Source organism: Oncorhynchus kisutch, linkage group LG10 (assembly GCF_002021735.2).
Source record: "Oncorhynchus kisutch isolate 150728-3 linkage group LG10, Okis_V2, whole genome shotgun sequence".
NCBI classification, from domain to species: domain Eukaryota; kingdom Metazoa; phylum Chordata; class Actinopteri; order Salmoniformes; family Salmonidae; genus Oncorhynchus; species Oncorhynchus kisutch.
The window spans coordinates 10318138-10386505 of NC_034183.2; the positions used below are offsets into that span (position 1 = coordinate 10318138).

The 68368-nt window shown below is 42.0% G+C and overlaps 3 protein-coding genes and 1 long non-coding RNA gene across 5 annotated transcripts; 3 read left to right on the forward strand and 1 right to left on the reverse strand.

Moving 5' to 3' along the window:
* Positions 1-271: 271 nt before the first annotated feature.
* Positions 272-9974, forward strand: LOC109897737 (ras-related and estrogen-regulated growth inhibitor-like protein). Its single transcript, XM_020492279.2, has 5 exons — positions 272-688; positions 4340-4396; positions 7502-7575; positions 8608-8756; positions 9404-9974. The coding sequence occupies exons 1-5, from the start codon at positions 637-639 to the stop codon at positions 9687-9689; spliced, it is 618 nt and encodes a 205-aa protein (XP_020347868.1). The 5' UTR covers positions 272-636; the 3' UTR covers positions 9690-9974.
* Positions 9975-31076: 21102 nt separating this feature from the next.
* Positions 31077-36727, forward strand: LOC109897744 (rhombotin-1). Of its 2 annotated transcripts, none has more exons than XM_020492288.2 (4): positions 31077-31608; positions 32143-32356; positions 33920-34045; positions 34947-36727. In XM_020492288.2, exons 1-4 carry the CDS (start codon positions 31587-31589, stop codon positions 35050-35052), a joined length of 468 nt encoding a protein of 155 aa, XP_020347877.1. In that variant the 5' UTR covers positions 31077-31586; the 3' UTR covers positions 35053-36727. The 2 variants fall into 2 exon arrangements, with proteins under 2 accessions (XP_020347877.1, XP_031688935.1); XM_031833075.1 differs by having other exon boundaries at positions 32166-32356.
* A 7147-nt stretch (positions 36728-43874) lies between these two features.
* On the forward strand, positions 43875-46861 carry LOC109897752 (uncharacterized). Its single transcript, XR_002256268.2, has 4 exons — positions 43875-44105; positions 45771-45852; positions 46095-46186; positions 46546-46861. It is a non-coding gene; the product is annotated as an uncharacterized LOC109897752 (long non-coding RNA).
* A 5360-nt stretch (positions 46862-52221) lies between these two features.
* LOC109897732 (proteasome subunit alpha type-1) lies at positions 52222-55969 on the reverse strand. Its single transcript, XM_020492274.2, has 10 exons — positions 55889-55969; positions 54866-54910; positions 54605-54706; positions 54117-54220; positions 53920-54008; positions 53673-53743; positions 53396-53525; positions 53110-53189; positions 52787-52891; positions 52222-52504 (listed from the first exon to the last, which is right to left on the reverse strand). The coding sequence occupies exons 1-10, from the start codon at positions 55889-55891 to the stop codon at positions 52445-52447; spliced, it is 789 nt and encodes a 262-aa protein (XP_020347863.1). The 5' UTR covers positions 55892-55969; the 3' UTR covers positions 52222-52444.
* Positions 55970-68368: the final 12399 nt, after the last annotated feature.

Here is a 68368-nt window from a genome sequence, read left to right on the forward strand (position 1 = left end):
GTATTAATCCAAGACTTTCCCAGTAGCATGGCCACGAGCAACTCACCACCGGAACTTCTTCAATGTGTGCACTGTGGATTGTATGTAGATGAATGTAATTATTTGTATGCACCATGAAGTACAACTAAATACATTACAGTATATGAACAGTAATGCTATAGGTGAATAAGGGAGAGGGAGCTGAACTTCAAAACAATGAAACCGTGTAGAGAACATTCACCCAATGGGAAAAGGCAAACATCACATGGTGAAAAGAGGCATAGAATACTGTACAGACGGAGATGAAAGCATAAAGAGCGGATAGAAAATATTTACTTCAGTGACCTTGAAGTAACCTCCACCTTAGTGGGAGAAAAGACGGAGAGAAAGAAACAGACAGAGGATATAAAAAGGCAGACAAAAGGAGAGAGATAGGAATTAAGAGTGGGAAAGAGATAGTGGAGAGTGAGAGAAAAAGAGGCATGTGCGTCTCGTGAGAGGGAAGCATTTGTGAAACCACTCTTTGAAGGGGCAGTCCACACTCTGTTGCTCTCAAGACCAAAAGGCATGTTAGTGTGCTAAAGCTAACCATCTGACACCATAGCACAGCACAGGACTGGACCAGAGGGAGATCAGAGGAGAGAAATCAAGAGCGACATGAACGACATCAAACTGGCCCTGCTGGGCAGTGAGGGCGCTGGGAAATCAGGTGAGAGATCCACCGGGGAGCAGAGAAATCTCTAGGTCAGATAGAGCCCCTGTGCCTGAAGGGAGGGGAATATATGGTAGTCAATATGCAGGGGGGGGGGGGGGGGGGGGGGTCTGTAATCTAATCGATCTTCTAAAGAGAAACAAGTTCAAGATCAGTCATACAAGTACATACCTGTATGTATATGGGAGCATGTAAATAATGGTTTCATCATACAGAATTTGGAGGACTACACAGCATTTCATCACGTGGCTCCAAATTGACTTCGATATGATGGTTATTATGGTTATAACTCTATTTCTTGAACTGCATTTGTATTTATATTTATTATGGATCCCCATTAGCTGCTGCTTTCTGAGGTCCAGCAAAATGAAGGCAGTTTATATCATTTTAAAACATTACAATACTTTCACAGATTTCATAACACACTGTGTCGACCAATAATTGTTGGTTAAGGGCTTTAAGTAAGCATTTCACGGTAAGGTCTACACCTGTTGTATTCGCTGCATGTGACAAATATATATATATATATTTGATTATATAAATATTTGCACATGAAGCCCTTTTCACCGCCATTTCCCTCAGAATTTATTTTACTGACACAAAAGATCCCACCATGTCGAATGAACAAATTATCGGTCGACATTTATGCAGATACACCGAAACTTCCTGTTTCCATCACAGCTCTTATTTGTTTTATACAATATGACTTTACACTCATGAAACCTGTGGATGGAAACGTGGTTACTGTGGTGGTATCCTAAAAGGCAAATTTGTACCATAATCATTATCATATTTACGTTTAAATATCTGTGATTTTGCATTGATTCATTCATGTTATGCTACATAAACATAAATAACATAAATTTTTCTAAACGAATCAATACAGTTGTTGTTTTTTTGCACCCGTTACTGAAATGGTTGTTCCAGTAAAAATTATTATTATTATTATTATTATTTATTTTTTTCACCTTTATTTAACCAGGTAGGCTAGTTGAGAACAAGTTCTCATTTGCAACTGCGACCTGGCCAAGATAAAGCATAGCAGTGTGAGCAGACAACAAAGAGTTACACATGGAGTAAACAATGGAGTAAACAATTAACAAGTCGTGGCTTAGTTAGTCTCGTCACATTGTCTCTGAACCTGGAAGTCAGTGAATGAAGAATGCTGGTAAATAATAATTCCACCTGTTGGATAGTCTAACTCTGGCTGGATTCCAAAAGGAATTACTTATCCCTTTGCAAGCTAGCATCGTGTGAATTGCAGGTAGGTTTGCAAAATTCTGGAAACTTTTCCATGGTTGGAACTGGGATGGAATAAGCAGGTAATGTGAAAAATTACTGCAATCTGATGTGGCATGTAAACCATGAGTTTCAGCCTACTGTATTAGGGTAAAGCACAGACCCTCAAAGTAATGCCTTGTGAGATGTATTTTATTGTTATAATTACTTACATTTCAATGACAAAATTCACCTAGTTCCTCGGCTCGGTGAAGGCCACAGGGCTAAAAATGTCTCTGTCATGATCAAATACAGTAATGGGTGGTAACTCTACAATTCACTCGAAAAGGCAAGGCACACTAGGAAATTATTTTGGAGGCATGACTTAATGGGGGCATGGCTTTCCGTTAGTTGTTTTTGGCCACCCGTGAGTGAAAGTGTTGTGCCAGTTTAAGTAGTCTATGGTTGAGGTAAACATTTTTGTCACTTACAAAGAAAAAATGGCTTTTTATTGTGGTTCTACCCTAAAAAGGCTAAATGTACATTTTCTAAATGCATACCTGTGGACTACATGTAAGAAAGGTACTGCCTGAGGCATGAACAAGGGTACAATCATGTTCCTATAACGGAAGGCACAAAAGATGACCTTACAGGGTACCACCCCAGTGACAAGTGTTTGTAGCTCTTTAAGAACAAATTGTATCCTTTATTTCTGAGAGTGTATGTGGGCGCATGTAAATAATTGTTTAATCTCACCGTTTGTCATAATTTGTCCCACAATGTGATAATATATGGGAGTCCCATTCAGATATGGAGGGGAGTGTGGTCTGAGAAAACATCCGTTATGAGGGGTCAATCAGTGTAACTCTTCAATATGAGTATTTAGTCACATATAGTACTGGATATGCAGAATGACCCTTGATCAAATATATGGCTGTACACATGAATGGAAAAGCATCACGTAATATCTCCAGATATGAAGGTAATAAATATATCCCCAGATATGAATTTAATAAATACATCTCCAGATATGAATTTAATAAATATATCCACAGATATGAATTTAATAAATATATCAACATATATCCACAGATATGAATGTAATAAATATATCCCCAGATATGAATGTAATAGGAAAATAAAATATTTCAGTGAATACTAGTGAAAATGATCACAATCTTTATTATTTGCATCAGCTTCTCTGAGGGACTCGTGAGTGAAGGAAACCCCATATATTTTCCACAATAAATCAATTGAAATTAACTTGGTAGGGACAGTGACTGTGCAGTCGTTTTTCATTGTCTGGACTTGAGGGAGGCAGGGGGACTCATTAAGAGTCTTGTGGCTGCATGGCGCCCTGTCTGGTAAATATCAGTATTCAGTGAGTCACTGCAGCCTTCGGGAGCCCAGAGCCCATTAGTGCACACCGTAGCAAAACATTTTGCAATGGAAAATGTTTTTCAATGAAAACAAGTGTTTCTTATTGGACAAGTGCAGGTTAGCCCCTCCCTGTTGCAGACCATTTTCCGTTTGGTGCCTAGTGAATACGACCCTGGTATATGTGTTTAATAAAACAGCAGGGTGTACCATTGCCCCTGGCACACTGCACTGCAGAGTGGTTTCTGTGGAGATGCACCGACTGTATTGTGAGGCTAGAAGCCCAAAGACTGCAGGGATCTGTGTGTGAGTGTGACAGTGAGTGTGAGAGAGAGGGAGTGAGAGAGAGAGACAGTGAGTGTGTGAGGGAGAGTGCTGCCAAAAAAGTTACTGTATATTTAACAATAAATACTTTACATTGTAGGTATCTATCGGTCTGTTTCTGTGTTTCTGCCAGTATGTGTGTGTGCTTGCGTGTGTGCATTTGTGTGTGTCTGTGTGTGTGTGTGTATGCGTGTGCATTACTGTATGTGTGTGTATGAGCATGTGTGGGTGCAAGTGGACTGGAGCGCTTCAACCAGAACTCAGTAAAACTCAACCTGGGGCTTCAATTGAGTCTGACGGCTGTGACCTCATCTCTCACAGAGAGGGTAGTGTGTTCAGAATCTGGAAAGGGAGAACGAGCAGAAATAGCCAATTTTGCTTGCCAAATATGACACATCCCTCGAGGTAAACCCATCGAGGCCAAACCTTTCATGTGTGGGGTTAGATGAAACCCCTGATTCCTCAGGCTTTTGGAACCCTCATCAAGCCTGCACCCTCACCAAGCCTGCATCCCAAATGACACCCACCTTATAAAGTGCACTACTATTGACCAGGGCCCATAGGGATCAGGTAGGGCCCATAGGGATCAGGTCAATAGTAGTGAACATACTGTAAATAGGGAGCCATTTGGGACACAACCTCAGCCTGAGGGATCATATGAAAATGCACTTTTCCTCCACTGGACAAACTGTAACCTTGTTTTCTTTTTAATTGGTCGATTTCCTCCAGCTGTCCTGGTGCGGTTTCTGACCAAGCGCTTCATCGGGGAGTACGCCTCCAACACTAGTAGGTGCTCCACACAGGCCCCCAGTCCCATGATATCATGGCCATAGTGTTGTTCACATACTGCAAACACACGGCCCCACAGGCCCACAGGCCCACAGCCCCACGATATCATGGCCATAGTGTTGTTCACATACTGCAAACACACGGCCCCACAGGCCCACAGCTCCACGATATCATGGCCATAGTGTTGTTCACATACTGCAAACACACGGCCCCACAGGCCCACGATATCATGGCCATAGTGTTGTTCACATACTGCAAACACACGGCCCCACAGGCCCACAGCCCCACGATATCATGGCCATAGTGTTGTTCACATACTAAAAAACACACGGCCCCACAGGCCCACAGCCCCACGATATCATGGCCATAGTGTTGTTCACATACTAAAAAACACACGGCCCCACAGGCCCACAGCCCCACGATATCATGGCCATAGTGTTGTTCACATACTAAAAAACACACGGCCCCACAGCCCCACGATATCATGGCCATAGTGTTGTTCACATACTGCAAACACACGGCCCCACAGGCCCACAGGCCCACAGCCCCACGATATCATGGCCATAGTGTTGTTCACATACTGCAAACACACGGCCCCATAGGCCCACAGCTCCACGATATCATGGCCATAGTGTTGTTCACATACTGTAAACACACGGCCCCACAGGCCCACAGGCCTACAGCACCACGATATCATGGCCATAGTGTTGTTCACATACTGCAAACACACAGCCCCACAGCCCCACGATATCATGGCCATAGTGTTGTTCACATACTGCAAACACACGGCCCCACAGGCCCACAGCCCCACGATATCATGGCCATAGTGTTGTTCACATACTGCAAACACACGGCCCCACAGGCCCACAGGCTCACAGCCCCACAGCCCCACGATATCATGGCCATAGTGTTGTTCACATACTGCAAACACACAGCCCCACAGGCCCACAGGCCCACAGCCCCACGATATCATGGCCATAGTGTTGTTCACATACTGCAAACACACGGCCCCACAGGCCCACAGCCCCACGATATCATGGCCATAGTGTTGTTCACATACTGCAAACACACGGCCCCACAGGCCCACGATATCATGGCCATAGTGTTGTTCACATACTGCAAACACACGGCCCCACAGGCCCACATGCCCACAGCCCCACGATATCATGGCCATAGTGTTGTTCACATACTGCAAACACACGGCCCCACAGGCCCACAGGCCCACGCTATCATGGCCATAGTGTTGTTCACAAATGCATCAGTGGAGCAAAGTATCACAGATACACTACCGTTCAAAAGTTTGGGGTCACTTAGAAATGTCCTTGTTTTCCATTAAAATATACATGAAATTAGTTGCAAAATGAATAAGAAATATAGTCAAGATGTTGACAAGGTTATAAATAATGATTTTTAATTGAAATAATAATTGTGTCATTCAAACTTTGCTTCGTCAAAGAATCCTCCATTTGCAGCAATTACAGCCTTGCAGACCTTTGGCATTCTAGTTGTCAATTTGTTGAGGTAATCTGAAGCGATTTCACCCCATGCTTCCTGAAGCACCTCCCACAAGTTGAATTGGGTTGATGGGCACTTCTTACGTACCATACGGTCAAGCTGCTCCCACAACAGCTCAATACGGTTGAGATCCGGTGACTATGCTGGCCACTCCATTATAGACAGAATACCAGCTGACTGCTTCTTCCCTAAATAATTATTGCATAGTTTGGAGCTGCACTTTGGGTCATTGTTTTGATGTAGGAGGAAATTGGCTCCAATTAAGCGCCATCCACAGGGTATGTCATGGCATTGCAAAATGGAGTGATGGTCTTCCTTCTTCAAGATGCATTTTACCCTGTACAAATCTCCCACTTTACCACCACAAAAACACCCTCAGACCAACACATTGCCTCCACCATGCTTGACAGATGGTGTCAAGCACTCCTCCAGCATCTTTTCATTTTTTATGCGTCTCATTAATGTTCTTCTTTGTGATCAGAACACCTCAAACTTAGATTTGTCTGTCCATAACACTTTTTTTCCAATCTTCCTCTGTCCAGTGTCTGTGTTCTTTTGCCCATCTTAATCTTTTATTTTTATTGGCCAGTCTGAGATGTGGCTTTTTCTTTGCAACTCTGCCTAGAAGGCCAGCATCCCAGAGTCGCCTCTTCACTATTGACGTTGAGACTGGTGTTTTGCGGGTACTATTTAATGAAGCTGCCAGTTGAGGACTTGCGAGGCATATGTTTCTCAAACTAGACACTCTAATGTACTTGTCCTCTTGCTCAGTTGTGCACTGGGGCCTCCCACTCCTCTTTCTATTCTGGTTAGATTTAGTTTGTGCTGTTCTGTGAAGGGGGTAGTACACAGCGTTGTACGAGATCTTCAGTTTATTGGCAATTTCTCGCATGGAATAGCCTTCATTTCTCAGAACAAGAACAGACTGACGAGTTTCAGATGAAAGTCTTTGTTTCTGGCCATTTTGAGCCTGTAATCGAACCCACAAATGCTGATGCTCCAGATACTCAACTAGTCTAAAGAAGGCCCATTTTATTTATTCTTTAATCAGAACAACAGTTTTCAGCTGTGCTAACATAATTGCAAAAGGGTTTTCTAATGATCAATTAGCCTTTTAAAATGATACATTTGGATTAGATAACACAACGTGCCATTGGAACACAGGAGTGAAGGTTGCTGATAATGGGCCGCTGTACGCCTATGTAGATATTCCATGAAATATGACCATTGTAGCTGGAAATGGCAGACTTACAACATTAACCATGTCTACACTGTATTTCTGATCAATTTGATGTTACTTTAATGGACCAAAAATTTGCTTTTCTTTCAAAAACAAGGACATTTCTAAGTGACCCCAAACTTTTGAACGGTAGTGTATGTGCAGTGGTATCTCAACACCAATAAAATGTTTATCAAATATTATTATCCATCTGCCTAATTATGGTGTAGAAATTACACCTGTGCTTCTTGTTCTTAAAGCAATCACTGCACATCAATGTAACTCATGCAAACACGTGTATGTACCCTGTACGGGTGAATAGGGCTAGTTTACTCACACATTTCTAATATATACCTTCTCTGTTCTAGATTCCCTGTATCGTAAAAGACTATCCATTGACGGTAGACAGCTGAACCTGGAGGTGTTTGACCCTTGCTCTCAGGTACAACAGAAAATCTCCAAACAGCAGTATTTTAACAAAAAAAACAAAAAAACCTGTCATAGCGTTTAGGTAACGTTATTGTAACATTGTTGAAACATTGTGCATCAATGGTAGACAGCTGAACCTGGAGGTGTTTGACCCTTGCTCTGAAGTACAACAGAATACAACATAGGCCAAATCTTCCTAAACAACACCTGTCACAACATTGGGGTTGCATTGTACTGCACTCCCGTGACCTGGTTTTCCCCTTGCACAAACCCCAGGAGCAGTCTAATGTTTACTTTCCGCAGGCACATGGACGATCCATACCTTAGAGTTTTAAATCCGATGGGATTTACGAGTGTATCCCAAGGCAGTGAGTGCCAATGAGTCTGCCTTTGAAGAAAGAGAGCCATACAAGCTGTTCTGTGCGTAGCCAAACAGGCCAGACACCTCAGAGGGTTTTTACTACAAAGTTCTGCTTTATTGGAACACCCTGAGGCTGAGGCCCAGAGGGGGAAAGGCCAATCTATTGTACTTCTCTGCTAAAGCTCACTGTAAGCCAAGACCTAAGAGGAATGCTAGAGTGGCTTTAGATGCATTGTCCCATGGCTCGATCTTTAAGACCTCTCACCTTCATAAAGAAAAGCCATGTCATTAAAGAGAGAAACAGAGAGAGGTTGGTGTGAGCCTGGATGTTCACTGCTCTGCAGCACCTGTAGCCAAGGGGTACGGCGTGTGAAAGAACTACTTGTCTTTTGCCATATACACCACGGTCACTGTTTTGATACAGGACTGATTTAATCTTATTTAACCTAAAAAATTATTAATGCGGAGATTGTATGATGGACAGAATGAATCTTGAGAGAAAATGTCAGTATAATTTTTGAGAATTTAAGAAGAACACATCATAATCATGTTCATAAACGAAAATGTATGTTTCTTATTAGATCAGATAGTCCCTACCTTGTTTCAGTCCGTTCTCTTCTGTTTTGTGTCTAATGAACACGTCTCAGTGTTGAGCTACCTAACTGTGGCAGTGTTGTTTGACAGGGAACTGAGGCTAGGTGTATAGTGGAGGAGCCGGTGGACTGGGCTGATGGTTTTGTGGTGGTGTACAACATCAGCGACCGAACATCTTTCATCAATGCCGAAAACATTCTGCAGCAGATCAGAGAGATACGGATTGAGAACTGCAAAGGGTGAGAGCTCCTCTGAACAGGGAATTACATTTTTGGGAGGCTTGGTGAGAGGCAAAACCATTTGTAAGTCCATGTAGTAACTCTGTTTCTCTTAAAAAAAGAGTGGAAATCACACTCTTCCTATTTTTTTGTTCTTTGTTGGACAGCGCAATGAGATGGGGAGACAGACTGGGTGAATGGCAGTTATAAGTCTCAGGGTGCGTTTTGTAACCCATGCCCAGAGGGGCAAGGCGTACATCTTCTCTATGAGCCAAACAGACCGAGCAAGGGCATGAATCTGGGTCACCCATATACATCAAACTGTCATAGACAAAAACATCTCAGTAAGGCAGTGGGAATGGGCTTAATTTGGATAGAGCAGCATATCTCAGGAGCTCGGTGGTTTGTAATGGCAGGATTTCCAGACCTACAGTAAAAGGCTTGCTTGTTTTAGTCCCGCCTACTAATAAAACTAGCCTAAAAACATTAAGAAACCATGTGTGGCATGAAGTCAGTTAGTCGTTGTCATACGCTTTAACTTTTCCCTCATATGAGATGCTAATGCCCTATCTTCTGATACCTGCTCTGATACCCAGTCAAACTAGAAGCACACCTCGATTCTCCAAATGAAAATACACTGACTCTCAGTCTCCGCTTTACTCTGCCAGGGAGGTGGAGGTGCCAGTCTGTCTTGTGGGCAACAAGCAGGACCTGTGCCACGCCCGGCAGGTTTGTGAGGAGGAGGGCCGCTCGCTGGCGCAGGAGAACCGCTGCCTTTTCCAGGAGGTGTCGGCGGCCGAGAGCTACCAGGAGATCGCCAACCTCTTCACCCAGCTCATCAGGCAAGTGATGGAGCACCTCAAGTACCGCGCCGACCGACGCTGCTACAGCAGCTCCAAGTCCATGGCCAAGCTCATCAACAACATGTTTGGCAAGAGGAGGAAGTCCGTGTGATATCCCCAGAAAGATGGGCCGGGATTGGCTGAGAGAGACAGAATGGCCTACCTAGGACTACAGTTGGACTCCGATAGTAAGGATAATGGTGAAGATGATTCTCCCATAAACCCACCTTTAAAGGCTCAGGGTAGCGGTTTTGATCTTTGATCTCCATAGCTTCTTCACACTGTATCAAATAATTTCTGGGTAACAATAAATGACTTACTTTAATTGTTTTCGGTTACAATTGTCCCCCCAAAATAATAAAATGCTTTTTGCTAACCACAATTTTTCAAGAAATTTCTTCCAGACTGTCTGGGCTTGGTCTTATGCCGCGTTCACGTGCTTGTGGGAACTAGGAAACTCAGAAAACCCTGACTTGCTAACTGATTGTTAGCAAGTCTGACATTTGAGTTTCTTAGTTTCGACTAGCACGTGACACGGTATTAAACGCCTGGTGGGGAATGGGACACGTTACCAAGTTAGCAGGGGAAGGGGGAGAATAACCACAGCCCAGTTGAAATGGCAGGGATTTGTAAGCTTAACACAAGTTCATAATGGCAGAGAGGTTTGAACATATCTGTTATTGGTCTATTAAAATCAGTTGGGGGCAAAAAGATCATGCATAACCTGCTGACACAAAGGTCCTGTTGATCATATTTTCAACCATCCACTACTGAGAAGTGACGCTGATTAAAACGTTTATACTTTTACTGTGTTGGTTTCATCAGCTATTTTGTCAGTGTTTTTTTTCCCCCAAGGTGGATGTAACCATAGAGATAGGAGATGAGTCCTTTAACTAACTGGGCTCCCGAGTGGCGCAGCGGTCTAGGGCACTGCCTCTCAGGCATCACTACAGAACCTGGTTTGATTCCAGGCTGTATCACAACCGGCTGTGATTGGGAGTCCCATAGGGTGGCGCACAATTGGCCCAGCACCGCCCGGGTTAGGGCGTAGGCCTTCGTTCTTTCTTAATGGACTTGCCAAGTTAAATAAAAATCTTTATCTGTGCCATTATAGCATCTGTGACAGCCCCAATGGAGCTGTCCATACTATCTCCATTTTGAAGTAGTCCATTTTTTTCATGATTGGCTGATCCCTCCAGGACATGACTCCCACCCACTGAGGCATAATAGGACTGTGTCCAAGATGTTCAACCGTATTTTTCTTGGTAAACTACTCACGTTCACATACGATGATTCATGGGCCGTCTATATCCGGATTGCACAAGGTTTGTACAGACCAACATCACATGCACACTAGCACTCAGTGCGCACAGGGAGCAGGGCGAGCAATGACAACATCATCAAATCATCCAAAAACATGGCAGACATTGGATGTTGAGAATGGCGGTGGAATGTACTGCGGACGTTTTACGGGATCCTAACCAATTCTGCTATTCGGTTTGTTTTTTTTGCGCTGATCTTAACCTGTTTTGCACATAATGTTCCCGCCATCATGTCTTAAGGCTAAAACGATTTCTGGTATTAGAACAGCGATCAGTAACCTCTATTTGGATGAAGATCTCTACTTCAATGAGTCGACGGCACACTGTACTGCTCACCCAGGACCAGGCCCTAATCCCTGACACCCGGAAGAGAAAGAGATGGCAATATAGAGGCCGACATGCGGGTACCCTGATGGAACTACAGAGGCATGTAAATAATCCACCTCTACCCTATTGGTGAATCACTGGAGAACAAACTGGAATAATATCCTATGTTTCCCAGAAACTTGGCTGAACAAGGACATGGATGATATTCTAACGGTTTTTCTATGCGTTGGCAGGACAGAATGGCAGTGTCTGGTAAGCCCAAGAGTGGTGATGTGTGTCTCTTTGTTAACAACAGCTGGTGCCCAATCTCTAATATTAAGGAAGTCTCAAAGGTTCGGCTCGCTTGATTTAGAATACCTCATAAGCTGTAGACCATAATATTTATCAAGAGAGTTTATATCCATATTTTTCATAGCTGTTTATTTACTACCACAAACCGATGCTGGCACTAAGACTGCACTCAACGAGCTGTATAGGGCCATTAAGAAAACAGAAAATACACACCCAGATGCGGCACTCCTAGTGGCCGGTGAATTTAATGGAGGAAAATTGAAATCTGTCTCCTTAATTTCTACCAGCATGTCACCTGTGCAACTAGAGGCTAAAAAAACTCTAGATCACCTTTACTCCACACACAGAATACATACAAAGCCGTCCCTCGCCCTCCATTTGGCAAATCTGACCATAACTCTGTCCTCCTGATTGCGGCTTACAAGCAAAAACTCAAGCAAGAAGTACCAGTGACGTGCTCAATATGGAAGTGGTCTGATGAAGCGGATGCTAAGCTACAGGGGAGTTTTGCTAGCACAGACTGGAATATGTTCCGGGACACATCCGATGGTATTGAGGGCTTTACCACATCAGTTACCGGCTTCATTAATAAGTGCATCGATGACATCATCCCCAGAGTGACAGTACAGATCCCAAACAGAAGCCATGGATTACAGGTAACATCCGCACTGAGCTAAAGGCTAGAGCTGCCGCTTTCAAGGAGCGGGACACTAACCCGGACACTTATAAGAAATGTCTTCCAATGAACCATCAAACAGGCAAAGCACCAATACAGGACTAAGATCAAATCCTACTACACCGGCTCTAACGCTTGTCAGATGTGGCTTGCAAACTATCATGAATTACAAAGAGAAACACAGCTGTGAGCTGCTCAGTGACGCAAGCCTAGCAGACTAGTTAAATGCCTTCTATGCTCGCTTCGAGGCAAGCTACACTGAACCATGCATGAGATCACAAGCTGTTCTGGACGACTGTGGGATCACGCTCTACGTAGCTGATGTGAGTAAGACCTTTAAACAGGTCAACATTCACAAGGCTGCAGGGCCAGACGGATTACCAGGATGTGTACTCAGAACATGCACCGACATTTTCAACCTCTCCCTGAATCAGTATGTAATACCTATGTTTCAAGCAGACCACCATAGAATGCCAAGGTAACCTGTCTAAATGACTATTTACCTGTAACACTCACATCTGTAGCCATGAAGTGCTTTGAAAAGCTGGTCATGGCTCAGATCAACACCATCATCCCAGACACCCTGGACCCACTCCAATTCGCATACTGCCCCCAACAGATCCACACTGCCCTTTCTCACCTGGACAAGAGAAACACCTATGTGAAAATGCTGTTCACTGACTACAGCTCAGCATTCAACATCATAGTGCCCTTCAAGCTCATCACTAAGCTAAGGACCCTGGAACTGAACACCTCCATCTAAAACTTAATTCTGAACTTCCTGACAGGATTCCACCAGGTGGTGAGGATAGACAACACATCCGCCACACAGACCCTCAACACGGGGGCCCCTCAGGGTGCGTGCTTAGTCCCCTCCTGTACCCCATGTTCATCCATGACCGCACAACTCCAACACCGTCATTAAGTTTGCGATGACACGACAGTGGTAGGCCTGATCACTGACGAAGTGACAGCCTATAGGGAGGAGGTCAAAGACCAGGCGGTGTCAGAGGAAGGCCCTAAAAATTGTCAAAGGCTCCAATCGCCCAAGTCATAGACTGTTCTCTCTGCTACCGCAAGGCAAGCGGTACCGATGTACCAAGTCTGGAATCACCAGGACCCTGAATAGCTTCTACCCCCAAACCATAAGACTGCTAAATAGTTAATCAAATAGCTACCTGGACTATATGCATTGAACTTGGACTCCTTACATACACTGCTGTTACTGTTTACTATCTGTCAGTTTATTCCTAGTTATATCTACATATCTACCTCAATTACCCCATGCACAGACTTGGTAATGGTACCCCTTTTATGTATAGTGAGCTCCAAAAGTATTGGGGCAGCGATCATTGTTGTTGTTTTGTCTCTGTACTCCAACCCATTGGATTTGAAAGGATACAATGACTATGAAGATAAAGGGCAGACTGTCAGTTTTAATTTGAGGGTATTTTTTATCCATATTGGGTGAACCGTTTAGAAATTACAGCACTTTTTGTACATAGTCCCCCCATTTTAGGCGACCAAAATTATTTGAAAAAATTCCCTTACTGTAGATGTGAATTTTTAAAGCAGTGAAAAGTTAAGTATTTGATCCCATATTCATAGCACGTAATGACTACATCAAGCTTGTGACTCTACAAATTGGTAAAATGCATTTGCTGTTTGTGTTTCAGATTATTTTGTGCACAATAGAAATTAATGGTAAATAATGTATTGTGACATTTTGTAGTCACTTTTATTGTAAATAAGAGTATAATGTTTCTAAAAACTTCTATATTAATGTGGATGCTATCATCATTACAGATAACTCTGTTCTTGTGATGGTGAGAGGTTAGCATGTCTTGAGGTATACTTGTGCGGCTAACTTCCTATACAAAATAATCTGAAACACAAGCAAAACAAACAGCAAATGCAACCAACCAATTTGTAGAGTCACAAGCTTGATGTAGTCATTGTGTGCTATGAATATGGTAACAAATACTTAACGTTTTACTGCTGTAATATAAACTGCTCAAAAAAATAAAGGGAACACTAAAATAAAGGGAACACATCCTAGATCTGAATTAATGAAATATTCTTATTAAATACCTTTTTCTTCACATAGTTGAATGTGCTGACAACAAAATCAGACAAAAATTATCAATGGAAATCAAATTTATCAACCCATGGAGGTCTGGATTTGGAGTCACACTCAAAATTAAAGTGGAAAACCACACTACAGGCTGATCCAACTTTGATGTAATATCCTTAAAACAAGTCAAAATGAGGCTCAGTAGTGTGTGTGGCCTCCACGTGCCTGTATGACCTCCCTACAACGCCTGGGCATGCTCCTGATGAGGGTCTCCTGAGGGATCTCCTCCCAGACCTGGACTAAAGCATCCGCCAACTCCTGGACAGTCTATGGTGCAATGTGGCGTTGATGGATGGAGCGAGACATGATGTCCCAGATGTGCTCAATTGGATTCAGGTCTGGGGAATGGGCGGGCCAGTCCATAGCATCAATGCCTTCCCCTTGCAGGAACTGCTAACACACTCCAGCCACATGAGGTCTAGCATTGTCTTGCATTAGGAGGAACCCAGGGCCAACCGCAGCAGCATATGGTCTCACAAGGGGTCTGAGGATCTCATCTCGGTACCTAATGGCAGTCAGGCTACCTCTGGCGAGCACATGGAGGGCTGTGCGTTCCCCCAAAGAAATGCCACCCCATACCATGACTGACCCACCGCCAAACCGGTCATGCTGGAGGATGTTGCAGGCAGCAGAACGTTCTCCACGGCGTCTCCAGACTCTGTCACGTCTGTCACATGTGCTCATTGTGAACCTGCTTTCATCTGTGAAGAGCACAGGGCGCCAGTGGCAAATTTGCCAATTTTGGTGTTCTCTGGCAAATGCCAAACGTCCTGCACGGTGTTGGGCTGTAAGCACAACCCCCACCTGTGGACGTCGGGCCCTCATACCACCATCATGGAGTCTGTTTCGGACCGTTTGAGCAGACACATGCACATTTGTGGCCTGCTGGAGGTCATTTTGCAGGGCTCTGGCAGTGCTCCTCCTTGCACAAAGGCGGAGGTAGCGGTCCTGCTGCTGGGTTGTTGCCCTCCTATGGCCTCCTCCACGTCTCCTGATGTACTGGCCTGTCTCCTGGTAGCGCCTCCATGCTCTGGACACTACGCTGACAGACACAGCAAACCTTCTTGCCACAGCTCACATTGATGTGCCATCCTGGATGAGCTGCACTACCTGAGCCACTTGTGTGGGTTGTAGACTCTGTCTCATGCAAACACTAGAGTGAAAGCACCGCCAGCATTCAAAAGTGACCAAAACATCAGCCAGGAAGCATAAGAACTAAGAAGTGGTCTGTGGTCACCACCTGCAGAACCACTCCTTTATTGGGGGTGTCTTGCTAATTGCCTATAATTTCCACCTGTTGTCTATTCCATTTGCACAACAGCATGTGAAATGTATTGTCAATCAGTGTTGCTTCCTAAGAGGACAGTTTGATTTCACAGAAGTGTGATTGACTTGGAGTTACATTGTGTTGTTTAAGTGTTGTACAAATGGTTATATATATATATATATACATAAGTAACTTACAGATCTATATTAATCAAAATAACTTTTATTAAATTTCTGTGAGAATAAGTGGGTAAAACAATCAGTTTACTTTGTTATTTAAATCAAAAGCAAGTGATCATTTAATCTCATACGTCTTCATTTTAGATTAAACAAAATGAATAAACACAATATGTCAATATGAGAAGTGGATACAGCTATTTTCTCAGAGGAATGGTTCATTACTTTTATAACGGCATGCTCAAAAGATTTCAGGCCTTATTGCCATGTCTCTTGTTTTTATCTTATACAATTCTATAATGAAGAACACAGCGGGTTAAAGTGATGTTAGCTGGCTATTCATATGTTGACTTGTACTACATTGCTGTTTTATTACTACAATTTCCCTTTATAAATACTTTACAAACTAAATTATACTGCAGAGAAAACTAAAGTTAAACCTTAATAATTGAATCATTTCAAAGTGTGTAGTTTCCCTTTTAATGAGGATCTCTTCATAACCTCTGAACTAAAAGCCTTCATGTGAGCTTTTTAAAACAGATTTTGTTCCCATGGCTAATTCCTAAGAATAGAAAGTTAACATGGCAGGTGAGAAAAAGGTTACGTTTCATAACTGTATTTTGAGGATTAAAAAAACGATGAAATGTTCCCTCACTTTAACCCACTAGATGGCATCAGACAGTAATGTAGTAAGTGGGGCCTGCACTGTAGGAATAAAGTGAAGTTGCACCTAGACACTGATCTTGAGTCAGTTATGTATTTTTCAGACAAATTGTTAAGGTTAGGATTGGGGCAGGGAAAGCTGATCTTAGATCTGTACCTACAGCAGTGTAACATTTACCCCGGATCAAAATAGGTCTATTGTGCCTCTTAATATTTGCCTCCTGTAGCCATTTTATCAAAAGCCACAGATAAAGATTCCATTTAGGTCTACAATTCTACTGTATTATTTGCAAAGAGACATTCAAGCATGTGGTATTAAAGTAACTTGACACATCCAGACAGGTAAAAACAGAGTAGAGACAAACTGGGAAAGTAGAGCAGAATGTACAGCGCATTCAGAAAGTATTCAGACCCCTTGACTTTTTCCACATTTTGTTACAGCCTTATTCTAAAATTGAATAAATTCATTATTTTCCTCATTAATCTACACACAATACCCCATAATGACAAAGAGAAAACAGGTTTTTAGAAATGTTTGCTATGAGATTCGAAATTGAGCTCAGGTGCATCCTGTTTCCATCGATCATCCTTGAGATGTTTCTACAACTTGATTGGAATCCACCTGTGCAAAATTCTATTCATTGGACATGATTTGGAAAGGCACACACCTGTCTATATAAAAGGTCCCACAGTTGACAGTGCATGTCAGAGCAAAAACCAAGCCATGAGGTCAAAGGAATTGTCCGTAGAGCTACGAGACAGGATTGTGTCGAGGCACAGATCTGGTGGAAGAGTAGCAAAAAGTTTGTGCAGCATCAAAGGCCCCAAGAAGCAGTGGCCTCCATCATTCTTAAATGGAAGAAGGTTGGAACCACCAAGACTCTTCCTAGAGCTGGTCGCTCGGCTAAAATGAGCAATCGGGGGAGAAGGGCCTTGGTCAGGGAGGTGACCAAGAACCCAATGGTCACAATGACAGAGCTCCAGAGAACCTCTGTGGAGATGGGAGAACCTTTCAGAAGGACAACCATCTCTGCAGCACTCCACCAATCAGGCCTTTATGGTAGAGTGGCCAGACGGAAGCCACATGACAGCCAAAAGGCACCTAAAGACTCTCAGACCATGAGAAACAAGATTCTCTGGTCTGATGAAATCAAGATTGAACTCTTTGGCTTGAATGCAAAGCGTCACGTATGGAGGAAACCTGGCACCATCCCTACGGTGAAGCATGGAGGTGGCAGCATCATGCTGTGGGCATGTTTTTCCTAGTCAGGATCGAGGGAAAGATGAACGGCGCAAAGTACATAGAGATCCTTGATGAAAACATGCTCCAGAGTGCTCAGGACTTCAGACTGGGGCGAAAGTTTACCTTCCAACAGGACAACGACCCTAGGCACACAGCCAAGACAATGCAGAGCCCGGACTTGAACCTGATCGAACGTCTCTGGAGAGACCTGAAAATAGCTCTGCAGCGACTCCCCATCCAACCTGACAGAGCTTGAGAACATTTACAGAGAAGAATGGGAGAAACTGCCCAAATACAGTAGTGCCAAGCTTGTAGCTTCATACTCAAGAAGATTTGAGGCTGTAATCACTGCAACAAAGTAATGAGTAAAGGGTCTGAATACTTATGTAAATGTGATACATTTGCTAAAATGGATAAAAACCTGTTTTTGCTTTGTCATTATGGGGTACTATGGGTAGATTGATGAGGGAAATAAATATTTAAATACAGTTTAGAATATGGCTGTAGAGTAACAATACTTTCAGGATGCACTGTAAATGAGAAAGACAGAGAACAGTACAGAGCAAGAGAATGCTCTCTCATCGCTGTAAATGAGAAAGACAGAGAACAGTACAGAGCAAGAGAATGCTCTCTCATCGCTGTAAATGAGAAAGACAGAGCAAGAGAATGCTCTCTCATCGCTGTAGATGAGAAAGACAGAGCAAGAGAATGCTCTCTCATCGCTGTAAATGAGAAAGACAGAGCAAGAGAATGCTCTCTCATCGCTGTAAATGAGAAAGACAGAGCAAGAGAATGCTCTCTCATCGCTGTAAATGAGAAAGACAGAGCAAGAGAATGCTCTCTCATCGCTGTAGATGAGAAAGACAGAGAACAGCACAGAGCAAGAGAATGCTCTCTCATCGCTGTAGATGAGAAAGACAGAGAACAGTACAGAGCAAGAGAATGCTCTCTCATCGCTGTAAATGAGAAAGACAGAGCAAGAGAATGCTCTCTCATCGCTGTAAATGAGAAAGACAGAGCAAGAGAATGCTCTCTCATCGCTGTAAATGAGAAAGACAGAGCAAGAGAATGCTCTCTCATCGCTGTAAATGAGAAAGACAGAGCAAGAGAATGCTCTCTCATCGCTGTAGATGAAAAATAACCTCTCAAGGCCAAATCAAACACATAGACCCGAAGTCAGAGAGACAGTCAGAACAAGTTATGTCCCTAATTATCTCAAGTAATTACAGTGGATGGATTTTTAGAGGTCCAATTAGCCTCGATTTCCAGGCTGCTATGGTCAAATCAATAACCAATCACATTGACAGTGGCCTTCACACCATAGGACTCAGAAAACCTCCAAAAGTACTGTAGTCGGTGGCTCCTGAAAACGGCTCAATTTGGACTCCAATCACACAGTAGCCTTATCAAGCCTCACAGACAAGACATTCGCTGTGTTTAAATGCAAACCGCATTATGTAGCGCAGTGCTCCATACCAAGGGTTCCCAAACTTTCACTCAGGCCCCCTTTCCAGCATTGGGGAACCCCCCCCCCCCCCCCCCCCCCCCCCCCCCCCGCAGACGCGGCCTATGTCTATTTCTATGGGCACAAGCAGTGTTCATGACAAACTGTTCACACCCCTCTTTAAACCTGCGAAGTTCTTGCAATTCTATACATGTTGACATGACTAATGTGTTTTCATGTGATATTTCAGTGACTCGAACATTACTACAAAAAAACCTGATGATGCACTACCCAATTTAAAAATGTCACCTTGTGCATTCTACTATTACAACTTTCAAGAGTAAATTGAAGTTCCTTAAAAAAACATTTCAAATGTTTTAGTTACCACGCCGCACAGTTTGGGAATCACTGCTCTATACTATATAACATTGTAGCAATCCTAGTTACAATTCCCAACCAGTGGGTTAACCTTATTGGCCCAATGTGTAGGGTGCTTTTTCATGCCAGAGACCGGGTTCACTTCCCTGCCAACCTACCTTTCCAGTCTGTCTAGAAGAACATCATAGTCAACAGTGTCATGTGCAGCACAAGGACAGAGAGCTGTTTGGTATCTGTGTTGGCTCTAAGATCATTTACCATTTTAACTATGGCTGTCTCTGTGCTGTGGTGGGCCTGAAAACAAGATTGTCATTTTTCAAAAATACAGTTGGCACTTAATTATTATTATTTTTAGCTGTTTAAAAATCAATTCCCCGTTATTTTGCTTAAGAATGGAAGGTTGGAGATTGCCTGAAAATGGTTATGATCTGAAGAATTTAGATCACTTTTCTTCAGAAGGGGTTTCACCATAGAAGTTGTTAGTGCAGTGGGGAAAGAACCTGTGATCAGGAAGTGATTAACAATAACTTGCATTTCTTCAGATATGCAACTAAAAACTCTTTTGAAGAAGGTGGTTGGGATAGGATCGAGAAGGCAGGTAGAAGGCTTAAATTGTGACATCTCTTTCCTGATGAGCATGTCTGTCAACCAGGGAAAATAAATCCATAGTCACTTTGCATGGTAGCCTAGGGCACAAACTTCTCATCAGGTCTTGCTTGACTGATACCTATGTGCTATGGCATCAATGGTTGCCCTTAATTAGCTATTAAAGTTAAGTCAACTATAATCACCACAAGAGGAAGGCAGAATAGGTGACGGAGTACTGTTCATACACTCAAAATCTGTAGCAACTTCAGAGGTCATTTCACGCTCCTGAGTTGCGAAGTGGTCTAAGGCACTGCATCTCAGTGCAAGAAGCGTCACTACAGTCCATGGTTCGAATCCAGGCTGTATCACATCCGGCTGTGATTGGGAGTCACATAGGGCGGCGCACAATTGGCCCAGCGTCGTCCAGCTTTGGCCAAGGTAGGCCATCATTGTAAATAAGAATTTGTTCTTAATTGACTTGCCTAGTTTAAAAAAAAGTCGAACAAAATAAAAATCTAGCATTTCTTAATAATGTTTTCAGTTATCACCTGTATCAATGTAGTAAAAAAAATACACAGTGGTGATCAGACAAAGCAACATCAATAGAATGTCCCTTGGTAATAAATCAGGTCCAGAGTATGGCTGCATTTATGGGTGGGCCCAGTAACGTTGGCTAAAGTCCATAGAGCTCAAACGAATCATGAATTCAAATGGCCTTGTAGTCAGTCTCTTTGTCAACATGAATATTAAAATCCCAACACAATGATTTTATCATAGTTCAGAGAAATCAGTAAAGAAAGTGGGGCAGTGCTATACACCTATACAGGCCAGCACTGGTGGCTGACATTTAAACAGTATAGCATGATGCGCAAAAGACCCGAAGTCACCAAATGAAATGTCCTTACAGCTGAGAGCATTACTAAAAATAGTGGCTGCCCCCCTACTCTTTTCTGATAGAGTATGGAAAGCTGTAGTCTAGGGTGGGGTGGGGGGGTGCTTTAATAAGAGTGGCACTACAGTCTGAACACATCCACGTTTCAGTGAGAAACTTCCATGTTTCAGTGAGAAACATGCAATCAACTTTGCCCTCAGTAATGAGGTCATTCACGAGAATGAGCAATCACTAGTAAAACCTAACATTTAAACATGCCATATTCAATGAGTGTGGGCCACTCTTCCCCTGGGGCATCTGCCTAGAGGTAACCAATGGAATATCAACCAAATTATTAACGTTACAACCACCTTTTCTGACAGTCTCCAATCGTTCAGAATGGTAGGACAACAGTTTGTATATACTCAATATTGGAGTAGTTTGCCAGAATCGTGTGCAGGAGAGAGGGGACAACATGGAAATGGGCTCCTGGGTGACAGTGGACCTTGGTCGTTCCACAAACCATAGGCAGGCCAAAATCTCTCACCATCGAGCTGCCCACAATGATGATGGTAGTGATGGAATCCGATGGGGAAATGACCTGCTGAACTGTGGTGGCTTTGGAGGAGGGTGCCACTGGGCGGCCGCCAGCTGTTGGTATACACCCAGGATCCGTGTTGACTCCCAGGGCTGGTAGGGCCGTCTCAAGCTGGGCAAACTGGTTCGATAGCTGGACCATGGTAAATGCTGTGCATGTCGGTTGAAGCATAAAATGCTTTTTGAAAGTATGGAACAGTGCACTGCTCTATAAACACAACTTCCACCCTCTGCCTTCAGTGCAGACACAGAGCAGGTAGTCAACATGCATGTTAAAAGTATTCCAAATGGCCTGGAGGTTAGAAAGAAGGTCTCATGTACACAAGCATTTCCTCTTGGCACCGTGCCCTAGTGGGTTTATTAGCCACTGTACTGAAAACATTGAAGCATCATTTGGGTTGTTGCCCCACTCTTCTTGTCCAAGTCATATGACATCCTTGAAACGTGATGAAATTAATATTATAAACTGAGTTGCAGCACAGATGGCAATTGAGGCAAACCAGGTGACGCTAGGCTCACACAGATTCGGGCTCACACAGAACCACCGTTTCAGAGTGAGGGCCTACCAGGCAGAACAGAGATAGTAAGCAAAACTCCACTGATATCTGCCGATGTGGCAGCTCAAATTAAACTAATACAATTCAGAACAAAAGTTTTAGGACACTGTAAAGTCCATGGAGAGTAAGAGCCTCTACTCCCAGTGGCCCACAGCACTGAGGCTAGGAAACATTGTCACCACCGATAAATCCACGATATTCGAGAATTTCAATAAGCATTTCTCTACGGCTGGCCATGCTTTCTTCCTGGCTACCCCAACCCCGGCCAACAGCTCCGCATCCCCCGCAACTACTTGCCCAAGCCTCCCAAGCTTCTCCTTCACCAAAATCCAGATAGCAGATGTTCTGAAAGAGCTGCAAAATCTGGACCCGTACAAATCAACTGGGCTAAATCATCTAGATCCTATCTTTCTAAAATTAGCCACTGCCATTGTTGCAACCCCTATTACTAGTCTGTTCAACCTCTATTTCTTATTGTCTGAGATCACTAAAGATTGGAAAGCTGCCGCGGTCATCCGCCTCTTCAAAGGGTGACACTCTAGACCCAAACTGTTACAGACCTATATCCATCCTGCCTTTCTAAAGTCTTCGAAAGCCAAGTTAATAAACAGATCACTGACCATTTCGAATCCCACCGTACCTTCTCCGCTGTGCAATCCTGTTTCCAAGCTGGTCACTGGTGCACCTCAGCCACCCTCAAGGTACTGAAAGACGTTATAACCGCCATCAATAAAAGACAGTACTGTGCAGCTGTCTTTATCGACCTGGCCAAGGGTTCGACTCTGTCAATCATCGTATTCTTATCGGCAGACTCAACAAACAGCCTTGGTTTCTCAAATGACTGCCTTGCCTGGTTCACCAACTACTTCTCAGATAGAGTTCAGTGTGTCAAATCGGAGGGACTGTTGTCCGGACCTCTGGCAGTCTATGGGGGTACCACAGGGTTTAGTTCTCGGGCCGACTCTTTCTCTGTATATATCAACGATGTCGCTCTTGCTGCAGGGGATTCCCTGATCCACCTCTACGCAGATGACACCATTCTGTATACATCTGGCCCTTCTTAGGACACTGTGTTAAAAAACCTCCAAATGAGCTTCAATAACATATAACTCTCCTTCCGTGGCCTCCAACTGTTCTTAAACGTTAGTAAAGCTAAATGCATGCTTTTCTTACCGATCGCTGCCCGCACCCGCCCGCCCAACTAGCATCACTACTCTGGACGGTTCTGACTTAGAATATGTGGACAACTACAAATACCTAGGTGTCCGGCTAGACTGTAAACTCTCCTTCCAGACTCATATTAAACATCTCCAATCCAAAATTAAATCTAGAATTGGCTTCCTATTTCACAACAAAGCCTCCTTCACTCACGCTGCCAAACATACCCTCGTAAAACTGACCATCCTACCGATCCGCGACTTCGGCGATGTCATTTACAAAATAGCCTCCAACACCCTACTCAGCAAACTAGATGCAGTCTATCACAGTGCCATCCGTTTTGTCACCAAAGCCCCATATACGTCCCACCACTGCAACCTGTATGCTCTAGTCGGTTGGCCCTCGCTACATATTTGTCGCAAGATCCACTGGCTTGAGGTCATCTATAAGTCTTTGCTAGGTAAAGCTCCGCCTTATCTCAGCTCACTGGTGTCCATAACAACACCCACCCGTAGCACGCGCTCCAGCAGGTATTTCTTACTGGTCATCCCCAAAGCCAACTCCTCATTTGTCCACCTTTCCTTCCAGCTCTCTGCTGCCAATGACTGGAACGAATTGCAAAAATCGCTGAAGTTGGAGACTTATATCTCCCTCACTAACTTTAAGCAACAGCTATCTGAGCAGCTTACTGATTGCTGCAGCTGTACACAGCCCATCTGTAAATAGTCCATCCAACTACCTACCTCATCCCCATATTGTTTTGATGAACTTTTTTGTTCTTTTGCACACTAGTATTTCTACTTGCACGTCGTCATCTGCACATCTATCACTCCAGTGTTAATTTGCTAAATTGTAATTACTTCGCTACTATGGCCTATTTATTGCCTTACCTCCTCACTCCATTTGCACACACCGTATATAGACTTTCTCTATTGTGTTATTGACTGTACATTTGTTTATTTTATGTGTAACTCTGTGTTGTTGTTGTATATGAGAACTTGTTCTCAACTGGCCTACCTGGTTACATAAAGGTAAAAAAATAAAAAAAAAAATAAAAAAAGATACTAAACCGATCACAACCAGTTAGTCTGGTAGGAGTGAAAAATATTATTTATTTCCCTGCAGCACTAGCAGCAGGTTTTTATTATGCTGGGTTTCTTTTTGTTTCACATTGTAAATGTGGTTTTGTATATCTAATTCTAATATGGTTTATGAACTGGCACCTGATTAACCATGTTTAATTAAACATTGTGCTTGCTAATTTTGACTAACTCAATAAATTCCTGCCTCATAGCTTCAGCTTCAATATTTTTTATTTTGTCGATCGACTTTCATACTCAGTCTCTCTTTTCCTTCTTTCAATCTCAGTTCATCCCTCACCATCTCCTTTCCACCCTCCCACCTCTTCCTCTTTAGCTTCTTCCCCTCCCCTTTACCTCTGTCTGTTCTCCCAGCTGAGAAGAGGAGCTGGATGGTGACAGAGGGACTGTGGACCGTCACTGATCTCATTTAGCTCCAGTGTCGAAGGGAATTGACTTGGGGAGAGAGGAAGAGTAGCCAACCCACGGGAACTGCTAGGATGTTGTAAGGGAGCCAATCAGAAAGGCCATCGATTAGCCCACTCTCATGTCACAGTCGCTGACCACATCTCATCCCCAATTTCAAACTCTGTTCAGTTGAATAGGCAGGAGATTGGATCCCTCCAGATCGCTTAACCTCCCTTAGAACTGGAACATTTGTGGATGTAGTTAGTTTTTCCCCACAGAAAACTAATGGAAGGTAGGCTACCTCCTCTGAGATAAAACCACTGCAGTCCTCAAGTGTACAGTCGACAGATGAACTTCAGGACCACCTCCACGTTAGTTAGGGCAAAAATGGCCTAATTAAACAGAGGGATAGTGAGTGTGCAACATAGGATGACACATATGGGCTGAAAGGAATTGTTATTTATGTAACAAAAATAATTTCCCCAATGCAGATAGATACCATTTTATACCCTAGGCCTACATATGCAATGCAAGAGCGCTATACTCAAAACGGCGATCCTGCATTCTTGCGTTGAGTTATGAATTGCGTGGCTGCACACGTCTGCGTAGGTTTGCTACGCAACAGTATTTTGTGTAGCTTCATATAGTTCTTCCATGCATTACGTATGGTATAAACTAGGGTGTCCACTTTGAAAACCGTCAGTACCCAACAGATATTTTTTATGAAGGGAACCCATCTGACTGTGTGTGGTCCTGCCATTGACAGCACTGAAGGAGCAGATGGCAAAAAGTAAAAAGGTCCTTGAGCTGACAGTTGATGGCACTAACCACAGCCACCCACACACCTCTTATGTAAGGGGCGACCCATTAGTACAATTAGCCTAATGGTCCTGCACAGTGGCTCTATGAATAGACAAACCGTAATCAACACTATACAGAACATTAGTATTGATATATCAAAATAAGGATTTTGTGCTTTCTTCTCATTTGACAACTCATATCAACGTATCAGACCTGTTGGGGGGGGGGGGGGGGGGGGGGGATGGTATGGGATTATTTAAGAAACTCTTTGAATAGGTGGGGGGTCAGTTCCTCTTGCTGCTTCGTAGGCAAGTACCATTGTCTTGTAGTGGATGCCAGTGGAGCGTGAGGAGGAGTGGGGTGACTTGGGAAGGTTGAACACCAGGTAGGATAAATTGCAGGGGTTTGATGGCACAAGCGGGCAGCCCAGCCAACATTGAGTTGTAATAGTCCAAATGGGCGATGACAAGTGCCTGGATTAGGACCTGTGCCACTTCCTGTGTGAGGTAGGTTCATACTCTATGGATGTTGTAGAGCATCAACCTGCAGGAGAGAGTCACTGCTGATGTTGGCAGGGAACGACAGGGTGTTGTCCAGGGTCACGACAAGGTTCTTTGATCTCTGGGAAGGGGACACCATGGAGTTGTTAACCATGATGAAGAGGTCTTGGAGCAGTCAGGCCTTCCCCGGGAGGAAGAAAAGCTCAGTTTTGTTAAGGTTGAGCTCAGGTGGTGGTCAGAGCTCAAGTATTATGGAAAGAAAAGTAAGGGACACGTAGTCTGTAGTTTGACGTTAGATGGGTCGAGTGATGGTTTCTTGAAGAGGGGAGCGACTCTGACCATTTTGAAGTCAGAGGGGATGCAGCCAGTGGTCAGGGATGAGTTGATGAAGGAGGAATGGTAGAAGGCTTCCAGTGATGGTCTGGAAAAGGGAAGAGGGAATGGGGTCGAGTGGGCAGGTTGTCAGGGTGGCCAGACCTCACTAGTCTGAGGATTTCATCTGGAGAGAGAGAGGGGAGAAAGAGGTCAAGATGTAGGGTAGTTCTGTGTGAGTCGGACCAGTGGACTTAATAAGCTGAGTGAATGGGGAACGGATGTCGTCAACCTTCTTTTCAAAGTGGTTGACAAAGTCATCCGCAGAGAGGGACGATGATTAAGGAGAGAGAATGTGGTAAAAGAGCTCCCTTGGGTTAGAGGCAGAAGCTTGATATTTAGAGTGATAGAAAGTGGCTTTAGCAGCAGATACAGAGGAAGAGAAGGTAGAGAGGGAGTGAAAGGATGATAGGTCCTCCGGAAATGTATTTTTCCTCAATTTTCTTCAGCTGCCCGCAGCCCTGTTCTGTAAGCTCGCAATGAGTCACTCACCCACAGAGCAGAAGGGGAGAGCCAAACCGGTCAGGAGGAAAGGGGACAGTGAAAGTCATAGGATGCAGAAAGGCAGGTGAGTAGGGTTGAAGAGGCAGAGTCAGGAGAGAGAGAGCGAAAGAGAGAGTGAGGAAGGATTACAATGGCACATGACCATCTGGGTAGGGGCTGAGTGGTTAAGGTTGGAGGAAAGGGAGACAGAAAAGGAAACACAATAGTGAGCAGAGACTTGGAGGGGGGTTGCAGGGGGATTAGTAGGCGAACAGCCTCTAGTAAAGTTGAGGTCATGGGTATTGCCTGCCTTGTGTGTGGGAGGGGACTGGGAAAGGGTGAGGTCGAAAGAAGGAGGGGAAGAAAGAGGTGGAAAGAAATTAATCGAAGGCAGACGTCGGGAGATTGACAATGGCGGTGAGCCATCAGGAAAATTACCTTATAGAGGTGGCAAGCTCATGGACAAACTAAAGGCACCTGGTGGGCAATAGATGACAACAATGTTAAGCTTAAGTGGACAAGTGACAGTGACAGCATGGAATTCAGATGAAATGGACACGTGAGTGAGGGAGAAAGAGAAAGTCTCCACTTAGGAGAAATTAGTAGCCCTGTGCCACCACCATGACAACCAGATGCTCTCGGACTATGAGCGAACACGTAGTCAGATGGAGAGAGAGCAGCTGGAGTAGCAGTGTTCTCTGGGGTGATCCATGTCTCCATCAGGGTAAAAAAAAAAAAGTATAGGGACTGAAGGGTAACATAGGCTGAGATGAACTCTGCATTCTTGACTGCAGACAAGCAGATTCAAACGCTGCCAGACCAGAAATTCCACATGGGTTGCGCACACAGAGTACACTAAATAAGAAGGGTTGCAGCCAAGGGGTGGGAAGCATCTGTAAAGCCTACTGGGAGAGGGGCGAACAGGTATAGAAAACACACACATAGTTGACAAAGAGCAAAATTAGTCTGTAAATAACAAGGCATGATTCTCAAGTGAGAGTGGTGTGGTCTGGTCAGTCCATCAGTCCGTCTGTCCGTCCATCTGTCCGTCTTTCCAACTCCGCAGACCTGTCTTTGTTTCGGCTAAAACTAAAGAACTAACACTAATTGCTACTTGCCTAGCAGAGGTTAAGAGCACTCCTCCCGCTACCAATTGCTGATTGCCTAAAAGAGGAGAAACTACACCCTCTCCAATATAGCCACTGATTACCAAAAGTCAACAGTCACAAATTGCCCTGCCGCTTAATGCTGGTTGATGTGTCAACAATCACCTATAAAATGATACTTATCACTGGAGATATCAGGAGTCCTCTAGCAATGGGATGACATTAGAGTCGGACGTCCCAAGGATCCAAGATAGCACTGGACGTTTACACAGGTAGCCCAATTCTGATCTTTTGCCAAATCATTGACCAAAGAGTTGATCTAATTGGTCTGAAGACCAATTACAGAAAAAAAGATCCGAATTGGGATACCTGTGTGAACGCAGCCTTAGATCCTAATGAATAAGACTACATAGACAGGTTGGAACTGATCCCAGATCAGCACTCCTTCTCTGAGATGTTTGATATGGCCCCAGATGAAAGGCAAGAGCATACCATCAATGGTCTGGGTAATTGGTGTGTGTTAATTTAGAGGAATGTCAGGAGGAGTCAAGACTATTTTTCATGCCTCATTCATTCCTAATGAGTGGTATTTATCTGGGTCAGTGTTCATAAGGCACCAACTATGGAAGAACACTGAACTAGTCCAATAAGAAAGGCACATTTTCATTTTCTGTTGAAAAACGTTTTGCTATGGTGTGTCCTAATGAATACGACCCTGTTTGGTGGTGGATTTGAGTTTTATACATAAATTAAGTCTAATTTGTTTGATAAATTAAGTGTAACTTGTGAAAAGGCGAACAGATGATAATAGGGCTGAAAGACTGGATAGAGGATAAAGGATAGAGGATAAAGGATAGAGGATAAAGGATAGAGGATAGAGGATAAAGGATAAAGAATAGTGGATAGAGGATGAAGGATAGAGAATAGAGGATAGAGGGTAAAGAATAGAGGTTGAAGGATAGAGGCTAAGGGTAGAGGTTGGAGGATAAAGGATAGATGATAAAGGATAGCGGTTGGAGGATAGATGCTAAGGATGAAGGATAGAGGATAAAGGATAGAGGATAAAGGATAGAGGATAAAGGATAGAGGATAAAGGATAGAGGATAGAGGATAAAGGATAGAGGATAGAGGATAAAGGATAGAGGATAGAGTATAAAGGATAGAGGATAGAGGATAAAGGATAGAGGCTAAGGGTAGAGGTTGGAGGATAAAGGATAGATGATAAAGGATAGCGGTTGGAGGATAGATGCTAAGGATGAAGGATAGAGGATAAAGGATAGAGGATAGAGGATAGAGGATAAAGGATAGAGGATAGAGGATAGAGGATAGATGATAAAGGATAGAGGATAAAGGATAGAGGATAGAGGATAGAGGATAGAGGATAGATGATAAAGGATAGAGGATAGAGGATAGATGATAAAGGATAGAGGATAAAGGATAGAGGATAGATGATAAAGGATAAAGAATAGTGGATAGAGGATAAAGGATAAAGGATAGTGGATAGAGGATAAAGGATAAAGGATAGTGGATAGAGGATAAAGGATAGTGGATAAAGGATAAAGGATAAAGGATAGTGGATAGAGGATAAAGGATAAAGGATAGTGGATAGAGGATAAAGGATAAAGGATAAATGATAGAGGATAGAGGATAGAGGAAAAAGAATAGAGGAAATTGATTGAAGGATAGAGGATAAAGGATGAAGGATAGAGGCTAAGGGTAGAGGCTAAGGGTAGAGGTTGGAGGATAAAGGATGATGATAAAGGATAGCGGTTGGAGGATAGATGCTAAGGATAAAGGATAGAGGATAAAGGGTAGAGGATAGAGGGGGAAAAGGATAGAGGATAAAGGGTAGAGGATAGAGGGAAAAAGGATAGAGGATAAAGGGTAGAGGATAGAGGGGAAAAGGATAGAGGATAAAGAATAGAGGTTGAAGGATAGAGGATAAAGGATAGAGGATAAAGGATAGAGGATAAAGAATAGAGGTTGAAGGATAGAGGATAAAGGATAGAGGATAAAGGATAGAGGATAAAGGATAGAGGATAAAGGATAGAGGATAAAGAATAGAGGATAAAGGATAGAGGATAAAGGATAGAGGATAAAGAATAGAGGTTGAAGGATAGAGGATAAAGGATAGAGGATAAAGGATAGAGGATAAAGTATGGAGGATAAAGGATAGCGGATAGAGGATAAAGGATCAAGGATAGATCTCAAGGATAAAGTATAGAGGATAAAGGATAGAGGATAAAGGATAAAGATTAGAGGATAAAGGATAGGGGATAGAGGAAAAAGAATAGAGGATATTGATTTGAAGGATAGAGGATAAAGGATAGAGGAAAAAGAAGAGGATATTGATTGAAGGATAAAGGATAATGATAAAGGATAGATGATAAAAAATAGAGGATAGAGGATGAAGGATAGAGGCTAAGGGTAGAGGTTGGAGGATAAAGAAAAAGGGTAGAGGATAAAGAATAGAGGTTGAAGGATAGAGAATAGAGGATAGAGGGTAAAGGATAGAGGGTAAAGGATAGAGGTTGGGGGATAAAGGATAGAGGATAGAGGATAAAGGATAGAGGCTAAAGGATAGAGGATCAGTATAGAGGATCAGTATAGAGGATAGAGGATAAAGAATAGAGGTTGAAGGGTAGAGAATAAAGGATAGCGGATAGAGGTTGAAGGCTCTCAATGCTCAATTGTGAATCTGGTGAAGTTTCAAAGCAAAGACATGAAGTGAAAATCTTTGCCTAATGGAGCTTTGCTTAAAAGCTTGTGAGTAGCTCGCTCACACACACACACACACACACACACACACACACACACACACACACACACACACACACACACACACACACACTTCCCAATGGGCAATGCATTTGTGTCCTGTTCAAATTACAGTAATGAGAGAAGTGCCCTTAGGGTAATTGGTGTCCTTGAATAAGCTTATACAAAAAAAATACTTAGGCACAGGCAGAGTGTGTATTGAATAATTGATTCAAAGAGGGGGAGGGGCCACTAATCAGATCGGAGCATAATGACTTTATATAATTAGCACGCGCGGGGACACGTAGGTCTATGAGAGCCGAGCACATTTTACAGAGCATTGGCACAACTAGAGAGGCAGAACGCCGAGGTCGACCGTAGACTACTTTGAAACGCTTGATCCGATGCTTTTAAGTATAATGGATCTAAGTGCTGTGGCAACACCAGAGCTATTGAAATACAACCTGACACTTTTGGTAGATATCGCGGGAGAAGTAGGATTATTGATCCACTGACATCTATGGACTATTTTGCCTATTTTTCACATGCCATAATATACTTTTTACTTATAGCCCAATTTGCCAACATGAAAGGGTTATAATGGATATAATCATGCCTGGTCAGATTTGATATCGTTGCAAGCGTTCAATTCCTACTAGCGGAGCTGGAAGACTTTGATACGATCACCTTCAAGAGAATCTAAGTCCATTTGCGTCGACCAGCGAGAATTTGCGTCCGAACGTCGAGGGGGACATTGAGAGGTTGTCGCAGCCGTGTGAAGGTTTCTCGGAGTCGAATCGCCGTCTGAACGATGGTGTTTGACAAGGAGGAAAGTGAGTTACTGATTTGGATGTCTACATTTAAGCAACTCATGTTCGAACGGTCGGTCTACGATTCACAGACTTGTAATTTCCTTGTCCGTCTGTCTTCGACATGTAGGCCTAATTAGGAATGTAGCCTATGTGATATGAATTTACAATCTGAAGGCTTTTGGGATGTAGCAAGGGCAAATACCATGTCTCTTTGGTCATTGGGACTGGATTAAAGGGATAGCCAGAACTTTTTCCACCACAAACTCACTAAATCAGTTAATTTTTTAAAATGTTAATTCACATTGAAATGATTGTGTTATGACCGGATCAGTCTGGCCATATAGCGCCAGAAAGGGTCCCATTCATAATAGGCTCTGGAGTCAGAACATGTTTAAGACCAAAATATGATTTAGAAGTGACCAAGAGATAATGATAGCCCTGAGAGAACCATAGAAAGTTATGGTAGCCAAACTATATTCCTTGGTCATGTATCTGAGAGGGTTAGGGATGGCTGTACTGTAGCCTACTTCCAAATCTGTGTCTGCCTGTCTGTAGGTGTCTCCCTTGTGCCTCTCCAGTCCAAAGGGAAGCCAAGGGTCTGCGCCGGGTGCAACCGGAGGATCATGGACCGCTTTATGCTCCAGGCTCTGGACAGGTACTGGCACGAGGACTGTCTGAAGTGTGCCTGCTGTGACTGTCGCCTGGGTGACGTGGGCTCCACCCTCTACACCAGAGCCAACCTCATCCTCTGTCACAAGGACTACCTGAGGTAAGGACTCTCAAACCAGGGCTGTGTTCATTAGGCACCACATGGAAGAAAACGGACAGAGACAGGGAGAGACTAGACAGGGAGAGACTATATTAACTTTTCCAATATGAAATGCAAATTTTGTAAAAATGTTTTCCATTGCAAAATGTTTTAAAACGTTGCGTACCCTACTGAACACGATCCAACCCTTCAATCCTCTCCAATCTAGCCTCTACCCCTCTGTGTTTGTAGGGATGGGTGTAAGCAATAATGGTGTTGTCTCAACCTAGACTTCCAATTGATGGAACTATTGCCATGTTGCTCCTTCCTTTAATTCCAACAAACTTTATACCCATTTTCATAAATGTTGGCGAAGTGGCTTATTTTGTTTTTAAAGAAATTATGAAATGCAATAAAACATTTTATAATGAAGAAATGTACAAATGGGAACACATTGTGACGTTAATATAAAAAATGTTTTTGTAAATAATCCAATCTGTATGTAAAACATTTACATTTGGCAGATGCTCTTATCCAGAGCGACTTACAGTAAGTGCATTCAGCTTAAGATATCTAGGTGAGACCACCACATATCACAGTCAAATATACAGGATACCAATATTCCATTCCAGCTAAACAATATAGCGTTTTGCAAAAGAAAGTGTAATTTTCATATACATCTAAACTCTATGAATAAAAAAATAAGAATAGTAATATTTTACACACATATGAAGGTACCTATAATTAATGATGTGGGGGGAAACACAAATGTGAAAAATTGGTGGATAACTCATTTTGGAAATAAACTCTTCATATATACTCGAGCACAGAAAACCCTCAGAACTATTCTGGGGTTGCTGCTATAGAAACCCTTGCGAATATATTTAGCCCACTACCAGTCATTCAACTCAAGTGCAAGTCTCATGTGTAAGATCCAGCTGGATTTGGTTGAAGCTAAGTCTCTCATTAGCTGCATTGCTTTTAGAGGGGAAAACCAGTTTGACAGTTAAATTGGCTAAATTGCCTCCTGTTTTCCTCGTCATCGCGACGATCAGGCAGAAAGCCTTTGAAGGCCGGGATTAAAACCATGTGATTTATTTTAATTGGTCCATTAGTGGGGAATTAGCATTAAGGCCCATACCCTTGTTAAGGAGAAACACCAGGTGCATACCAAGGCCCCATTAGCATTGCCTTCGTTAGGCTTCATTAGGCCTACTTGCTTGTAGTCTCGTTTGCCACTGGTCTATGGTACTATCATGTTTTGTGGGACTTGACATTCTGATGCAGCTCTTTGTAGATCCTATGAGGGACTCAACCCATGGATGTGGTTTTTCTCAAGGCTCTCTTCCATCACTGAAGATTTCACCCTATGCTACTTTTTTAACATATGAATAAAATGATAATACGTCAAGTCCTAGTTAACGCATTATCAAAGCAGTCGGCTACCTGGGTCGTGTTCAGTTGTCATGAAACCTGGTGAAAAGAGGAGATGGATAGAATCTGAACTTGTCCAATGAGAAACTAAAGTTTATTTCCTAATGCAGACAACCCACATCATTGCCTCTCTTTCTCCACCACCTCCAGGCTTTTTGGGATGACGGGGAACTGTGCCGCTTGCAGTAAGGTGATCCCGGCCTTTGAGATGGTGATGAGAGCCAGGGAGAATGTCTACCACTTGGACTGCTTTGCCTGCCAGCTGTGCAGCCAGAGGTGAGATGAGGGGAGCCTCAAGGCTATATTCATTAGGGCACACAACGGACACGTTTCGCAATGGAAAACAAAAATTGAGTCCCAAGTACTCTCCCGGTTTCATTCTGTTTTCTTCAGTTTGGTGCCTAATGAATGAATCCCAGTTCACCCCACATACTGTGTATGCCTTGAAAGCAGGCATCAAGTGACCCTGAAAGGAAAATAATCATGATAGATCCCGTAAACAGCTTGTTTATGTGAGTAACAGGCGTGTTGAGTATCTGTTTGACTGCCTGGTGCTTTTGGAACATGTTTAGCCTATAAGGGGGACTTAATGTATGGCCTCTTAGTGAGCTTTTGAGGTCAGACAAAATGGTGCAAACAACCAGCTAGGAGTTTGTTCTTGAAGCAAGAACAGCAAATACCAAACAATCAAAATGTATGAATGCTTTAAGATATTCTCTGGAACAAAGTCAAATCTTTTTTCGAGCCTGAAATTGAGGTACTGTATATGGTGCGTCAGGTAGCCTAGCGGTAAAGAGCATTGGGCCAGTAACCAAAAAGTTACTGGTTCGAATCCCTGTGCCGGCAAGGTAGAGTAAGGCACTTTTGCCCTTGAGCAAGGCAGTTAACCCACAACTGCTTGCCGGTTTAAGGCAGCCTCCCCCACACCTCTGATTCACACATTTCAGTTGAATGCATTCAATTGTGCAACTGACTTTCCCACGACGTGGCAGTAGGCCTTCATACTGTATGGAATGCGGCATACTGTATGGAATGCGGCATACTGTATGGAATGCAGCATACTGTATGGAGGTCTATTCATTTCCTTTACCCAATGACTACTGCTTTTAAGGACTTGGGAAGTTTCATTGGTCTTCAATGAAGGCACTAATTTGTGTGTGTGTGTGTGTGTCTGCAGATTTTGCGTGGGAGACAAGTTTTTCCTGAAGAACAACATGATACTGTGCCAGCTGGACTACGAGGGGGGGCATCAGAATGGAAACTCTGCTGATCAGGCTCTGTAGGCTCTACTGCTCTCTGCTGGTCAGAGACTAGCTAACGCCAGTGGACACTACTCCCTACCGGTATCCCCGGACAGTCCTCTTCTTATCACATCAGGGTTGTATTCACTAGGAACCAAATGGAAGAATGACCTACACTACATAGCCAAACATATGTGGACACCCCTTCAATTGGGTGGATTCGGTTATTTCAGCCACACCCGTTTGCAGTAGAATGGCCCGTAGAGCTCAGTGACTTTCAACATGGCACGTCATAGGATGCCACCTTTACAACAAGTCAGTTTGTCATATTTCTGCCCTGATATGACGTGTCTAGAAGATTCTGTGCTTCCAAATTTGTGGCAACAGTTTGGGGAAGGCCCTTTGCTGTTTCAGTATGACAATGCCCCCATGCACAAAGCAAGATCCATAGAGAAATGGTTTGTTGAGATCGGTGTGGAAGAACTTGACTGGCCTACACAGAGCCCTGACATCAACCCCTTTCGAACACCTTTGGGATGAATTGGAACGCAGACTGCGAACCAGGCCTAATCGCCCAACATGCTCTTGTGGCTGAATGGAAGCAAGGCCCTGCAGCAATGTTCCAACATCTAGTGGAAAGCCTTTCCAGAAGAATGGAGGCTGTTATAGCAGCAAAGGGGGGCCCCAACTACATATTAATGCCCATGAAGTTGGTATGAGATGTTTGACGAACAAATGTTCACAAACCTTTGGCCATGTAGTGTACTTTAACTTTTTCAATAAGACCATATTGTTTATGTTGCAAAATGTTTTGCTACAGTGTGCTAATGAATACACCCCAACTGACAGTTGTGGACAGTGCAGGATTATGCGCCTAGTTCCCGATGCTCAGCGACAATGGTGATGCCACTTTGCCTTGACTTCTGCTATGCTTACTGTTCTTGACGGTCGACTCACCACAGAGTTATTAGCGAATGAAGCGGCCTTGTGCATGATATATTGCTCTCATTGACTAAAACGAGGAAGGTTAACTAATGAGCATTGCCATGCAATTATTTTTTTTTTTAAAGTAAAATAAGTTCAAAGCCATATGTTTGGACTCTAAAGCTGCATTATGTTACGTGTTGGGCGACCTGACCAAATTCACATAGAAATGGGAGTTATAGATCTGTCTTTGCATTGAAAGCAAGTCTAAGAAGTGGTCGAGCTGTTCCATGTGCACAATTTATTTTTTTTGCTTCCCATTAAGTTTTGTTTTTGCATCTTTTACGTTTGGTTTTGTACACCAGCTTCAAACAGTTGAAAATACAATATTTTTGGTCATGGAAAATGTTTCCAGCAGTTTAGATGGTACAATGATTTCTCTACAGTATACTTGCTTGATTTGTGTAACTTTTAGAATTTTATCAATCAGAAAATGGCGGAGCCATTTCTCTGCATAGTTCACCTTTAATGGTTCTGCCAAAATCATGGCTAAGGAGAAAGGCACAGCACTCATTTGTTTGTAAGGAGGCAAGCTGCCTCTGTTTACAATAGGCAGGTCCACTGGTATTGCTGCTAATGAGTTCTGATGTGCAGACCCTTTTAATGAAGGGTAAAAACTAACATGCTCTAATCTCTGAATATATTTGTTTTTAAGTTACCTTTATGAACAGCAGTATGATTTATGTTTGCACAGCTTTTGACTTTCAATAAAGACATTTTATTTGAGCACTCATGTATTCACCACTCACACTAGTTACTTATAGCTGGATGGCAGCAGCATATAAGACGAGGGACATTCTCTAATTAATAATCCAGGCCATCTGTGTGTGAATACACTAACAAGGATACCCACACCTTGATGATATAAGCCTCTGGGACCTTTTTGAAATAGCTCATTGATAAATCTGGATACACCTGTGTTCCTTTTTCAAAGCTTCTCATTTGAGGGGCAGTGAGCAGTCTGAGGTGATACCCTTCTCACATTAGTGACCCTCTCCATACTGTACAGGCTCAGATATTTCCTTTTCATACAGTCCTTTCACCATGGTTCCACCAAAGATTAAGGATATACTGGCAAGATTGTCTCTCCGACCAATAATGGGAGTCGTTGTCCACAAAGTGGCATGGCAAGCTGTCACGCTCTCGCCTAGTCCTCTCTTTAGATTGGTGGATACATATTATTTGAATACATTTTTGAATATTTGATGAGGGTTGTTGACGTCAACCGCCTGTATTCAAGGGAGAGAGACGCTATGCCAATAGCCACAAGTTGGGCCTCTTTCTTGCTGGTTCCACCAACTATAACCAGTCGGCTGTGGACTCGAGTCACATGACTTGGACACACATTTTATGATTTGAGACTCGACTTGACAGAAAATAAAACAACTTGAGACTACTTGGAGCCTCAGGACTTGACTTGAGACAGATGACTTGAAATGATTTGGCCAGGTCTTGTAACGTTTTGTCAATCATTTTGGGGCACAGTCTCCCTATCCCTATACTTCGGCTCCTCTCCACGCAGCCAGAAAAACAGCAGCCGCAGCAGCATCCCCCTCGCAAAAACAATGTGCAACAGATTGGCTATAGGAATGCGCACACTGCCCTCTGATTAGACCAGAAAACGTTCAACCAACACAGGTTGGGTGGATCGGGTGCACGGAAACGTCAAATTGTAAGGAAAGAGTTTGGCGTAATAAATATGCAGCTCCAACAAATGGAGGCGATCAAGAATATTAGCTGTTTACATTTCAAGCTCACCAGCGATAGAGTATCAAACTACAATTACTAGCATTGGTATTTATTAGGATCACCATTAGACGCTGCAACAGCAGCAGCTACTCTTTCTGGGGTCCGCATGAAACATGACATAGTACAGAACATTATTAGTCAAGGACCAAAATATAAACGTAGCATGTAAAGTGTTCGTCCCATGTTTCATGAGCTGAAATAAACGATCCCATGAATTGTCCATAATGCACAAAAAGCTTATTTCACTCAAATTGTGCACACAAATCTGTTTACATCCCTGTTAGTGAGCATTTCTGGCTCCCAAGTGGGTGGGCCCATGTCCTCCCAGGCCCACCCATGGCTGCGCCCCTGCCCAGTCATGTGAAATCCATAGATTAGGGCGTAATTTATTTCAATTGACTGATTTCCTTACAACAACTCTACTGAGTTAGTTTATATATGTTGCATTTTATACTTTTGTTTAGTATACATAATGTACATTTAAAACGTCACATACAGCCTACACATCAGTACACACAATATCTAGATGTAATACGTCATACAGTGCAAATTACAATATATATATATATATATATATATATATATATATATATATAGAAAATGGCTGTGTCTCTTCACAGTCTCCTTTGTGCAATAAGGTGTTCTTTTGTCTGTTGTTTTTTAAAAATCTGTTTTTATTACTAGTTTGTGGGTCTGGCCATAAGACTTCCTCCACATCATATGCGATGTTGTCTTGATGAAGGCAGTGTGGAAAGTATCGCCTGGAGTGCCGTATCCAGGCCTGGCATGACCCCTGATCGATGTCTCCACAAGCCTCCTCCATTGCCTGTAGAAGGGGTATACGTTGGTGGGGCTGGCGATCATACACCTTCCAACGCCATGCAGAGAAAAATGATTCAATAGGATTCAAGGACGAAGAGTATGGGGGGAGATTTGATTGCGATGAAAAGGGAAAAACCTGTGAACCAATTGCGGACCACAGCAGCCCGGTGGAAACTAACAATGTCCCAGATGATAATGTACCTGGGCTGCTCTGGCCCCTGGTCATTAGGGGTTAGTCTGTTGTGGAGGGGGTCTAGAAATGTGATAATATGTGCAGTGTTGTATGGGCCTAGGATTGCATGATGGTGAAGGACGCTGTTTTGACTAATAGCCGGACACGTTGTTATGTTGCCACCACGTTGTCCCGGGACGTTGATGATGGCAAAGTGTCTGATGATATTTCTGCCGCGGCCCCTTGTTTTTGCAAGGTTGAAACCTGCCTTGTCCACATATATTAGCTCATGATGCATTGCATCTGCTTCTAGCTCCATGACTCTCTGAAAGAGACAAGACCAAACAATGTAGTACAGTAGGAAAAGAAAGGGATCAGTCAATATGATGTAGCACCATACACTTCTAGGTCCAGTACCAATGATAGGATAGTATAGCTTACCTGCACATATTCATATCTCAGTTGTTTTCCACGGTCTGAGTCTCTTTCGAAGGGGACTCTGTACAGCTGCTTCATCCTAATTCTATTGTGTTTCAGTAGACGAGACAGTGCAGAGTGACTCACTCTGTTTCAGTAGACGAGACAGGGCAGAGAGACTCACTCTGTTTCAGTAGACGAGACAGTGCAGAGAGACTCACTCTGTTTCAGTAGACGAGACAGTGCAGAGAGACTCACTCTGTTTCAGTAGACGAGACAGTGCAGAGAGACTCACTCTGTTGACATTTAGAATATGGTGTTATCTGCCATTATGTGGTCCTGCAGTTCTCTGAGTCTGATGCAGTTATTTGCAATGACCATATTTACAATGTGGGTCCCCTGCTCTGGGGTGAACAGACGACCTCTTCCACCAGATACTGGTTTTCTTGCAGTGCTGTAAAAACATTTGAATGGTTTAAGTGATAGATCCTTCTCATCATGAAGGTATAGTACATATTACTGTAACAGTAAGACTACAGCACTAACACGTTACTTACCGGTTCTCATTTCTAAATATCCGGATGATACCTGCAACAGTATAACGTCTCAGATTTGGTTGAACCCGTTGCCCAGCCTCCCTCATGCTCATCCCATGGTTGACAACATGGTCAACCACAGTCACTTTGATTTCATCAGTTATTACCTTGTATTTATTTTATTGTCAGTTATAGTGATGCAATCAATCTCTCCTCAACTTTGAGTCAGGAGAAAACATGTTGCTTTGTTCTGGACCAACTGCAATTGACCTATTTTACTTGTCTCTACCTGTACCTACTTTACCTGTCCCTATTTGCTGCACATGACCACACCTGGGTAATATTCCTTGTGAAGACAGCTTGGCTGTCGAAACGTTGGTAATTATATTTTTGCATCTGAGCTCCTAGAGTGTGCGGCTCTCTTTTATGTTCTAATATTCCCTGTGAAACATTATCTAAGGACCTGTCTGGTTGACTGAGATGTCAAGAAGGTCCTGTCATGGACAGACCTCTTCCCATTTTAGCAACCATTGAGGCTATGTTTTGACCACGATAGCGGCATACTATGTTTACACCAATTAGTTTAGTGTCCTCAACTTGCTCAATCGCGACATTATTCAATAATATATCTGAGGTTAGGTTAATGAGGTTAGGCCTACTGGTATTCTGGTATGTCAAAATTGCTTGAAATTTACTTATGAAGCTTGCATTTGGAATTGAATATTAACATTTATTATTACTTGCGCAAGTCGCGCTCTCCAAACTCCCGCTTTTCCGATGTTGAAATGTTTGCTGTTGCTTTCACACATTTAAATGCATATGTGGTAAATCTATATTCCAACTAATCCTACAATAATTGCAAGCTTTTCATCCCTGTACCGTTTATTGCAACCCTTACACATTTCAGTTTCATGATATAAGATTTTCATTTAACCCCATATAATGCCTTTTCTGTGGGGGCTATGTTTCTTGTGCACATGGACGTTTGCAAGACTCATGAGAAGTTCTGTTTAATTAATTCAATGTATTGTTTCCTTTGTTTATATTTCTGAGGTTATGTCGGAGTTTATTGTGTCTGTGTCCTATGTCTCTGTCATTCTGGTTGTGCGTAATAGGAGCGTGCGCCTTTCAACGCGCATATAAATAGGCTACGTGGCCTGGGCGCCACACTTTGGAGTCAGGATTTTGAATAAGATAAAATGATTTCTCCATTTATAAAGGGTGATGAAATATAATTAAAACTCATTCAAAATGACTAAGAAGGATGTAAAAATGTATGTAGAAATGACCTTTTACATTGTAGAAGCAGTTTATTAGTTGTAATTGCCAATTAGGTAATTGTATGGACCAAGGGAGGGGCCAAGTGCTTATACTAGACAGATTCGATTTGGTTTCTCAAGGGGAGGATGTACAGTTTTGCCCTCTACCTGTGTCCATTCAGATAGGACAGGTTAAAGGGATTCTTCTGTACTTTTGTATACTTTTTAGCTAGTAGTTCTGAAAGTAGCACCCACCAGCCAAAAGTGGTCCCAGAAAATGATGTATTACATCAAATGCCAAGGAGATGAAGCACATTGGCTAAAACTCGAATTGCTAGAGGGTTGGCCCACATGAGGGGAAATGTAGGGAAAATGGTAATACACAGCTTTCAGAAAACAGTCGCTTTCAAACTAGGGATTTTGTGGATAATTGAGGTAAAACAGTAATTTGATCATAGATTATGCATGTATGAACTACACATTGACACATACAGCACAAAGAGGGAGGTTTAAAAAAGACTTACTAGTTGCGAAAGTACCGGAGCATGTCTTTAAGCCTGATACAGAAGCTATTTCTTTTAGGCTATTGCCAGTGTATATTTGGAAAATGCACTTTACTTGACTTGAAAAAACCTGTGACTGGACTTGCTCAGAATACAGGACTTGGACTGTGACATAAGACTCCGCCCATTCAACTTGGAACTCAACTTGAAACTTGCTTGTGACTCAAATAATAGTATCTTGGTCCCACCTCTGTAACCAATATAGCTGGTCTGGTCTTCGCACAAATTGACTTGTCTCAGTAGTGTGAATAGGGTGGCTTAGTTTCTCTAAAAATTCACAAACAGTGGTTTATTCGTATCTACATGGCAAATGTATATAATTGATATCATAATGAATGTTATGGGGCAATGTATGCTGGGCGAATCTACAGACTAAGTAGTGACGGAGTGGGTGGTCGGATGGTGCACATTCTTGACACCAAGGGAGATTCTCGTTTGTAAAACCTTCTCCTGCCCTCTCCTCCGTGACCCGGAACCAATAAGTGATCGAGAAGTGGGTCAATTCTTTAGTAGGCAAACGGAAGAGTGCCCTCCCCTCCTCGATAGCCACCTTTCATCAAGGATACTCGTGTGTATCCTATAGTAGAGTAGTTTTAAACCTGCCACCCCCTTTGAATCAGCTTTTGTTTTGTCAGAGAAAAACATGCACATGTTTAAAAACAATATTTGACGTATTGTTTTATCTATAGAATGTCTTACACAACTACCTTAACTTGTTTACACTTATTTTGGGATCTCCTGCTGTAAACATAATTTGACTAATGACCTGCGAGTGGGGAAGGACCGTCTCATTTCAAGCAAGCACAATTCCATCCATGTTCACTCTCTTTCGCCGACTGTCCTCGATTAACTTTGACCTTTTTCATAAGGAGGCGAGAGGGCGCAGGGGGTGAGCAAATCAAATTGATAAAAGTCCCAACCAAGTCTTCAACGCACCAGGTTGACAGTTCCTATGAACCTGTATAGGTCTTTCCCCAGGTTGTACCATTATCTAATCCAGTGGCGGCCCATCTTTCAGGGCAGGTGGGGCCTTGCCTGTTTTACCTGTTATTTTGGCATTAATACGTGTCACATATCAGTTTGCAAACAATGCAACAAAAATATATATAATTGAGTTAATAAAGCCGCATACAAAGAGGCAGCTCTGAAATGCAGGTGTTTCAGTCTAGCTCAGTGCTTTCTGTGGTAATGGGGCAGGCCAGCAGAAAATAGGAGCATTGCACCGTGATTGGCTCAGTGTTCTGTCACTTATGGGGACACTGTGTCACCCTCCTTTAGTAAGGGTAGACATCAAGAATGTGAGCCCTTTGGGTGCTGCCATAGACTTAGATTGGAAGTGCCCTTCCATGAAGGCTCAAGGTCATTGGCCACAGATAAAATGATGTCAAATCATGTTACATCTACAGTAGCTTTGATTGAACATCTTACTTTCAAAATCTTAGCTAGCAGTCAGCATCATAAATCAAGTAGACAATCTACTGGCAAATCCTTTTTAATCATTGTCATATGAAGAGAAAAATGAAGAGAAATTATAGATGAAATGTATCGTGCTCATCGGCCATTGGACATAAACATTACACAACAATCTGGAAATCGCAACTTAAACAATGAGTTGTTTGGAAGGAATCGGTGACAGTGGCTAACCACAAGCATTGCAACTGGGTAGTCGGGAATAAACGCGCTCAGACTGGGAAAATACATTTTGAACGGTCATCCAACTCGGAATTGTAAATCTTTCTTTGATGACAAAATTTGCCAACGAAGGACCACCGCGCACATAAAGGTGAGTCCAAAAATGTCTGCATAAATGATGTAATATGCCAGGGAGAGATGGACAACCATATCAGCTATGTTTTGTAAAAAGGCATTAAACGAGTCTGTATGAACTGTTTTGCTGCCAGACAAGGCTCTGCTGATAGCCAGGTGTAGCAGTGGTAAGGATTCACTCCATGGTGCTGACAAGAAAGCTCTGCTGTTGGGACAGCTTTATATAGGCCCTAATAGTTTGTGTGCACCGCTTGACGCCGTTATTGTGCAATTAATGCGTTGTCGTTATTGTCCAATTAATGCATTGTTTAGTGGCTTTGCTGGCATGCATCTAAAAACGTTTTTGCCCACCAAGAATTGCATGCTAAAATCTCCACTGATCTAATCTATCACAAAGAGTCAGTAATTATAGCAGGTATAAAGAGTTTTAAAAACGACTTTACCATATTTGGCTATTTCTTACAAAGGGGATGCAGTGCCATCAATGCCTTTCTATGTATTTAGTCGAAATAAATGAAGGTTCTCTGGCGCCATCTTCTGGAGAGGTACATCCACTACAACAAATGTTACACTTCCGTTTTTTAGCGAACAAGAAAGCGTACACAAATTAATGATGCTGAGGAGACACGCATCATCTATATGACCCTCTTGTGTTTTCACTTGTAGTTTAAAAAAATATATTTCTCTGCAAAAGCAACCTTGCGGATGTAACAATGTCGATGTCAACATTTCAAAACGTTACGCTCGTATCTTGCCGGGTGTTCTGCGTTCTTCTGGTTTCTGAAAATGCTTCTAGGCGGAGGGAAGAAGGGTGCACAGACCGAGGGTAAGTTTTACGCTCTAAAAATGATACATGTCTTTATTATTCTAGCTAACTGTTATAGGTTCGAGCGTAGGCTTACCTTTTACTTGCATTTACTTTTTTGATGCATGCATCGTCGTTTATCTTTGAAATGACCAGCTACATCCATATAGGGTGGTATCACAACCGACGTATCTTTTTTAGTTCAAATAACATTGACTACGCTTCAACCATGAATGTAGGTCTATGGGCCTGAGTCAAAGGTATTGCACTAAATAGGGAATAGGGCAGTAGCGGTGCAGTGGCAGAATACATTCAACCATACCTTTATTTCAATACAAAACCGGAGAGCAACATCTGTCTGCTTGAGTCCACAAAGCATATTGCATATAACAAACAGTTACATGATTTGCAGCATGGTCAATCAAGTTAATGTTTCGACATTTTCAGACTACTAAACAACTGTTGATTTAGAACACTGCAGAGTTAGCAGTCCAGTATCTCTACTCCTACTACAATTTTAATTACACTTCAGTCCTTTCTCTTCTCACCACCTCCGGATAGGAGACATGCTGGACAGCCCTTATGCTTGCCACCTCTGTCTCCTTCCCCTTAACAGGGTACTTCAGAAATGTGGGGCATAAAGTGGCTGCTCCAGTGTAGCCCTCGTATTAGATCACAGTGTCGGGTTTATCTACCTCCTTTGCGTTGCAGGTTCAGGACGCTTTCCTCCCGTGGTGCACAGGCAGATGGTTCCGGACAGTCAGGGCCAGAGGGCTGCTGGGTCCACCAGGGCACACAACACCGAGGCCAGGGCTAAGGGTGGTGGTGGCACAGGGGTAGGGACTGGGAGCAAGTCCAACCTGGCAGGGCAGATCATCCTCATGTATGGTTTTGGGATCCTCCTTTAACTCCTCTACCTCCTGTTTAAGGTGCGATGTTGTGGGGTTGGTATAGGGTACACAACACAACATGCAATAGTCATGGGCATTTGAAAGAGAGTCTGTGTCTCTCACATGTTAGCAGTTTAAATGTCAAATGGGGCTGAAGGCAAAAGTTTGCATTTGAAAATGAATTGAAGACTCATCTTGAATCGGGTACCTGCAGTTTTGGACTCTCTCTACTGCATCTGCTGTTTCTAACTCTGAATGATCGGCTATGAAAAGCCAACTGACATTTACTTCTGAGGTGCTGATCCGTTGCACCCTCTACAACCACTGTGATTATTATTATTTGACCATGCTGGTCATCTATGAACGTTTGAACATCTTGGTCATGTTCTGTTATAATCTCCACTCGGCACAGCCAGAAGAGAACTGGCCACCCCTCATAGCCTGGTTCCTCTAGGTTTCTTCCTAGGTTCTGGCCTTTCGAGGGAGTTTTTCCTAGCCACCGTGCTTCTACATCTGCATTGCTTGCTGTTTGGTGTTTTAGGTTGAGTTTCTGTACAGCACTTTGTGACATCGGCTGATGTAAAAAAAAAAGGGCTTTATAAATCAATTTGATTGATTGATTGATACTTGTGCCCATCCAAACATATACGCACATACTAGGAGGAGGACACGCATGCACACAAACTCCATTGTGTCCTATTCTCACAGAAACTATTTGTTTATGATCGGCGTGTTGTATGTTCAAAAGACACATTATAGCACGGTTTAAATCATATTCCTATTGTGTTTTCAACAGATAACATCAAAGGTGAAGAGCGCCGTACCTGTCGAGCCCAGATTTCCCTCGGTGAGAGGAGAGAACCGAAATAAAAAGATCAGTGAGTTACTGTGTTTGTATTCCGTAATCTAATCTCACGATTCTTAGATCATTCCCCATCAAGAAGATTGATAATTATATAGAAAGAAACAGCAACAGTTTATAGTGCTACTTTTTAAATAGTTAATTTCAAAAACATGAAATCTAAATAGTTCTGGTTCAATTCAGACAATGCCAGCCTGGAAAGTACAGTATTTACCCACCCTTGCACTCTCCTTATTCTCTCTCTCTTCTTCTCTGTAGCTGATTGTGAGCTGACTCAGCTGCAGGATAAGCTGAGGGAGACAGAGATGGTAATGGAGAGGATTGTCTAAAGCCAGCTGCAGCTCTAAAAGGTTTGTTGTTTACCTGCCGTTCTCCTCCAAACTCTCTCATTTATTCTCCCTTCAGTCTTTCTCTCATTCATACACCTTTGCGTACGAAAGAACAAACAGTATATTCAAATTGTAACTTGAAAAAAAAAACAGTTATCTGGGTCATTCCTTTCCCACCTCGCATGGTTTTTCATGGCAAAAATATTTGATTGAAAAAAAATGGGGGAATTTAATTGAATACAATCTGGATTGAACAATGTATTTACTTTACTATTACTGTCGTTGTACTTTCAGCTGTAATTGCAACTCCCATTGATTGACTGGTGAATCCTAATGGTAAGACCCTGACCTGTGGCTGTGATGTGCTGCTCTCTCTGCAGGGTGACAGGGGGGAGTGCCGACCAAGAGGAGAGACTGCTTTTCCAGCTGAGAGAGATCACACGGGTGATGCAGGAGGGCCGCCAGGCGGAGGGGGTCACCCCACCAGAGATATTGGCACTTTTTATTGCTTATATGGCATCATTAAAGACTTGTCTGAATATGTCATCCACACTCAACAATATGGGAACTCACTCTACATACTTAGATGAAGTTGTGTGGAAAAAGGAATGGGGTGGTGAAATAATTTTCTGTCATGGACAAAGGATCTCAAAGGGTGTGATGATATTAATTAACAAACATTTTGATCTGAATGTGCAAATAGTCAGGAATGATTCGCAAGGAAGGTGGATCCTTTTGAATATGAAAGTGGACGAAAAAGAGATTTGACTCATTAATCTATATGGTCCAAATCAGGATGATCCACAATTCTTCGAAAACATTTATACCAATTTATTGAACTTACAGGCAACAAATAATCGAATCATTATGGTAGGAGACTATAACACTGTGTTAAGTACCTCAATGGACCGTAAAGGTAATCACTCTACAAACAATCATCACCGTGCCCTTAAGGAAATCACAAATATTATGGACACATTAGAAATAGTGGATATTTGGAGACTAAAAAATCCCGACCTAGTGAGATATACATGGAGGAGACTTAATCAAGCTAGTCGTCTTGACTTTCTTGTCTCTTTCGCTCTTGCATCAAAGGTTAAAAAAGTTTTAATAGGAGACAGAATGCAATCGGATCATCATCTAATTGGCCTTCACATAACTCTTATAGATTTTCCACGTGGACGGGGATATTGGAAATTTAATCAGATACAAGACTAACAAGGGACATCCATGAACTAATGGTACAGGTAGATAGCAATAAAAGCGATACTACAGAGATACAAAATAAGTTAGAGGAAAAACAAAAAGAACTGGAGGAACTTATTGAAGAATGATCTAATGTAATCTATTACAAAAATAAAGCATACTGGATGGAATATGGAGAAAAATGCACAATATTCTTCCTGAATCTCCAATACAGGAACGCTAACAAAAATAATTTGCAGAAACTCGTTACAGAAGACGGAGTCATCTATGACTCTCTGAATGATATTTTAAAAGAGGAAGCTAATTATTTTAGGCAGATGTTCTCTTTTCCGTCGCATCCTTTCCACTGAATGAAGATTATGGTAAGGAATTATTTCCAAATAATATAAAAACCCCAGGGCTTGATGGCATACCGGTAGACGTATGTTTTAACTACTATAGAAATTGTAGTGTATCACGTACTCAGCAGTAAGGTCTGATTTCTCTATTATTAAAACAAGACCCAGATGGTAAATATAAAGACCCAGTCTATCTAAAAAAAACTGGAGGCCCCTTAAACTTCAATGTTGTGATGCAAAAATACTAGCAAAACGCATAGCTCTCAAAATTAAAATGGTTTTACCAGGTATTGTTCATCCTGATCAGACAGATTTTCTACATGGACGATACATTGGAAATAATATATGAGAACTACTAGAAATAATAGAACATCATGAAACATATAAGAAGCCAGGAATGGTATTTGTAGCGGATTTTGAAAAGGCATTTGATTAATTAAGTAAGACTGGATTTTATTTATAAATGCCTGGATTTTTTCAATTTCGGTAATTCTCTTCTAAAATGGGTAACAATAATGTATAGCAATGCCAGGTGTAAAATAGTAAATAACGGCTACTTCTCAGAGTTTTAAATTGTCAAGAGGAGTTTAACAAGGGTGTCCGCTGTCATCATTGAAATGCTAGCTATTAAAATCAATAACAATAATAACCAATAACAACATTAGAAGATTAGAAATCCAAGGATTAAAAACAAAGGTGTCCATGTATGCCGATGACTCAAGTTTTATGTTAAGTCCGCAAGCTAGATCTCTGCAATGTCTCATTAAAGATCTAGATAACTTTTCTGGACTCAAACCTAATTATGATAAGTGTACAATACTACGTATTGGATCCTTAAAAAATACAACTTTTACATTACCCATTATAAAATGAGATGATGGTGAAGTAGACATACTCGTTATTCATATCACAAAAAAATATAAATAAGCTCTCCACAATGAATTTCAATGGAAAACTTGTAAAAATAGACAAGATCCTGCAACCATGGAGAGGTAAATACCTGTCTATTTATCGAGAAATTGCCCTGATTAACTCCTTAGTTATATCTCAGTTTACTCACTTACTTATGGTGCTGCCTACTCCGGATGATTCGTTTTTCAAATCATATGAGCAAAAATATTTCAATTTATCTGGGACGCTAAACCAGACAAAATACAACGTGCCTATCTATATAATTAATATGAATTGGATGGGTTGAGATGATTAAAAATAAAAGCACTAAACCTCTCTCTAAAAGCTTCCCTCATTCAAAAGTTTCATTTGAACCCTAAATGGTTCTCAAGTAGATTACTAAGAGAAGCTATTCCATTGTTTAAAAATGGCCTTTTTGCCTTTGTGCAGATTGCCATGTCTCATTTTCGATTAATTAAAAATTATACTTTTTTCAAAGTATCTCTCTTTTTCAATCAAGCATTGCAGAGCTGGCTACAATTTCATCCCTCTGAAAAGATAGAACAAATATTACAACAAATATTATGGCTGAACTCAAATGTGCTGGTTGATAAAATACCTGTATTTATGGGAAAGATGTTTGAAAATTGTATTTTGTTCTTAAATAATATTGTAAATTGGAATGATGGAGTTATGTCCTTCATGGAGTTATCAAAATTGTACTGAAAGGTCTGCTCAATCCAAGAGTACAACCAATTGATTATGGCATTGCTCCAAAAGTGGAGGAGGCGTGTGGCAGCGGGAGGAGGTATAGAACTGGTCTGTCTGCCCAATATAAAGGATCAAAACTGGCAGAGGAATAAAAATAGCATAAATAGGAAAGTTTCATTTGAGGACCAGGATGTTGACAACTGTGCCATACAGATTGCAAAATAGTTTCCGATTCCATGGTACAGGGTTTATGAGTTGATATATAAAACAACGCAAGATTCAAGACTTCGTGCTTTTCAGCTAAAATTATTATATAGAAATCTTGCCACCAACAAAATTTTGAATATTTGGGGCATAAAATCATCGAAGCTCTGCAGATTTTGTTGTGAGGGTACAGAATCAATAGACCATTTATTTTGGTATTGCCCTCAGGTAACCTGTTTCTGGTCTCAGGTTTAGGAATGGCTGAAAATGCATAGCATTGATCTAAAATTGACCCAAGAAATTGTACTGTTAGGACATCTGGAGAGACCGGGTCAGTCAATTACTAATACTCTTAGTAAAAGTATTTATCTTCAACTCGCAATCTGTAAATTCTATTCGATTAGATAGATTGAAATTGTACGTTAAACATCACAGCGTAGTTGAAAGATATGTGTTGCGTAGAAACCCGAAGTGGGTGGCCAGCAGAGAGAGATGGGATGGGCTGAAGGTTGGTAATGTGGAATTGGAGACAAGTGGGAGTGGAGTTGCTGTGTGAGAGATTTTTTTAAAAGTACAAATAAAACTTAATAAAAAGTACACCAAGTGGCAGTGTTTTTACAACTAATGCCGGTTTGCCTGAGGCTGATGCCGTGCAGGTGTTTGTACACATGCATATACACTCTAATGGTTGAGGGACAGCTATTGGGGAACTGTGGGGGGGTCTTGGAAGGTTCGGGTTCACATTTTTTGACCCGGTGGTAGATTGGTCAATATGCCCTTGAGCAGGGCATTGACCCTGGATGCTTCTGTGTGTTGCTCTGAATGGGAATCTGTTGGATGACTGGTATGATGTAGTTATTGAGCAGCTTCACTGCAAGTATATTGTATGTTTCAAATATTCAATAAATAATAAAAAATAATTTAACAATATGGAGGTATACCAGATTTGGTGTAACATACAGTAGGGTTTAGTGCTTCTGATGAGGACTGGACATTATGTGCTCGAATTACAAAGTGACTGACGATGAATGGAAATGGAAACTTTATTAGGTAGTGTATATATATCCATGGTTGAATTAGGTTTCCCAGAAGATCCCCATCCATGCTGGGAAGAGCCCTTCTGTGGATGCGACCATTCCCAGGCGACCAGCACTGAGGAGCAGCCAGACGACCAACGAGAGTGGGGCTGACCAGGAGGAGGGTGGGGCTGAGGATGATGAAGGTGGAGCTGAGGCAGGGTCTGATTTGAATACTGATGAGGGAGCTGCTGATTTATCCACTGGGAATGAGGAAGGTGGGGCTAAGTGTGATGTGTGTGGGACTGAGGTAGAGAAAGAAGGAATGGACCGGGAGGAGGGTGGGGCCAATGACAAACTGGGTGTGGCTGATAATGAGATGGGCGTTGCAGAGGAGCAAGGGGAGTAGCTTGAGTACACACTAAAGATGTCCATGATTTTGGAGTGAGAGGAAAAGGATAGTGTCAACGGAAACATCATCTGGCCGTTCTTAGATGGAACAAGAAGCAGAAGAAATAACCACAAGGAAACACTATTGATTGACTTCCCTAAATTCATTTCAATATTTGGGAGAGATGAGTGCGACCTACAAACAAGTCTGATTACGTCTGTCAATAAACATTTCTTTCTCGCCTCGAAAAGCTTCAATACTGGATGGACCCCTGCATGAAGGCTGGCAGTTATCCAGTCTGTAACAGAGTAGAGGAGTAAAAAGCTCCACCTGAGAAAGATGGTATCCCTTCTTCTCTTGCTAAGTGACAGTCTGAAGCAGAACTCATACAGTACCCACAGTATTGTACCAGTGCCTGGTTAAGGATTCCCCCATTGAATAATAGCTTACAGTAAACTGACTGATTGGGATTGTATTGTGCTCCTACACATCCGGACTTAAGAACTCATTAGAATCAATGTGAAATTTATCTAGAACTTCCGAGACCTTGGCTCTGACATTTGTCAAAAATGAGTCACATAATTGATCTTTAGCTTGTTCTACAAAAAACTACAACATTCTTTCTGCATAAACCCATCTGGCGCTATAAGGTTATCTGCAGTCCAATCACAAGCCTGAACAAAGAGACGTGTTCTGATTGGTCTGCCATCGCCCTCTAAGTATGGTCTATGCTAGCCAGAAATAATGGCACACAAGCAAAAAAAGTCAGAAATCTTACAAGTAAATCGTGATAAGTCAGAACCTATGATCAGACTAATAACTATAGTTACATTTATGTATTCAAATAGCTAGTTGTGACTGAACATATCTGCAATTGCAACTTCTACATTTTTTTTTATACTAATGTCTCAGGATTTTGATGCTCTGCACTCTAGTTTCCTTTTAAGGTGAGGACAAATGTGTAATGAAAGGATTCACCATAAAACACTTGGTCTGGGATGTGAAAACTTTGATTATCACTATGTCAGAACTATGCTTTGCGTAGACAGAACCTTAGTAGAAATGATAATTGGTGACCTTGGGATTAAGACTTTTTTCCTGCTTACTTAATGGCTATAATGCAACACTGGACCATTATTTATGAAAAACTCACTTTTATACACAATTGATTAACCTGTATGCCAATGTTATAAAAAGTAGTCACCGCTGTGGAAGATCTCCTGGTTTGACAACCAACAACCTTAAAATAAAAAAATATGTCTCAACTATGTGTCAAACAAAAAACACAATGGCACCAAATGAGAAAAAAGGTTTTATTTATAGAATTGAACATTCTACCAATAGAAAAGCAACAACCAATGTTATTAGCAGAAAGCATACAATTCACTTGTTTTCAATAAGTGGCATATTGCCACAGTACAGATTTCCCCATTGCAGTTCAGTGAGTGGTGCCCTGTTGGATTTGGTTTCTGGCCACCGCAGTGTGACAAGAAGTGTGTAATCATTCTGCGTCCTCCAAGTCTCAGATATCCATTGGCTCATCAGGTTTGTCAGCTGCAGGCTCATCTGCAGCCTGGACAACCTAAAGGACAGACAGAAGGAGAGGTTAGCAGTGGCCCACATCTTGATTGGCTACCGTTCAACGATAATGTGACAATTCCAACACTTGATGTGTTCAAACAATTTTGTGACATCATGTTTGTTAACCACTCTCTAATATATTTAAATATACAAATATCTTAGAGGGCGCATTATACTACCCTGGATTCCAAATGAATTGTTCTGTTTCAGTGTGGTTCAAGACTAGCATTAATCCAACCACTTTCCTCAATACATCCATTGTTAGCTCCAAGCCGACTCCTACCTTTCTCTGTGGCCTCTCCTCTAGACCCACGAGGAAAGGAGCCACGTCATCATCGTCGTAGATGGTGAACTCCATGTCTTTCCCCACAATGCCGATGGAGACATTCTGAAAGGCAGGGAGAGCTACTCAGTAAAGGCCTGGGTTGTGTTCATTAGGCACCAAACAGAAGAAAACCGACAAACAGGGAGGAACTAACTTGACTAAGAAAAACTCATTTTATCATAAATGTAGCAAAACATGTTCTGTTACATGACCTAATGAACACAGCCCTGTTCAGTAGGGAAGGAGTGGTAAGACCAGTTGGTTGAGCCATAGCAGCTTACCTTAGTCGTGAGGTCCTGTTCAGCAGGGAGTGTTTCTCTGAGCCCAAGCAGACCATGCCTGACCAGCTCATTCAGATTACCTAAATACAGACAATGCAATGGACAAAGGGATAAATGCAAAGAGCATGTGCTGAAATGTGTGAGACAGGTGCTACAGTTAACAAGCATCAAACGGTATTTACTTTATAGTAAGTGTCTGAGTAGACATGCATTTGTGCCCTCAGTTATGTATTTGTGTTAGTACTTGTGAGAACTACAAATACAGTGTGTGTGTGCATGCTCTCACAGTCCAGGAAGGTGTTCATGTGTCTCTCTAGGTATGTGCGGGCAGACTGGGAGCGGGCTCCGATGGACATGGCTTTGCAGTCGAAGTAGTTTGCAGAGGGGCACGTCTGGAAGATATGAGGTCCCATGTCCTACAAGAAGAAACCATAAGGAGAGAATGACAGATGCTCCACATTACTAATTAATGTTGCTTTAAGAATCACATACTACTTCTAGAGTATTACACCCCTTCATCAGCAGACCTAATTTCCATTAAAAAGATGACAAAGAGAACTCACGTCGTAGCCAGCGATAAGCAGTCCCACACCATAGGGTCTTCTTCCATATCTCTGTGTGGGGATTTGGGTTTCTGAGGGACAGGTCAAGGGTTACATTGTTAACAGTCTAGAGGACAGCACGCCAATTCCCAAACCAGACCGCTTAACTCATGAAAAGCCCAAAGTGTGCATTTTGACATTGAAACATTGATTGGAGTGCCGGTGCAGGCTTCTAGAGGTGAATATGTGAAAACATGACAAAGGATACTGCTTCCAATGAGAGTGACGAGGCGCGACACTGGGAGAGGCCTGTCAAACACAAACCTGGAGTCCAGGCATTCCTGCCTCATGAAGTTACTGTCGAGGAAGACGGAAGGGGAAATCTTGACACAGATTACAGTGGATACACTTTGCATACGAAGTCATGGTATTCCTACAACTAGACACGAGATGTGTGTGTTGTACCAGAGGAGCCTGGCATCTGCAGTCAGCCCGGCAATAGAGATGCCAATGTGTTCATCAACATGGAGGATCTTCTTCTGGTGAGCAGCCAGCTCAGACTGGGCTCTCTGTGGATAAACCCGAACACAGTCTCAGTCAACAGCCCATTGATAGTCACTGCAAGTGTGAAAGAGTAAGGTTCTACATGTACATTTTTATTTCATCTTAACTGGCCTGGCATACCGGAAACATAACTTTTACTGAGGGCGAGACGCTCTTATTCATTTAATAAATTAAACCTGGGCATAGGAGCACCGTCTACTCAGCACAAAATTGCTCTCTGGTTCTATTTTCTAGATTGCAAAGTGTGGCTCATGTCCGCGTCCAGTGTAGCAGGTAAAAAAAAATAAAACATACTGTTTTCCTGAAGTCTCAGTGTAGCTCCTATGTAACTCTTGACAAAATAAAGCTGTCACAGTGTAGAATATAACTGGGATGTTACTGGGAAATACCTTGAGAGCAACCAGGACTGCATGGGTTCCGGACTTGAGCCCCACTGTTGCCGAACCTTGTTTCACCGCCTCCATGGCGTATTCGATCTGGTGAATGCGCCCCTGAAACAAGTGCATTGATAATGTTACCTTATTTGGGAGACACTGCAGGTAATCTCATTCCCCAAACATTTAGAATAATTTTGATGTCCGTTGAGTTATGTTAATGCTGTAGTGAGTACCTTGTATGGTCACTTTCTCATAAGGCAACTTGGCCCTTACCTGAGGACTCCATACTGTGACGTCATTATCGTACTGGTTACGGAACTACAGAGAGAAAAAAAGGTAGCTGTGTCAATGTTTTCACGGTATATTGGTCAAGAAATACACATTACATGTTTTACTTACGTAGTTATCTTGCATTGCGATGAGTTACCTACCAAAAAGCAACTCGACACAAATCGTGTTTGCCACCCTAGACTAAGGTATTGTATTGCTATAAATAAATTATAACGCAAGCTAGGAAGCAACCGACCTTGTGGCTTTGTTTACAGTCACCTGGCAGGGGGTGCACCCACAGAATTAGTTAGTAGAATATGAGCTCTATGGGTGCACCTCTGACGTCAAACACGTTTGAAACTTTTAGAGGTAGGTATGACAACTAGCTAAATTTGTTCCAAGCAGCTGGTTGCAAGCATTTGGAAGACAGCACCGCGAACAACCATGCAATTTCAATCAGCCTTTGACTGCATAGGTAAGGACGGTTGACTGCAAAGACCAATGGCATTCGGCAAAGTTTGGGTAACTTTTATGGCAGTTAAAAAACGAAAGTGAAACAAGCAACATTACACTGGCTAACGATAGCTAGCTAACGTAGCATGCTAGTTAGCTACCTAGCTGTGTTAGGTAGCTAACTAGCCACCTAAAGTTAGCTAACTAACTTAGTTACGTGACTATGTAACTAACTGCTAGCTAGGCTAGTACTTTTTATTTATTTCATCTTATTGAGATAGTTTGCTAACAATCTAGCTCGTGCATAATCATAAACTTCCAGATGCTTGCTGTTTTGTGCTTACTCACAGTGCACTCGTTTCCTCTGTTGTGCTCATAGACTAGTGCTAAGCTAGTCTGGCTAACGTACATTTAATATCCTTTCAATCAGTGATAGCTAGCTAGCTGCTCTAGCTGGGATCCTTAATTATCGAACACTTTTGCCATTCAATGTATGCGATTAATTGTATTACTTATTAAGTAACATTCGCGCTTAGAAACGTAAAACAAAATGCATGCTTTATTCATTCTTACCATCTCTGCTGTTGCTTGGTGAACTGTGACTCTGTATTGATTTATTTCCCTAGATCTGTGACGTAAGGCAAAGCAGTAGATCTCAGAAATCCATTCAGTAGATTAAAATTCGAAATGCAATCCAGTGGTGTAATGCGCATAAATAGTACTTTAAAGTATTTTTACTTATTTATTTTTTTAGGGGTATCTCTACTTTACTATTTATAATTTTGGCAACTTTTACTTTTACTCCACTACATTCCTAAAGAAAAGAATGTCCTTTTTACTCGATACATTTTCCCTGACACCCAAAAGTACTCGTTACATTTTGAATGGTTAGCAGGACAGGAAATTGTCAAATTCACGCACATAAAAAGATAATCCCTGGTCATCCCTACTGCATCTGATCTGGCGGACTCACTAAATACAAATGTCTGAGTGTTGGAGTGTGCCTACGGGATCAATATCATGCCAAGTGTATTGTGAACACACTATAGGATCAATATCATGCCAAGTGTATTGTGAACACACTATAGGATCAATATCATGCCAAGTGTATTGTGAACACACTATGGGATCAATATCATGCCAAGTGTATTGTGAACACACTATGGGATCAATATCATGCCAAGTGTATTGTGAACACACTATGGGATCAATATCATGCCAAGTGTATTGTGAACACACTATGGGATCAACATCATGCCAAGTGTATTGTGAACACACTATAGGATCAATATCATGCCAAGTGTATTGTGAACACACTATAGGATCAATATCATGCCAAGTGTATTGTGAACACACTATGGGATCAACATCATGCCAAGTGTATTGTGAACACACTATAGGATCAATATCATGCCAAGTGTATTGTGAACACACTATAGGATCAATATCATGCCAAGTGTATTGTGAACACACTATGGGATCAACATCATGCCAAGTGTATTGTGAACACACTATAGGATCAATATCATGCCAAGTGTATTGTGAACACACTATAGGATCAATATCATGCCAAGTGTATTGTGAACACACTATTGGATCAATATCATGCCAAGTGTATTGTGAACACACTATAGGATCAATATCATGCCAAGTGTATTGTGAACACACTATGGGATCAATATCATGCCAAGTGTATTGTGAACACACTATGGGATCAATATCATGCCAAGTGTATTGTGAACACACTATGGGATCAATATCATGCCAAGTGTATTGTGAACACACTATAGGATCAATATCATGCCAAGTGTATTGTGAACACACTATAGGATCAATATCATGCCAAGTGTATTGTGAACACACTATGGGATCAATATCATGCCAAGTGTATTGTGAACACACTATGGGATCAATATCATGCCAAGTGTATTGTGAACACACTATGGGATCAACATCATGCCAAGTGTATTGTGAACACACTATGGGATCAATATCATGCCAAGTGTATTGTGAACACACTATAGGATCAATATCATGCCAAGTGTATTGTGAACACACTATAGGATCAATATCATGCCAAGTGTATTGTGAACACACTATAGGATCAATATCATGCCAAGTGTATTGTGAACACACTATGGGATCAACATCATGCCAAGTGTATTGTGAACACACTATAGGATCAATATCATGCCAAGTGTATTGTGAACACACTATAGGATCAATATCATGCCAAGTGTATTGTGAACACACTATAGGATCAATATCATGCCAAGTGTATTGTGAACACACTATAGGATCAATATCATGCCAAGTGTATTGTGAACACACTATGGGATCAATATCATGCCAAGTGTATTGTGAACACACTATGGGATCAATATCATGCCAAGTGTATTGTGAACACACTATAGGATCAATATCATGCCAAGTGTATTGTGAACACACTATAGGATCAATATCATGCCAAGTGTATTGTGAACACACTATGGGATCAATATCATGCCAAGTGTATTGTGAACACACTATGGGATCAATATCATGCCAAGTGTATTGTGAACACACTATGGGATCAACATCATGCCAAGTGTATTGTAAACACACTATAGGATCAATATCATGCCAAGTGTATTGTGAACACACGATGGGATCAACATCATGCCAAGTGTATTGTGAACACACTATGGGATCAATATCATGCCAAGTGTATTGTGAACACACTATAGGATCAATATCATGCCAAGTGTATTGTGAACACACTATGGGATCAACATCATGCCAAGTGTATTGTGAACACACTATGGGATCAATATCATGCCAAGTGTATTGTGAACACACTATAGGATCAATATCATGCCAAGTGTATTGTGAACACACTATAGGATCAATATCATGCCAAGTGTATTGTGAACACACTATAGGATCAATATCATGCCAAGTGTATTGTGAACACACTATGGGATCAACATCATGCCAAGTGTATTGTGAACACACTATAGGATCAACATCATGCCAAGTGTATTGTGAACACACTATAGGATCAATATCATGCCAAGTGTATTGTGTGTAATGATCTGTACAAATAAGTACCAATCCACAAATGTAAATCACTTGTTTTCATTTGGCATGATATTGATCCCATATGTGCCCCCTGCTATCCGTAAATAAAAAAAGAAAGAAAATTGTGCCCTCTGTTAAAAAAATATATAATATATTTATAGTTTTACTTTTAATACTTAATTATATTTTAGCAATTACATTTACTTTTGAAACTTAAGTATATTTCAAACCAAATTATTTTTTACTTTTACTCAAGTAGGATTCTACTGGGTGACTTTCACTTTTACTTGAGTCATTTTCTATTAAGACATCTTTACTTTTACTAAAGTATGGCAATTGGGTATTTTACCACTGATGTAATCAAAGATTGAAAACGTTAGTAATTTTTACTTGACCAAAGACTTGCAATTTTACTGTTTAATTTAAATGATTCCTGTCAATTGTGAAATTAATTTCGATTTTGATTGTTAAAATCCATTCCAGAATGTATGTGTATGGTTCTCAGAACGTTGCAATAACTGGAATGACATATACTTGCAGTAATAAAAGGAAACAACATTTTGTTTTAACATGTATTTTTCGGCAATGAAGTACATAATTGCAGTGTGCCTAGATGAGCACTGGATGGCAGCAGTAAATTGGAAGTTTTACATCACAGGCTACAGTAAACTGATACTGTGTGTGTGTGTGTGTGTGTTTCCACTTTTTTTTTTCTTTGACTTGTTGGCTTTGACAGTTATTTTGTTCAATAGGATTCATTACGCTATACATTGTCTTTCTTATTTGATGAAGTATACAGTACTACAATCTCTGTATAGGGGCATAGGTCATAGGTCAGGTAGTCATGTTTTTCTTCTATCTGCAGGGTTGCTATTTCAAGTCAGGACATGTCTGCAAGAAATGCTTTGTATTTCATTTTCAATGTACACAATTCCTTTGAATGGGGTTTTATCACCAAGTCCTGCCGAATCAGTCAGAGCTACAACAAATTGAACCCAAATTAAACCTGGATATTTTGCATTCTGAATAGACAAAATTACTCTTGAAGGAAAAATAACTAGACCAAAATCAACTTGCATCACTCCAATCAAAGCAGGGAGAGGCCAAACAACAGTATAGGCTACTTTTGATTCACAATGTGCAAAAAGAGCATCATGGTCACAACACATGATCTGTAAGCCTGTCATAACAGCAGTGAACACAGCTGAGTGTAGTATACAACATGAACAGGCTCATGGATGCAGGGTTCATTTATGCTGCAGTAGTTTATGTGTCGGGGGGCTAGGGTCAGTCTGTTATATCTGGAGTACTTCTCCTGTCTTATCCGGTGTCCTGTGTGAATTTAAGTATGCTCTCTCTAATTCTCTCTTTCTCTCTCGGAGGACCTGAGCCCTAGGACTATGCCTCAGGACTACCTGGCATGATGACTCCTTGCTGTCCCTAGTCCACCTGGCCGTGCTGCTGCTCCAGTTTCAACTGTTCTGCCTGCGGCTATGGAACCCTGACCTGTTCACCGGACCTGCTACATGTCCCAGACCTGCTGTTTTCAACTCTCTAGAGACAGCAGGAGCGGTAGATACTCTTAATGATCGGCTATGAAAAGTCAACTGACATTTACTCCTGAGGTGCTGACTTGCTGCACCCTCGACAACTACTGTGATTATTATTATTTGACCATGCTGGTCATTTATGAACATTTGAACATCTTGGCCATGTTCTGTTATAATCTCCACCCGGCACAGCCAGAAGAGGACTGGCCACCCCTCATAGCCTGGTTCCTCTCTAGGTTTCTTCCTAGGTTTTGGCCTTTCTAGGGAGTTTTTCCTAGCCACCGTGCTTCTACACCTGCATTGCTTGCTGTTTGGTGTTTTAGGCTGGGTTTCTGTACAGCACTTTGAGATATCAGCTGATGTAAGAAAGGCTTTATAAATACATTTTATTTTATTTATTTTATCCCTCTTTGAATCCTTCTCTCCCCACTCTCCACCTCTCTCCGCCCACCCTGTCTTTTTTTATTTGGGTTGAAACGGCTGGACACTGAGAGCCTAGACTCTGTTAATGATATCTGATGTACCCTTGATCCGGAGGGAGATTAATTAAAGGAGCTGTGCTGACGAGCCCTCCTCCCCTGCCAAGGCAGATGCAGTGGTGGCCATTACATCAGCGTGCCTCCTTTGTGATTGAGCTTCTAGGAGCTGTGCTGAGCTCAGCATATTTCGCTAGGGCTTCATTTAACTCTGCCAAATGGCCCCCTTTTAATTTTTCAAATGGAAGAGTGGCCTGAGTCACTCTGTGACGGGTCCAAGCCACGCAGCCAGTCCTCACACGCAGGGAAGGAAGAGGAGGAGGGCGGAGGTGTAGCATTATGGATTGGGAAGACGAAAGCAAGGTTGCTCACCCAGACCACGTCTCGGAGAAGAAATACGTCAGTGCATTGTCAACTGTGCTTAGCTATCTCAATCAATGACACAACAGTGTGTGTTATCACAAATCCAGAAAAATTGTCCCTAAAAATGTGCTTGAATATGTTTTTGAAGCGCTTGTGGGGTTCCGGCCCTTTGACCCTCATCAATAAGATCATTGTCATCACAGACAAAGTCAAGCATTTTCATGATTTGGAGTTGTAGTTGGACCTCAGAGGTGCATCATAGTCCTCACAGCGACTCACTGAAGCGAGAGATGATGACATCAGCGTCAGCAGTGAACCTGTACGTGCCTCCAGATATGGATTGCTTGAGTATCCAGAGTGACTAAATGTGTTTACATATGCCCCCATCTCAGACCACTGTTGCTTAAAATAGGCCAGCGATGTGTTTAGCCTGAGAATCAGCTGGACTAATGGGCCGGTCTGCCAAGTATGCATTAAGCTGGCAGGTACCACGGAGCGGGTCAAGGGTCATCAACAGCACACGGAATGAACAGAAAGCCCCCCTCAATAGGTTTTATGAGCATGTATACATATTCATTGACTATTACATTTTCCACAAAATGCCTGGACACGCAGCAGCAGGTGGTGGAGGAGTTGAGACTCATACAGAATCTTGCCATCCATTTCCTTGCGTTTTCTCAAAGAGTTTACACAGCATTTTGGCAGTTAATGGTTGAAAAGGCTTCTTCTGTCTCAAACCAGGAAGAGCACATTGTGGAGCACTTACTAATATCAGAGCCAGGTAGATTGCCTCTTCACTCAGCCTTTGGATCTAACAATAGCTAGCCAATAAGTGGCGAACCTCATGCTGTGTCGCACATTTATACAGCTCAATCCCCTAGACTAGGGAAATGCATGGAGGTCATGCAGCAATGATGGAAGTTGACTGTTTGAATGAAGACACCAGGGTTCAAATGTCCAGCCTCCTAGATATATAGCCCCTCTCCTCTCTCAGCGCTCCTCATTCGTTCTCATGTCTCGTTTTCCATGAGACAAATGCTTCCTCGTTAGAAAAAAATGCCACCTTCTGATGTTTTCTGGGTTCCCCTAAAACATCACTGCTGTAGATAATTTCTAAACATTTTCAATTTCACAATTTCACAAGCCCCATTATACATTTTGTGCTGGGAATCATGGAATCAAGAAAATGTCCATGCACTTTGTGGATTTCGGTACAGATTGTCTTAGTACGGGGGTCAGGAACCTGATGGTCCAGAGCCACATGGAGGCTCTTTAACTGTCCCTTTGTGTCTCAGTGGTGATCTATAATTAGCCATTTGATCTAATCAATACATTGTACAATGCCTGATTTAGATTCATGTATGTAGATAAACAGCCATGTTGGCTCTCCCCTGAATCACCTGGCCTTTGAGGTTCTGACTGACAGCTGTGATGGCTCTTATGTGTGTGGTGTCGGGTTTTGTGGGACATCATGTGTTTTTTGATGTGCTATCGTTCCATGCTGCTCTGATTCTGCTCTGACAGGTGTGACTAGCAGGCTCTAGCCTCTGGGCCTTCAGTGTCCATCCAGCCATTAGAGAGAGGAGGAGTGGGTAGTCCCCGCCTCCTCCCCATTTTGCCTGTCAACCATGTTGTGAGCGTGCGGTCTAATCAGAAATCAACAGGTGGTTTCGTAAGGGGTCCATTGAGGGAGATTCCACGACAGGACTCCATTACATCAAGGGCAGGATGATCTAGGGAGGTATTTTGATGTGTCAGAGTGAATTACTCCAAACAAGTATTTCAAACCCTCAGGTGCTTTTCATGTGTGACAGCGAGGATGTTTATCACAACTGTAATTTCCTGGCAAGGTTACTCATATCACTGGTGAGAGGGGAAGGGGGAGTGTTATCCTTAGATAAAAATAAAGCTTTTGTCATCATTCTCATATCAAATCGTCTTATAGATGTCCCTGCCTATTGTAGCACCTACTTCTTGGTGCTTTCTTCACATAAAGGTTTTTGGCTTTTCAAACAAAATAATCAGACAACAAGCACTGACAGACAAAACACAACTCCCTCAAGTTAATGTAGACACCATCTATTTCTTCATCCTCCTCCGTGGTCAGTGTAGATAGAGAAATCGGTCGATACCAAGTCTGGGAAGCAAGAAGACGTCAAATCATTACTGAACTCAAATTATTTCCCTTGCTCCCCGGCAAATGCTCAAACATGAATTGCATTTGCTCATCCGATACTGTAATTTTGGAATAGCTAATGTGAGAGGTCACTTTTGGAGACGGGAGAGATTCTTGGCTCCACTTCATCTGCTTTATGAGCAGCCTCTTCAATTTTCTCACAAATTTTTCTCTGGAGTTTGACAACAAATCTATGAGCTGGTTTTTCAGCCTGTATGGGTTGGGTATGACATGAGAATCCTCAGGAATGTGTTCTTAGTCAATCTGCTGTGAAGCACAGTATCTTATATTTTCCTCAGACTCACTATAGTGTAACTCATCAACAATATTACTGTGTTATAAATAGGGTTGCAAATCCCAGTTGGAAAACTTTTGAAATCCGCTTGAAATAAGCCGAAAATCCGGCGAATCACTGTTAGTCCGCACCTGTTGTCTACGAAGCATGTGTCAAATGCAACATTTTTATTTGATGCTCAATATGTAGTCTGTCCACGAGAGATTAGCGCACCTCTAATATCATCATCTATCCCGATGAGCATGGTATTTCTCTCTTTAGCCAGTACACAGCATAGTGCACTCATTGAATTGACACCCAATAACTGATTCCAATCACGACCAATGTCTGTTTGACAGGTTTCACATTAATGTTCTATGTACACATTTATAGACCACAGATTATTAAAAAACATGAGCGATTTAGACAACACATTCAAGGAACATTCAAGGTATATGAGGACTTAGGGATTGTTTCATACCCTTCAGACAGACTGAAGAATTCATTCTGACACAGTGGGACCATGTCCCATTGCAGAGGACTGAGCAGGAGAGCAAACCAGGACAGGGATCGTTGTCGATCAATATTATGGGAACAGACCTGGGAAAATACAATCCATGACATTAAAAGCTTAACCATGATCACAAGTATGTTCTTTGCACTTGGGACACTTTTGAATGAACTCATGAATTTACTATAGAACATTTAACAGCCAGAACACTTAGCAAATTAACACTCACATTGCTTCAGATTGAAGCATGTGCAGACTCCTTTTTCACAATATTACATTGTCATCTACAGGTATTTTTGATACCTGTGGTAGATAGTAAAACTTCAGGCCAGAATTCATATAGCACATTCCCACTCTGTGCTTTCAAAGTTGTGTTTGAGTTGCACAGCAGTGTGTCTGTTATGGAGGGAGATGACACTTGATTTCCATAGAGCCGTGCAGAAATCCACTTTCTGCAGTTGATTGAATCTCAGCCTTAATCTGAAAGTGTTCACACCCCTTGACAATTTTCATATTTTATTGTGTTACAGTTTACATTTTAAATGAATTAAATTGTGATTTTGTGTCACTGGCCTGCACACAATACCCCATAATCTCAAAGTGGATTTATGTTTTTAGAAATGTAAATTCATTAAAACTGAAAAGCTGAAACATCTTGAGTCAATAAGTATTCAACCCCTTTATTAATCAAAGCCTAAATAAGTTCAGGAGTAAAACTGTGCTTTAACAAGTCACATAATAAGTTACATGGACTCCCTCTGTGTGCATTAATAGTGTTTAACATGTTTTTTTGAATGACTACCTCATCTCTGCACCCAACATATACAATTAAGATCCCCTAGTCAAGCAGTGAATTTCAAACACAGATTCAACCACAAAGACCAGGGAGGTTTTCCAGTGCCTCGCAAAGAAGGTCCCCTTTTGGTAGATGGGGAAAATGTTTAAAAGCAGACATTGAATATCCCTTTATGTATGGTGAACTTATTAATTACACTTTGAATGGTGTATCAATACACACAGTCACTACAAAGATAAAGGCGTCCTTCCTAACTCAGTTGCCAGAGAGGAAGTAAACCACTCAGGGATTTCACCATGAGGCCAATGGTGACTTTAAAACAGTTACAGTATTTAATGGCTGTGATAGGAGGACTGAGGATGGATCAACAACATTGTAGTTACTCCATAATACTAACCTAATTGACAGAGTGAAAAGAAGGAAGCCTGTACAGAATACAAATATTCCAAAACATACATCCTGTTTGCAACAAGACACTAAAGTAATAGTGCAAAAAATGTGGCAAAGCAATTCACTTCTTGTCCTGAATACAAAGTGTTATGTTTGGGGCAAATCCAATACGACACATTACTTGTCACGCCCTGACCTTAGAGCTTTTTATGTCTCTATTTTGGTTTGGTCAGGGTGTGATTTGGGTGGGCATTCTAAGTTCCTTTTTCTATGTTTTTGTATTTCTTGTTTTGGCCGGGTATGGTTCTGTCACAAACGTGTGTATAGGTGGCAGGGAAGTCAGGCGCAGGAGAATAAACTCGGTAAATGGAGTAATTTAATAAAACAACTCCAAAACCATAAATACAAATTAAACAAATTGGGTACGAGGACCCGTCGCTCACCAAATACAAACAACACGAAACTGAAACAAGAAACAATCTCTGACAAAGACATGATGGGAAACAGAGGGTTAAATACACAACAGGCAATGAATGGGATTGAAACCAGGTGTGTAGGAAGACAAGACAAAACCAATGGAAAATGAAAAATGGATCAATGATGGCTAGAAGACCGGTGACGTTGACCGCCGAGCACCACCCGAGCAAGGAGAGGCATCGACTTCGGTAGATAGCGTGACAGGTTCTCAATCAGGGACAGCTGTCTATCGTTGTCTCGGATTGGGAACCATACTTAGGTAGATTTTCCCCTGTGGGCAGTTATTTTTTTGTTTTGTGTTTCTGCACCTGACAGGACTGTTCCGGTTTTCGTTCGTTCTCTTTGTTATTTTTGTTATTGAGTGTTCAGTTGAAATATAAGTATGAACACTTATCACGCTGCGCTTTGGTCCACACCTTCTTCAACAGACGATCGTTACAGAACTACCCAAGCCAGAGGTGGAGTGGGGTGGTCTAAGTCCCTCACCAGAGCCGCCACCACCACAGAGAAATGCCTACCCAGACCCTCCCCTATAGGTTCAGGTTTTGCGGCCGGGGGGGGGGGGGTACTGTCACACCCTGACCTTAGAGCTTATTATGTCTCTATTTTGGTTTGGTCAGGGTGTGATTTGGGTGGGCATTCTATGTTCCTTTTTCTATGTTTTTGTATTTCTTTGTTTTGGCCGGGTATGGTTCTCAATCAGGGACAGCTGTCTATTGTTGTCTCTGATTGGGAACCATACTTAGGTAGCTTATTCCCACAGGGTTTTTGTGGGTAGTTATTTTCTTTGTGTTTCTGCACCTGACAGGACTGTTCCGGTTTTCGTTCATTCTGTTTGTTATTTTTGTTATTGAGTGTTCAGTTGAAATAAAAGTATGACCACTTACCACGCTGCACTTTGGTCCACACCTTCTTCAACAGACGATCGTTACATTACTGAGTACCACTCTCCATATTGTCAAGCATAAATGTGGCTGCATCATGTTAAGGGTATGCTTGTAATCGTTAAGGACTGGGCAGGTTTTCACTTTGTCATAATGGGGTAAAAACAATCAATTTAATCCATTTTGAATTCAGGCTGTAACACAACAAAATGTGGAATAAGTCAAAGGGTATGAATACTTTCTGAAGGCACTGTATATCGGCGCCTGATCCTAGATAAGCTATTCTACTCTGAGAGACTTTATGAATAACATCCCAGGGATTCACAAACCAAGTTAACAGTCGATGTCCTCATAATAACTGTCTCGGTTATCATACAAGCCTGCTAAGATCTAATGCTATGAGTTGGTGTCGCAAGAGTTAGGTGAGTGGTCAAATGTTGTTCCTTAGCTACCTGGCTGCTTCTTCGGCTAATCTATTCATTAAAGTTGTTAATGGGCTCTTGTGCTTCAGAATCCATCAATAATTACTTTTTACGATTGACAGCGCTTTCACTGTGTTTGACTGATTGGCCAAACTGCCCATTTCCCAGGACGGAGGGAAAATGCAATCGCTAGATCTGATCATGGCGTATAAATTTCATTGTCACCACACCGACTGAGCCATTAGCTTCAAACCTCAATTACGTCAATGAGGGTGACATAACCAGAGATGCGAGAGAGTAGGGTCAGAGGTGAAGTGTGGGATGGCCTCAAGCCGCCTCCTGCTTTGGCTGCCTTCCTCTGAAGAGATGCAAAATGCCTGACAGAAAGGAGTGAATGGCGACCGTGGATGTCAAGGAACTCAGAAGGTGTATAGATTGTTCCATGTCCTCTCTTCGAAGAACACGTTGCACCTAAAGTAGTTTAAAATGTCATGTTTTTATTGTCACATGCACAATACAGTGAAATGCTGTTCTTGCAAGCTCTTTCCCTACGATGCAGTAATCAATATCAGTTGTACTATAACATAAAGTGGAACAAAAACACACGAGAAATAGAAATGAGATGAACATGCTCACACCAGGACTACACAAAACAGTACAAATATGATACATTTTCTCCCCTTGATCAAAACATTAGTTAGCCTACGTAGAGTAAATTTGTTGGAAACACTTAACGTTGAGCTGCTCTTATACCTGTGTAGTAACACGTATTACTACTGTAACGACACTGTTATTACACAATTTCAGTAATTGCTTTGTAATTGCAAAATGATGGAGTTAAATAATTTTTTCCTGTTCTACAAGGTTCAATATCCATTACTATGTGATTAATATACCGCTACTAAAGTACCACGTAACAACATGTCAATACAATGTTATTACTGTAGTAATACAGGGTTATTACACCGGAATGAGAACAACTTAATATAAAGTCTTCCTGCGTTTTTCAAATAATCAGCGACCTGGTTCTGCAGACCAGATCTTTATGAAGTGAAATACACAGTACAGAAAAATTGGATACTCCTTCAGTTTTAACTCTCAGCTTTGCTGCGGAGGCAGAAATGACTGCAGACGTTGGCCCTCTGCCATGTTTCATAACCGCATACCGTTTAACTTTCTATAAATACCGAAGGACTCGGTCCAAGTTGATCAAGTGTGATTGAATCTGAAATGGCTCCAAACGTGGGAGCCAAGTTTCCTTGAGGAGAATTGCTGCCTCCACAATGGCTTCTGACTCACTAAGATTTCTTCTCCGGCGGCATCGGGATGATTGAGCCAAACGCACAGTGGTGTCACTGCAATATCAGCCCCCCAAAGCAAGATGGTTATCTTTTAAAAGTGTAGAACTTACAGTGTTGGGGAGTAGTGAACTACATGTAGCTCAACTAGTAATTTAATTACATTTTGCTGTAGCTTGGTGGTAGTTGAACTTGACTCTTAGCGTCATAACACGTTATGACACGGTCATAACCATGTCATAATATGTAATAAGAGCAGACATAACCATGTCATAATATGGTCATAACTCTATTGTTTTTTTACATCTTATTTTACAGGTGTCAAAAAGTACAAAACCTACCACACAAGGCAAACCATTCCATTACACCATAGCCT

Bases quoted from the DNA above. Each gene is read 5' to 3' on its own strand.
- LOC109897737 (XM_020492279.2), top strand. From the start codon at position 637: ATGAACGACATCAAACTGGCCCTGCTGGGCAGTGAGGGCGCTGGGAAA. The intron at 7,576-8,607 runs GTACAACAGAAA...GTTGTTTGACAG, and splicing joins TGTTTGACCCTTGCTCTCAG to GGAACTGAGGCTAGGTGTAT. The intron at 8,757-9,403 runs GTGAGAGCTCCT...TTACTCTGCCAG, and splicing joins CGGATTGAGAACTGCAAAGG to GGAGGTGGAGGTGCCAGTCT.
- LOC109897744 (XM_020492288.2), top strand. From the start codon at position 31,587: ATGGTGTTTGACAAGGAGGAAA. The intron at 32,357-33,919 runs GTAAGGACTCTC...CACCACCTCCAG, and splicing joins TGTCACAAGGACTACCTGAG to GCTTTTTGGGATGACGGGGA. The intron at 34,046-34,946 runs GTGAGATGAGGG...GTGTGTCTGCAG, and splicing joins TGCCAGCTGTGCAGCCAGAG to ATTTTGCGTGGGAGACAAGT.
- LOC109897732 (XM_020492274.2), bottom strand. The intron at 54,009-54,116 runs GTACAACACACA...CTTCCTCGACAG, and splicing joins GCAGATGCCAGGCTCCTCTG to TAACTTCATGAGGCAGGAAT. The intron at 52,892-53,109 runs GTAAGCTGCTAT...CCTGCCTTTCAG, and splicing joins AACAGGACCTCACGACTAAG to AATGTCTCCATCGGCATTGT.